Source organism: Lonchura striata, unplaced genomic scaffold (genome assembly GCF_046129695.1).
Source record: "Lonchura striata isolate bLonStr1 unplaced genomic scaffold, bLonStr1.mat Scaffold_99, whole genome shotgun sequence".
Lineage (NCBI taxonomy): Eukaryota > Metazoa > Chordata > Aves > Passeriformes > Estrildidae > Lonchura > Lonchura striata.
The window spans coordinates 869,084-939,695 of record NW_027461193.1 but is presented as its reverse complement, the minus strand read 5'-3'; the positions used below and the strand labels follow the sequence as shown (position 1 = coordinate 939,695).

At 53.1% G+C, this 70,612-nt stretch overlaps 1 protein-coding gene across 1 annotated transcript; it reads right to left on the bottom strand.

Annotated features, from left to right (window-relative positions):
* Positions 1-50,337: 50,337 nt before the first annotated feature.
* Positions 50,338-51,270, bottom strand: LOC144248870 (olfactory receptor 14J1-like). Its single transcript, XM_077790848.1, has one exon. The coding sequence runs from the start codon at positions 51,268-51,270 to the stop codon at positions 50,338-50,340; it is 933 nt and encodes a 310-aa protein (XP_077646974.1).
* Positions 51,271-70,612: the final 19,342 nt, after the last annotated feature.

Here is a 70,612-nt window from a genome sequence, read left to right as displayed (position 1 = left end):
AACAAGGACATTTGAAAGGACATTCACTTGTCCCAATTACAGTTCCCTGGCTTAACCCATTGGAGTGGGTCCAAGGACTTCTTTGCCCAGCTTTTTGTTATCACAGCTCACATTCAAAAACCAAAATGTTCTTCTTGTAGGTCCTTTTCCTTATAATATGACTATATAGTATTAAAGGAATGTATTTAGATAGTCAGCTTATTGTTCTAAAATCTAAGAGAAAGGTAAGGATAAGTACTAGAGTTAATTAAGGATTATAACTATATTAACTATATAATAGTAGTTTCAAATAGTTAAGAGTTTAATAGAGTTTGGTAGGATTATAATTTTATAACTATATCATAGTAATTTACAGAACTGTGAATATATGATAAATATATAAAAAGCAAAAACCTTTTTGTCATCACCCCAAACTTCCACCCTGCTCCAAGCAGGAAATTCAAAACACTCTCAGGAAAACTCCTGATCTTTACAGCAATCCCAGGCTTACCTTCTTTGGGAAGTGTCCTCCGGAGCTGTGCCCAGGCTGGTCTGGAGCTGGGAGCAGCCCTGCCCCAGCCAGCCCCTCTCAGCAGCAACACCTGCCCTGCTCAGGGTGGCTCCTTCCCCCCACAGCTCCTGGCCAGCGCTGGGAGCAGCTCCAGGGCCGTCTGAGAGCTGTCCCTGGCAGGCAGCAGAGTCCCTGGCCCAGCACAGCGCCCTGGGCTGCAGGACCCTGCTCTGCAGGACAGCCCTGGGCACCCCTGGCTGCTCTGCACAGGAGATGAGCAGAGAATGCACTCACAGGCTCTGTGGGCATTGGCATGTTCCAGCTTTAGGAGATCTCTCCAGGAGCTGCAGCTGCATTGTCCTGCAGCCAGAGGTTCCTGTGCCAAGGGCTGGCAGTGATTCTGCCCCAGGCACTTGTCAGCCCCTTCCCAGCCCTGACTGATTGAAGCTCTCTGTGCCTCTGTGCTGTGCCCGCGCTGGCTGCAGGCAGTGCCCCAGCCCAGCTGGGCTGGCAGAAGAGCTGCTCAGCAAGAGAAATGTGCTTTTGAAGCTCTGCTTGGTTACCAGGATCACCCTCTGTGCCAGGAGCCCGGCCCTGCTCAGCAGCACAGACACAGCACAAGGACTTTAGTGACCCTCTGGGGCTTTGTGCTCAGGCCCTGAGCATCAGGCCCTGAGAGGGAGCTGAAGAAACCTCTCCAGAACTCCAAGTCAGGATCCAACTCCAAAGTTTCTTGGACTTTTAATGGGTCCCACTGAGGGACACGACTGAGAAAGTGTCCCCAGGCCCCAGGCAGAGCAGAGAACAGGAGGCACTGATGCCAGGTGGGGACAAAGTGAAGCCAAGTCTTGGTGCCCTGGGGCACAGCAGGGTCTGTGCCACCAAGGGCTGTGAGGAGACACCTTGTCCTGAGGCCCTGGGGCCTCCTGGCACAGCCCCAGCCAGGCTGGGCACTGTCAGCCCCTGCTCCTGCCCTCAGCATCCCCCCATGCCCACATCCCAGTGGGGTCAAGGATCTGCTGGAAGGAGTCCCTGGGGAGCCTTGGTCAGGAATGGCCCTGGGGGCTCCTTCATGCTCCCAGGGACTGCAGGTTTTTGAAAGGACTTTGGCTTTTGCTTTTGCCTTGGAGTCTCTGAGAGCTTTGTGCAATCATGGCCTCCAATTATCTGCTGTAATTAGTCCCTGGAGAGGCTTTGTCAGGAACAACACTCATTAATGCTTCAAGGTACTTCAGTTCTTTTAAGGTACTTGGTGTTTCCCTTTTGTTACAAACTCTGTGAGAGGTTTGTGCAATCATGGCCCCAATTATCTGCTTTAATGAGTCCCTTGAGAGCTTTGTACTGACACTCAGTGGAGCTCTTTAATGCTTTGAGATACTTAACTTTTTTAAGGTACTTTGGAATTTTCATTTCCAGACTAAGAAGTTTTTTGCCATCCTGGCCTCCAGTTCTCTCCCTCAAGGAGTCCATGAGGAGCCTGTGTTGGGGATGGACCTAAGTAAGTCCCATTAGTACCTCGTGACACTTTGGGTTTTTCCTCTTTATTTTAACTTCTGGAAGGTTTTTTGCAATCTCCTCTCAGGCCTTGAGCTTCCAGTGCTCAGTTCCAAATGCACCACGGGCCTCATTAGGATCAAGCAAGTCCTGACAAACCAGGGCTCTACCTTGATTTGCCACTGTTGTAATGTAGTTCATCATGAACATTCCTTTACTGGTTTTGCTTCACCAATTTGAGATTTCTCAGCCAATGCATCGACTAGTGTAGTGGGTTCAGTGTTGGCTAATTACCAGTGCACACACTAGAATATACTTACTCAATTCCTGCTGTGAGGTAGGATTAGGAGAATAGCAAAGGTCAAACTTTTAGAGTAAAAATAAAAGTTTATTAACAGTAAATAAAAGAAGGAGCAATAAGAACCAGAACAAAACTTTCAGAACACTTCCTCTCTCCTGACAACCTGACAATGTAGAGAGAAAAAAAAAAAAAGTATTTTCAGTCAGTTTACCATCTCTAGAATTGTCTTTCTTCTTTTCACTTAGGGAAAGAAGTTTCTCTTGCTTATGTTGTGTAGGCGTCTCCACAAGAAAACAGTTATCGCATGGCTTTTAGCTTCCACAAATTGCAGTTGCTCAGAAAAATCTGCAATTGTGAAGTCCCTCCAATTTTCTCACAGCCTTTCTCACAACTATATTTATGGGCCATGTCAGTTTATGGGGTATTAGTTTAAAGAAGAGCTGTTAAAAGCAAAGGTTCTCTCCTTCTATTTCTGAAATCATCTTCATCTCTGGGAACAGAGGTCTTCTTCTCTCCCTGAGGGCACAGGGTCTCATCACTCTTCTCTCTGTCTCTGTTCAAATTTCTCATGGGATCACAGCTACTGCAACATTTGCTTAATTTAGCATGGAGGCCTTTGCTGAAACAAGTCATCTCCCCATACTTTTCAAAGCATTATAGGGAAAAAGAGAGTCTGATGTATCAATGATATCCATCTCCACAGCTTTAGCAGATGAATTCAGCCCCAGGATCAAGGCATCTCCTCATCCCTCCCATCTGGGACTCAACTTCCTCTTCCCTGCCCTCGGTGTGTTCATGTTGCTCCTCTGTGTGCCTGCCCTGTGTCCTTTTCTCTCACTGGAGGGAGGATGGCAGCACTGGCAGAGTCAATATCTGCTCAGGGCTGCAGATGGTTCCGCGAGCCCAGCTGGGCTCAGTGGCCAATTCTAATTTTGGCCATGGTCCCTGGACATGAAGACCAGTTCTTTTCCACCGGAATGAAGAAACAGAGCTCCACTGTTTTAGGGGTGGATGAGAGTTGACCACCAGAGGCAAAGGGCAGCCAGAGCTGCCTGATTGTGTTCTAAGAGATACCCTTGCATATAGGAAATTTTTAGGGAGGGTACCAATTTTGGCAATGGACATCTGAAATAACAGACGGTTATTTCCATACAGAGAAGAGCACTGAGCCCCAGTGCTCCAGGAGCTGATGAGGGGCAGACCTTGACATTCCAAGATCAGCCAGACCTGTCAGGTGGCCCCTGGCAGGCCAAGCCAGCCAGACCTGGTCCATGTTCCCTCGCTTCCATGGGGCCCCACAGTGTCCCAATGGTCCCTTGCTTCCAGGAGGCCCTGAGGTGTCACAATACCCCCTTGGTGACACGAGGCCCTGAAGGGTCAGAATGGTCTCCATGGTTCCATCAGGCCCCACAGAGTCATAATGGTCTCTGGGTCCATGAAGCCCTGCGGTGTCACCATGGCCCCTTGGTTCCATGGGCTCCAGTGGTGCCACAATGATCCCCTTGGTTCCATGAGGTGCCCACAGTGTCACAGTGATCTCCATGGGAAGGAAAGAACCGAGCCCCAGTGTGGCAGGGGCAGCCACCAGAGGCTGAGGCCAGCCAGAGTCAATGTTACTTGCAGATTTTGGCTGGGAGCAACCCTTGGATATAGGGATATTTAGAGGTGGCATCCTAGTTTCAGACATGGACACCTGGAGGAAAAGGGCTGTTCTTTGCATGGGAAGAAAAGCACAGAACACCGGTGTTTGTGGGGCAGATGAAAGGTGGCCACCAATAGCCTAAGGCAGCCAGACCTCTGTGTCCTGGTAGCTTTTGTCTGAAAGCAAAAGCTATATCCAAAGCAACCTTGGATATAGGGAATTTTGGAGGTTGAATTCCATTTTTGGTAATTTCTTCATACATAAGGACAGTTCATTTCCATAGGAAGGAAAGCAGCAAGCCCCAGTGTTTTGAGGCAGGTGAGAGGCAGCCCCCAAAGGTCCAAGGGCAGCCAGACTTGTCTTTCCTGGCATTTCACTTGGGAGGAATCTTTGGCTGTATGTTTTTTTGGAGGTGGATTGTCAGTATTGGCCATGGGCGCCTGGTCAAGATGGATGGGTTTTTTTCCTATGGGTAAGAGAAGCATGAAGTCCAAGTGTTCTGGAAGAAGATGAGAGGTTGCCTTAGGCCAAGCCAGCCAGATCTGGCTCTCCTGGCCCCTTTTGTTTAGGGGCTATCCTTGGACATATGGCATTTTGGAGGTGGAATCTTAGTTTTGGCCATTTCATTAGGAAGGAAAGCACAGAGCCACTGTTTTTCAAAGGCAAATAAGTGCCAGTCCTCAGGAAGACAAGGCCAGCCAGACTTGTCAGTCCTGGCAGCTTCTGAGAGATATTCTTGCATATAGGGAATTCTGGCTTCAAATGTCCAATTTTCGCCATATGCGCCTAGTTGAGGTGAATGTTTTTTTCCCATAAGAAAGAAAAGCACATGGTCCCAGTGTTTCATAGGCAGATGAGAATTGGCCCCTGGGTGGTACAGGCAGCCAGACCTGTTCCATGTTCCCTTGGTTGCATGGGACCCCACAATGTCACAATGATCTCCTTGGTTCAATGAGGCCCTGGAGTGTCACAATGTTCCCCTTGCTTCTGCAGTGTCACAGTGGCCCCGTGCTTCCATGAGCCCTTGCAGTGTCACAATGGCTTTGTGGTTCCACAAATCCCTGATGTGTCACAATGGCCCCTCGGCTCCATGTGCCCCGCTGTGACGCTGTGGGCTGCACAAGGTCACCATGGACCCTTGGTTCCTTGGGCTCTCTGAGTTCCACAATGGTCTCCTTGATTCCATGAGGCAGCACAGTGTCACCATGGCCCCTTGGTTCCATGAGGTTCCCCAGTGCCACCGTGGTCGCTGTCAGAGGCTGGATGAGATCCATGTCCCGAGACACCTTGGGATGCTCGGAATGCCCGTGTGGGGCCGGGGGCGGGTCAGGCCTTGGTTTGTGGTGGGACAGAGCCCCGCCCCCAGCCTGGCCTGGCAGAGCTGTCAATCACACAGCAGGGGCGGTGCTGATTGGCTGAGCTGTCAACCAATCACACACCAGCAGCTGGTGCCTCCCCTGACTCTGATTGGTCAATCACCTGGCAGTCCCACCCCAGGGGCGGGCCCATGGAGGCCCAGGGGGTTAAAAGCCAGAGCACGAGGCCAGCCCATGGTCTGGATCCTGCCTTTTCCTGGGGTTCCTCTGTTAGTGACGCTGGGACCCGAGCAGTTGGTGCCTGTGTGGGTCTTTCTATAGATCTTCTGTCTTTCTGATGTTCTCTATTTCTCCTCTTTCTAATCCTACTTACCTGGAAACTATTTGGGGTAACTTAGCATCCTAAGGGTTAAAGGTTTTTAGGGTAAATGGACTAAGTTAACAAAGTTAATGATATGATAAGATTTTATCTTGAAGTGGATGTTGTATGAAACCCTTTGCCAAACTTCATTGATTATCTATATTTTGCCAGTTACGTTTTGTGTAATTTTGACCTCTTAGCTCTGTTGGTTAGAGCATGGGGCTGGTATAACCAAGGTTGTGGTTTCAGTTCCAAAGTGGGCCATTCACTTAAGAGCTGGACTTGATGATCCTTGTGGGTCCCTTCCTACCAAGAATATCCTTTGCATCTGGCTATGGTGAGAATATCAGGTTGATGTTTCTCCTGTGCACCAAACTCAAGTAAAGGAACCTTTGGTGACCCCCAGCATTTCAATGTTCTGGGGTGTTACAGCACTGCAGGCTCACAATGGTCTCTTGTTTCCATGAGACCCCACAGTGTCACCCTGGCCCCTTGGATCCATGGGCCCAACAGTGCCACAATGATCCCCTTGGTTCCACAACTTCCCACAGTGTCACACTGGCCCCTTGGTTCCATGAGGATCTGCAGGGTCACGCAGATTTGTGACATTTGTATGTGAGGCTGCCCCTCACATCCCCCTGCCCTACAAACAGCCCCAAGCCACCCGTGAGGGACAGGCCCTGCTGTGCCAGGCTGGGCTCAGGGCTTGGCCTTTCTGCTTCCCCCAGCCAGCCCAGGCCTTTCTCAGCATTGCAGTTCCCTGCTCTGAGCCTTGGGCTCCCTGCAATCCTGGCCTCAAGGATCTGCTCTCACCTGGGAGCCTTTGGCAGTCCCTGCCCTCAGTGGGGCCCAGTGATGCTCCAAGGGACTTGGAGTTTTGCTCCTGACTCCTTCAGCAGCTTCTTCAGCCTTCTCTCAGTGCCTGAGGGTTTTGGACTCAGCCCCAAATCCACCATGGGGATCATCAAAATGCAGGAATCCTTCAGGGGCGCTTTGTCTTCATTCAATTGTCTGCAAATCTCCTGGGCTTGTGTAGCTGATTGGAGTCAGTTTGGAGTTCTTGTAAGGAGGAAGATTTCCAAGTGCACCTCCTGAATTTTTTTTTTAATCAAGTGAGCATTCTTAGTTTCCAGTTCAGGGAAGAGCTGATAGAAGAATTCCCCAGGTGATCTTGATGCTCAGTTTCTCCTTAGGAGGTCTGGGCATGTAGAAGAATGAGCCCCCTGAGGGCTGACCCTGTTTGGACAAGCTGCTCCTCACCCCCAGCCTCACCATGTCTGACATTGCCCACCTGGCACTGACATCCCTGTGCCCTGCAGCAGAACCTTGTCCCTGAGCTCTGCAGCTCCATGTCCCAGCCCATTGCACCGTGTCCCACCTGCTCTCCTCAGGGCTCTGCCTGCACACAGGCCCAGGAGAAGTTTTCCTCTTCAGAAGGAAAGAATGGAAAAGCCTGAGCAGGTTTCCTAAACAACAAACACAACTCAGGAGCCACCTGTTCAGTACAGGCTGCCTGGAATGGTGTCACCTTTCTACAAGGGACAGTGTGACCAGAAGTGATCTCTGGAAGCAGAATTCTCTGAGTCTCCTAGCTGAATTCTCTATCCTGGCCCTTTCCTTGTATCCGTGTTGCAGATGGAAGCTGCTGGTGCCATCCTCACCTATAACCTCTCTTTGGAATGCAAACAGATGTTCCCAGCTGTGTTAAGCAGGATTTTCTCAATGTTTCTATAAATCTTTTGTGTTCCCCATGGAACGAAGGGGCCATTTTGGCACTGAGTGGGTGATGTGGAAGCAAGGAGTCAATTGTGACCCTGGTGTCCCATGGAACCAAGGGGCCACAGTGACATAGCAGGGCCACATGGATCCAGTGGTCCATTGTGACACTGTGGATCCAAAGAGACCATGGAGGCACCTCCAGAACCTCATGGAACCAAGGAGTCCATGGTGACCCAGTGGGGCTGCATGGAGCCAATGGTCCATGGTGACACTGCCCATCCAAGGAGGCCATTTGGACACCACGGAAGCTTATGGAGCGAGGTGGCCATTGTGACACTGAAGAACTTCATGACACCAAATATCCATGGGGACACAGCAGGGCATCATGGGAACACACAAAACGCTCTTGACAGTGTGGAAACTCCTGGAACCAGGGGCTGTTGTGGGACTGCAGCACCAACACAGCTGCTGCACCTTGTCCCCTGTCCTGCACAGCTCCTTGGGAGGCACGGCAGGAGCAGCACACTCGGAGCCTCAGGAATGCCCCTCTGGAATCCATGGCACACACTCCCAGGGCTGGAATTCCAATTCCCAGCCAGGAATAGATGTTCCTGCCCTTGAAGTCAAAGCTCTTATGGAAGAGTCAAAAGCCAAGTGGAGCAAGATCTTACAGTGACATTTCACTGCCAGCCTTCCTAACTTCACCTATGGTTGTTGTAGCTCATGGATTGGGAATTAAATCAGGGCAGGGTCTTTGGTGGGAGCTGCCCTGAGGAGGCACTGAGAGAGAAACAGAGCAGGCAAAGGAAGGCAGGAGAGAAGGGAGCTGTTTTCGTTTGGAATCGCAGGTGTCTGCTAAGGAGGGCAGGAGCCTCCCCTGAAATGGTAAAATGTAGACTCTTTCAGAATTGTCATAAATTTGAAATTAAGATAAAAATATGGGAGCAAGAATAACTGTTTTTTATTAGGGAAGAAAATAGAACTATAAAATAAACAATGCAGTAAACTGAAATAACACTGACAGAGTCAGAATATAACCTGATACCCTTTTGGACAGGGTATTGCCACAATCCAATTGGATTTGTGGCTGCAGTCCTCCAGGAGTGTTAGCTGTGGTTCTGTTGGAGAAGTGATCCTATAGGAAAGGGTGTCTTCCTCTGAAGAGGAAGAGGCAGCTGTTCCTCTGAGAAATCCAGCACAGAAAAATCTGTGTTGGTGGGCCAGAATCTCAAGACTAGATGCAGGTAAGAATGCTTGGCTCCTCCCTCTGGATGGAACATCTCACAATGGAATGTTACAGTTCTTATCAGTCATGCAGTGACATTCAATAGCCCATTATCAGCAGATGTCTCCCCTGAGGGAGGATTAATTGTGGAAGAGATAAGGAAAAACTGCACACTTAACACAGGACAACTGCCATACAGATGGCAAATAGAACACATCTTGCTTTTCAGTCTGGGACAGGAGGACACAAACAAAATCAGCTGAGAAGGCAGCACTCTGAAAATCAAATCAGAATTGACAGAAAATGAATGGGACAGAAATCAATAATTCTGATAGTTTTACTTATTATCAAAATAAATCACACCCACCCAGCCCCACATAATCCTGACCCCACAATCTCAAATTTGGATCTCGCTTCTCCCGATCACCTTCCAACCCCATCTCTCCCTGGAGGCTGAGGAATTGAGCAATTTTGGCATGGGACTGAGGTGGGAACCAGCCATTTTGAGGTAGGATTGAGTCACTTTAGGTGACAGACCAATCCACCTTGGGTTTTGGAGTGCAAAGATATGGAGAATACTACCAGATATCCGCCAAGAACCCAGAAATTCTCCAGAAGATTTTTCCAGGCAGTGGTTATTCGTGGAAATGAAAAGCCATGAGATAACTGTTTTCTTGTGGAGAATTCTCCATAAGATTAACAAGAGGCACTTCTCTCCTGATGTGAACTGAAGTGTTATAAATTGAAGTGAATAATTTGATTCAGCCTTTTAAGATCAATTAATAATTTTATTAATTACAGCAAGCGATAGCAAGCAAACAGCGCTGGGTGCAGCTGGGAGCCTGGCTCTGCCAAAAGCTGACGACCTTTCCTTCTCTTCAGTCCCTTTTTATCCAGCACAAGTGGGGGTGATGGGTTTCCTTCCACTGTGGTTATCAGTTCCAGCAGTAGTTGGTTTGACAAGTGGGAGTGATGGATCTCCTTCTGTTGTGGTTATCAGTTCCAGCCAGTCCTGCAAGATTTTTCACAATCTTTGTTTGCGGTTACCAGCCTTGCCCAAGCCTGCAAATTCCATGCCCCGACTCCCCAACCCTTTTTATCCTAATTTCATACTTTTGATGAACAAACAAGTCAATGCAGTTTTTCACACTTTAGTAGCCTCGTGTTCCTCACCTTGGGGTGAATGATCCTTGTCAGTCTCACTGGAATCATTTGCTCCCTTTCCTCCAGTGATTTTAACAAACTTTTCAGGGAAGGACGAAAAAATATTTTCTTTGCAATGGACACCCACAAAAGCCATTTTCCTCATAAGTTCTCCCAAATGTTGCTCAGAGGAAGCTGCATCCAAGTTTCCAAGAGTTCCTCCAGAAAGAGCCACGAGCTCCTCAGAGGAGGGAACCAGGCTGTTGTCAAAGGCACTTGGGGTCAGACAACAGTGCCCTGAACTCACTGTGCCAAAATAATATTGTAATCTGGTTAACAAAATTGTTACATAGATACCTCTGCCCCAATTAAGGAGCTCAGGCGACCAAATCCAAAGTGGATTTTATTGATCAGTAAATGTGAGGTAGAGAGAGATGCAAAGAAAAAGAAAAGGAGGGAGAGCAAGGGAGTGACAGGGACAGAGATCTTTCCTGAAGCGGAGCAAGTGTGACATTGTCCCCTGTGTGCGTGGCCTTCCCAGGGTGGGGGTTTTACACCTGAGCCAGTTTGGGTAAGGGGGGTGGTGTTCACCTCTCCACCCCAAGCAGGGATTGCCTCACTGTTTCAGGTTACAATGTCAGATGTAACCAAAAGTGTTTTCAGTCACCATCTCCATAAACTGTTATCAACAGGTGGGGCAGTGTTCTTTATCTCTTCCATGGCTCAGCCCTGATAACGCCCTCCAGGGCCATCTTCTGTTAATGGGCCATTGAGTGTCACTGCAGCACTGATAAAATTACATCATCCCATTGTGGGATGCTCCGCCCAGGGGGAGGAACCAAGCATTCCTACCTGGATATAATCTCACCATTGCAGCACCACGACCACCTTGCCTACTGCATTCCCAGAGGACAAGAGCTCCATAACCACCACTAGACGTTCAGAGGAAGACCAGACCCTTCTACAGGATCACGGCTTTGACAGAATCACGTTCATCATTCCAGCTGGACTGCAGCCACCATTTCATCAGACAGCTACCACCACCCTGACCAACGGGGTGTCAGGTTATATCCTGACTCTGTCAGATTAAGCCAGTGTTTCTGTATCATTGCTGTGATCTTAATTTTCTTACTCAATTGTCATTCTGGCTTAGACTCTCCCACTGGTTTACCTTCAAACCAGTACAAAACTCAATGTGCTCATCCCTTGTTTTTTCCCAAAACAGGATTTCCCATTCCCAAACGTTTGCCAGATGGAGGAGAAGGTCGCGAGGAAGAGGAAGGAGCCCTGGGAAACCCAGGCAGGTGAGGAGGAAGTCAGTGCCCCTTTCTCCCTCTCTCCTGCTCCATCTCCCAGCCCAGCACAGCCCCCAGCTGCAGGACAGCCCCGCTGCCAGTGCCCTCCTGCTGGGGATGCACTGGGGAGATCTCCTTCCCCTTCCCTGTGGCACGGAGGCAAATCGCATCCTCTCCCTGTCCTTCCGTTCCCAGAGCAGGATCTGAGGATGGAGAGCAGGGAGGAAAAATCCCTGCAGCAGAACCTCATGGAAGAGGCCATTTTGAGTGGCTCCACAGTGCAGGAATCCAACGGGAAGGAAAAGCCCTGGAGATCCCACAGGAGGAGGGGCTGCAAATCCAGACCAGGGTGTTCTGAGGAGGAAAGTTCCACCCTGGGCCAGGAAGGTGGGCAGAGCTCCAGCCAGAGCTTGGAGCTGTTGGTCACTGGGCAGCATAATGGTGGGGAGAAGCCCTCCAAGTGCTTGGAGTGTAGGAAGAGCTTCAGGCACAGCAAAACCCTGATCCGCCACCAGATGATCCACACCGGAGAATGGCCCTACGAGTGTGGGGAGTGCGGGAAGGGCTTCGGCTGCAGCTCTGCCCTTGCCACCCACCAACGTATCCACACTGGGGAGAGGCCTTACGAGTGCCCCGGCTGTCAGAAAAGATTTCACTCCAGCTCCAATGTCTTTGTACATCATCGGATTCACACGGATGAGAGGCCCTTCCTCTGCCCTGACTGCGGGAAGGGCTTCAAGCACAGCTCCAACCTTGTCAGGCACCGGCGCATCCACACCGGGGAGAGGCCCTACGAGTGTCCCCAGTGTGGGAAGAGCTTCTCAGACCGCTCATTCTTTACCCAGCACCAGCAGAGGCACCAGTAAAGGAAGACCTGTGAGAACCCCGCCTGCAGGAAGAGCTTCGAGTGCTGCTCCAGCTCCATCCCCATCAGAGGACCCACCCTGATCAGCATCCTGGTGACCACATTCCCTGTGATACACAGAGGGAAGTGGCTGATGTTCTTTTTATTTTTGCTCCAGTTATCTTTTATCTACCTCCATTCAAAACACAGAAAATTGGGGTTTAAATTAACAAATGCATCAAACACATCTAAAGCCTCACATCTTAGTTGTGTTTTGGGGAATCTTGGATTCCGGGAGATATCTGTGAGGATATGGGGGAGTTTGGGGGCTATTTGGTTTAGTTTTCTTTCTTTCTTGGCACTCCAAAAAATGAGAGGGACTGATCTGTCAGCTGAAAACCACTCAGTGCCACTAAAAACTACTGAATCCCACCCCAAAATTACTCAATTCCACCGCCTCTCAGGGTGAAATTGGGTTGCAAGGGGATTGTGCAAAGCAGGATGCAAATCAGGATGGGCATTGGGTGGGGTGGGATGGGTGGGATGGGGATTGGGAGGTGTGAAATGGGGGAGGTACAGCATGAGAAGGGATCATGATGTCCAGGAGGGGTGGGATGGGTTGGGATAGGGATTAGGGATGTGGTCTGGGGTCTGAAATGAGACAGCAAAAATTTGGGGATGATTAAGATAGGGGGAACCCATTACTGGGTGAGTTTTTTAATAGTCTCCCTTAATGAAGAGATGCTGGTGCGGTGGTGTGTTTTTCTTTCATTTAATATTAGTTTAATATCTGTTTCCCCCCCCCCAACCCCCCTTTCCCTGCCCCTTTCCCTGGAACCTTCCCTGTCATGTTAGTTCTGCCCTAAACTCCTCCCCTGCTATTCCCTTAGTGGTTACTGTTCCTACACCCCTCCTCCTGAGTTCTGTATAAAACCTCTGCTCCCGCCCCCGAGGGGGTCTTGGGGCTCACTAAATAAAACCATCCCGTTCACCCCCCAAGTCCCGTGTAGCCTTCGTCTGTCCCCGCGTGCCACGAACTGAACTGCAGAGCTTGCAGGGGGAAGCGGCCGCCCGTTCTCTTCCCTTACCGCCCAGCACGGCACGGCTCGGAGTGCCGCGGTGAGAGGAGCGCATGCCGCGCCACAACATATGGTAGCAGAGGATGGTTCCCTCCTTCGTCTTGTAGGAAAAATGGGCAAATTCGTGGGGGTGCCCGCCTCACAGAAGAAGAAGGAGAGAAGAGGAAAATCTACGGCCGTAAAAGCTCTGCCGGATGCTATGAGAAGCTGAGCGCCGAGCGAAAAAGATTGAGGCTCCGGGACCTCTTTGTTCTCGCCATCTACCCGCCCTGGAGCAGCCGCGCTGCATGGGCAGCCGGGCTGCAGAGCTTTTTGGTGGGCAGTCTTACCCGAGGACATAGAGAGCGGTTTTGGCAGCGGCTCGGGGGAGCCTGAAGAGGGGCTGACCGAGAAGAGGTTCGTTCCTCGGTCAGCATCTGCAGCGAGACCACCGGAGGCTGATAGTGGCCGAAACCAAGGCTTCGGGGACGAGTCTTGGTTTAACGGGAACACCCAGGCCTCCTGAAGGGCCAAAACCGGGAAGGAACATCCCCAGTTTTCAGCGCGACTTTTCCATCGAGTCGAAGAGAAGATTCAAGCCATCTCCGTCCGAGCCTGCAAGGTAAGGTAGGCTACACGGGGTGGGGATCGCCCCGACGGGCGGCTGGGTCTGCCACTTTTTTTTTTTTTGCGTTTTAACCCCCGTCTGCGCCCAGACTGGGGCTGTAGCCTTGCATGTCCCTGCCAGGCGGGTGGGTTTTCCTTTTCTGGGGGAAGCTAGCACTGAGTGCTATTCTTCGCCTAGTCTTCTGTGGGGACCTAGATTGGATCACTTTTTCTTCTCCTCGAAAATGTTGTCTTCTCTATCCTCCCCTCCCCATTCTGGGCTGGACGGAGGGGGTAGAAAAGACACCAGTAGGGAACAGCTAAGAGGGCGACACGTTAGCTATAGGAGAGTTGTTAAAACGGGGCCCTTTACACCCACGCATTGCGCCGACATCCAGCTGCGTTGGGCCCCCCCCCCCTCCTATAAATTTCCCCTTTTTGCTTCTGTGAAGATCCCTATATCCCCATCCCCTCGGACTTTCCTAAAACCCTTTCCTATCCTCCCTTGGGGATTGCTGTGGCCGAGCCGCCCCAAGTGCCCTGCCGGACACTGCTCAGGCCAAGTGCAGTGTATCTGGCACCCCCTCCCAAGATGGCGCTGGCCACGCCGCTCGGGACCCATTTTCCTGCCTTGACCCTTCTTTTCCGCCCCTGGTTTCCCGCCAGTCCCATTTCTCTCCCAATAGCCCTGCACCATCCCTGCACGAGGCTAGTCCCTATTGTGGGGAGGCGGGGTTGGATATTCCCCAATCCTTCTTCTGGCTCTTCCTCCGGGGGGAAGGTCGGGAGGGATCTTCTTCTGAGGAAATGGAGCCGAAACCCGGGACTGAGGATCCGTCATTTTGTCTTCCCCCTAAAATGGCGGTGCCCCGGTCCACCCCTTACCGATACCCCCTGTTAATCATGGCAATCACTAATTAAGTGATTGTCTGATTCCCCTATCCTATTCCTTAATGTACCCTACCCAATACTCCTTTTTATTTAACTACGAATTCCTCTTTTTGCTTTTAATTATTTTTTGAATAATCTATTTGTTGAGTTATATTTTATAGAAAGAAATATCATCCCAGTTAATTAATACTCAAGATATTATGCCCACCTCGCAAACAAACATTCAAATTGAACAAACCACATCGCTATCCGCTGACTCTGCTTTAAGACAAGCGCCGTTATCCACTGACTCTGCTTTAAGATAAGCGCCGTTATCCGCTGACTCTGCTTTAAGAATTTAAGAAGCTGAACATCGCAAACGCCGTAACGAAGCAAGTTTTAAATCAGATGTAGTCACAAATCCTGCTGTGCTTTGTACCCTTAATTTGGACTTTCGTTTAGGACAATTTTATATATTCCAGATGAAGTTTTTATATGTTTCATATGTTATAATCACAATTAGTTTATCATTTTTGGATGTCTTTCAACTTATGTTTTTTTAATAATATGTAATGTTACAATTTAATTCAATATTAAGTTGTTTTGTTATAATTATAATTAATTCAGTCTTTTCTAATATTTTTTGACTTAAAGGCTGTGTTTTTAACCATTATTGCTACAGGAATCGCATAACTAGTATATCGCTTCAGGCTTGCTGCATTGCTGCGAAGTTTAAAAATTTATTAGTTATATTTAGTTGATCTTTTATTATATTTAATTCCAATAATTCCATTTAATTATTTTATTTAAATTAGATAGTTGTAATTTTAATCATTCTAATTAAATTTTTTAGTTTAATTTCTGTCAATTATTTCATTCTATTTCAATAGTTTCAATTATTTACATTGTTTTAGATTGTTACTCAGAGCAGCAAAACAGCAAGTTTTGTACAGTCTTATGTCTGATTTAGGCTGTTACTACTCTTCCTGCCCTATAAATGCAATAATGTGTCTTTCATGTCCTTTAAGTAATTTACAAAGTTATCATATAATTTTACGTTGTATTAATTTGCTTAAACCACAAAATTCTCCTTCCTTTTGTAAAAGAAAAGAGGGAGATGCGGTGGTGTGTTTTTCTTTCATTTAATATTAGTTTAATATCTGTTTCCCCCCCCCCCAACCCCCCTTTCCCTGCCCCTTTCCCTGGAACCTTCCCTGTCATGTTAGTTCTGCCCTAAACTCCTCCCCTGCTATTCCCTTAGTGGTTACTGTTCCTACACCCCTCCTCCTGAGTTCTGTATAAAACCTCTGCTCCCGCCCCCGAGGGGGTCTTGGGGCTCACTAAATAAAACCATCCCGTTCACCCCCCAAGTCCCGTGTCGCCTTCGTCTGTCCCCGCGCGCCACGAACTGAACTGCAGAGCTTGCAGGGGGAAGCGGCCGCCCGTTCTCTTCCCTTACCGCCCAGCCTGGCACGGCTCGGAGTGCCGCGGCGAGAGGAGCGCGTACCGCGCCACAACATGCTGGGGTATCTCACATTCCTGAGGCAGTTTTGGGGCACTCCCCAACTCTTGGGGTGTTTCCTGACAGCAGTTCCATGGAGCCCCATGGCCAGGGGTGGTTCCCGTGGGCCTGAACTCAGTGCTGTGCCAGAGTCCATTGCCTTGGTGCTGGAGAGCAGAGAAATGATGAACGGCCCCTGACATCTCCTGTGTGTGTTTGTGGAGGCCTGTGAGCTTACTGGGGAAAGAACAGTGGCAATCCCCTGGAGAGATGTACTTCAGGCTCTGGACATTCCTCACAGCTGAGCGTGGGGAAAGAATCTTCCCCCATGGTGCTCTGCAGCACTGTGTCAATTTGTCGCAGTTCTCTGATCCCCATTGGCTCGTTGGCCTTCCCTACCCTTTTACCCTTATCTGTCCAAGTTCTAGTGAGTTCTCCCTTCCCTGTTTTCCCATTGGTTTATGTCCCTACCAATGCACCCTGGCATTTCCTATTGGTCCCTTCCCTGTGTACTACCCCTGAGCCCTCCAACCATTGCATCCCTGATGTTCTTCTCTGCCCCCTCTTTTCCTGTATTTGAACCAGTTCAGGGAGAGCCTGAGCTCTTTTGTGGCTCTAGGTAGGAAGATGCTCAGGATCTCCCAGAGAGGCTCAGCAGGCAGTAGGATTGTGCCTGCATCTCGCTCTGGACATGCCAGTGGCTCAAGTGAGAGCTGTGGGAATGATTTAGAATGCACTGAGAGGGGCCACAGTCCTGCAAGGCTCTTACATCAGGAGCAAAGAGCAGCCTGGAGGCTGGGGAAGGCTGGAGCTGTACCACTGTGTGCTCATCCCTCACCTTCATGGGGAGCTGCCCCCAGAGTTGCTATGTATCACTTTGATGGTTCTCCCGTTGGGTGTATTTTGGAGCAGCTGTTATCTGTGTTTTTTGATGGTGATCCCGTGGAAAGCAGCCATTTGCCTGCTGTGATGAACTCAAAACTAATACTAATTCCTCATTCCCTTTGGTTTCATCTGGGCTATTTTAGTCTCTGTGTTTGATTGCTTTGCGTGGGTTTGTTTGCTTCTGGGTTTGGTCTGTTTTGGTTTGAGTTTTTTGTTTGCTATTTTATAAGACTCAGGTGAAGTTGGCATAGCCAAACTCAAGAAAATGTACACCAGGCTTGACTTTCCAGAAATTACTTTTGGCTGGGTTTAATGGAATCCTTCAGGCTCAGGATCACCAGTACATTGGCAGGTTTTGCTCTGCAACATCAGCTTGCCCAGACTCTGCTCGGTGTTTCACAAATGGAGAAGACAATGGATATTGTGCCAAGCTTCCTTTCAAACAGCCAAACCTGCATAAGCATGACAGAAAAAAAGAAAAGAACAGAGACTATATTCACCAATTAGAGCAGAACCAGTGTCCCACCATCTTGCCCTCCACTGTTATTAATTTTGTACATTGAGAGGCAAAGCTGGGCCTAAAGCTTCCATCTCCCAGTTCCTGATGCCATTGGACTCCAGCCAGGACTCCCCCTGATCACACTGCCTGCTGTCCACGTGGGGCTGGGGATGCTCAGCCTGGAAAGAGGAGACCCTGGGGAGGCCTCACTGCAGCTCTGCAGCACTGCAAGGGTGCCACAAGAAAGACTGGGACAGAGTGTTCCACAGGGCCTGTGGCAACAGGACAAGGGGGGACGGCTTTCAGCTGCAGGAGGCTGATAGAAGTTGGATCTGAGGAAGCTGCTCTTTGCCACTGAGGGTGCTGAGGCGCTGGCCCAGGCTGTGGATGCTCCATCCTTGGGAACAGGGCTCTGAGCACCATGCTCTGGGGGAACGTTGCTAAGCATGGAACCAAAGGCTCTCTAGCTCAATGGTCATGTCACAATCCATGTCCCATCTGGAACTGCCAGCACCCAGCAAGCAGCACAACACAACCGCTGGCCCTGGGCTCAGCACACACTGCACGCTGCTCCTGCTGCTCCTGTCACCCTTCTTGTTCCTGCCCCCATACCTCATCTCATCAGTCTCCAAAGCTGCCTAAGGCCTGGATTGTGCCATCCATCCCTGCAGGATGCTGGCATTTGTCCTGAGGAAGGTAGGGTGCCATTCCATGGAGGTGGATCCCCCCAGCTGCCCGGGTGGGCTGGAGTTCTGGGCGGATGGGGTGGGACAGGGACCCCACTCTGAGGTTTTGCTACCTCTGCAGGCTGTGGCAGGCAGAGAGGACAAGATGGAGGTGGACACACAAACTGACAGAGAGGAGGAGATGGAAGTGGAGGGAGAAAAGAATGGAGAGGAAGAGATGGAGGTGGACACAGAAATTGATACGGAGGAGGAGATGGAGGTGGATGGAGAGCAGACTGTAGAGGAAGAGATGGAGGTGGATGTGGATGTGGAAGAGGAGATGGACTTGGACATGGAAGAGTACACCGAGGACATGGACATAGATGAAAAAGATGAAGAGGAGGACATGGTCCTGGGATGAAGAGCAATGCCAGCAGCACGACAGGCATGTGGTCCCCACAGGCAGAGTGGGTTCCCTGCAGCCAGGCTGGGGCGGGGCTGGACTGGGTGGTCTCTGCTCAGGCCCATGGTACCCAGTGCCTTGGATTCTGGTGGCCATGCCCAGCCTGTCCTGTGCTTGCTCTGGGCCACACAAGCCCCATGGCAGTGCCTGGGGCCCAGCCCCCAGACCCAGCCAGCCTCAGCTCTGGCAGCAGAGTCCCGCTGTGCCAGCCTGGGGACACACGGAAGAGCCCTCTGTGCCTGACTGCAGTGACCATGGCACCTGCTTTTCTTCCTGGAGTGATGGAGATCCCGGACAGAGATGGCACCCTTTTGTACATAGTTTTTACAGTTTGTTGTTGCCTTTAGGATATAGGTTTTAGGGCTTTGTTTTGTCTTCTGTAAATACATTTCAGATATTGTTGTTAGATATGTTCTTAGGTATATACCATCTATAAACTGTTGTTAGTACAAATATTCTTACAAATCTAAATGTGTTCTGTGTTTTCATTGCTGTTCTTCTGTAAATAAAGAACCATGATTTTTCCCACCCCAGTTCTCTTTCCATTTGCTTCGGGCACAGGCAGTATTGGCCAAGTTGCGGTTTCCACTTGCTCCCGGTTCCCAGGGCTGGAGGTTCATGGAGGAGCTGGCACAGCCACCCCAGGAGGGGTTGTCCCACTCAAAGTGTCCCGCTGACAGAGGTCACTGTCTCCTTGCAGTCTCTCTGGACACACTGGGTAGCTGCAGGGGCAAATCCCAGCGTGCCCTGTCCCATGGGATCCCATGTTGGAACTCAGTGTCTCAGCCAGGGTGAGCACTGCTTGTGGCCCTGGGCTCAGCATGGCAGGCCTGGTGCTCACACCCGTGCAGACTTCAAGCTGGCCATGTACAGCTCCGTGTTTCTCCCAAAAATATCACTGCTGCAGCACCTGGGATTCCCCAGTGCTGGGCTTTTTATCCCCACTGCATGGAGGATCACATGGCAGGGCAAAGGATGGATCCCATGTGGCATCCAAGCTGCCCTGATCCAGGCTGGGCACAGCCTGATGAACGATGAACACATCTCGCAGGGACATGGAAACCTCCCCTGAAAACCCAGTTCAGGGAGAGCCTGAGCTCTTTTGTGGCTCTAGGCAGGAAGATGCTCAGGATCTCCCAGAGAGGCTCAGCAGGCAGTAGGATTGTGCCTGCATCTCGCTCTGGACATGCCAGTGGCTCAAGTGAGAGCTGTGGGAATGATTTAGAATGCACTGAGAGGGGCCACAGTCCTGCAAGGCTCTTACATCAGGAGCAAAGAGCAGCCTGGAGGCTGGGGAAGGCTGGAGCTGTACCACTGTGTGCTCATCCCTCACCTTCATGGGGAGCTGCCCCCAGAGTTGCTATGTATCACTTTGATGGTTCTCCTGTTGGGTGTATTTTGGAGCAGCTGTTATCTGTGTTTTTTTATGGTGATCCCGTGGAAAGCAGCCATTTGCCTGCTGTGATGAACTCAAAACTAATACTAATTCCTCATTCCCTTTGGTTTCATCTGGGCTATTTTAGTCTCTGTGTTTGATTGCTTTGCATGGGTTTGTTTGCTTCTGGGTTTGGTCTGTTTTGGTTTGAGTTCTCTGTTTGATTTTTCATAAGACTCAGGTGAAGTTGGCATAGCCAAACTCAAGAAAATGTACACCAGGCTTGACTTTCCAGAAATTACTTTTGGCTGGGTTTAATGGAATCCTCCAGGCTCAGGATCACCAGTACATTGGCAGGTTTTGCTCTGCAACATCAGCTTGCCCAGACTCTGCTCGGTGTTTCACAAATGGAGAAGACAATGGATATTGTGCCAAGCTTCCTTTCAAACAGCCAAACCTGCATCAGCATGACAGAAAAAAAGAAAAAAACAGAGACTGTATTCACCAATTAGAGCAGAACCAGTGTCCCACCATCTTGCCCTCCACTGTTATTCATTTTGTACATTGAGAGGCAAAGCTGGGCCTAAAGCTTCCATCTCCCAGTTCCTGATGCCATTTGACTCCAGCCTGGACTCCCCCTGATCACACTGCCTGCTGTCCACGTGGGGCTGGGGATGCTCAGCCTGGAAAGAGGAGACCCTGGGGAGGCCTCACTGCAGCTCTGCAGCACTGCAAGGGTGCCACAAGAAAGATTGGGACAGAGTGTTCCACAGGGCCTGTGGCAACAGGACAAGGGGGGACAGCTTTCAGCTGCAGGAGGCTGATTGAAGCTGGATCTAAGGAAGCTGCTCTCTTCCACTGAGGGTGCTGAGGCGCTGGCCCAGGCTGTGGATGCTCCATCCTTGGGAACAGGGCTCTGAGCACCATGCTCTGGGGGAACGTTGCTAAGCATGGAACCAAAGGCTCTCTAGCTCAATGGTCATGTCACAATCCATGTCCCATCTGGAACTGCCAGCAGCCAGCAAGCAGCACAACACAACCGCTGGCCCTGGGCTCAGCACACGCTGCACGCTGCTCCTGCTGCTCCTGTCACCCTTCTTGTTCCTGCCCAGATAGCTCATCTCTTCAGTCTCCAAAGCTGCCTAAGGCCTGGATTGTGCCATCCATCCCTGCAGGATGCTGACATTTGTCCTGAGGAAGGTACGGTGCCATTCCATGGAGGTGGATCCCCCCAGCTGCCCGGGTGGGCTGGAGTTCTGGGCGGATGGGGTGGGACAGGGACCCCACTCTGAGGTTTTGCTACCTCTGCAGGCTGTGGCAGGCAGAGAGGACAAGATGGAGGTGGACACACAGGCTGATAGAAAAGAAAAGATGGAAGTGTATGGAGAAAAGACAGGAGAGGAAGAGATGGAGGTGGACACAGAAATTGATACGGAGGAGGAGATGGAGGTGGATGGAGAGCAGACTGTAGAGGAAGAGATGGAGGTGGACGTGGATGTGGAAGAGGAGATGGACTTGGACATGGAAGAGTACACCGAGGACATGGACATAGATGAAAAAGATGAAGAGGAGGCCATGGTCCTGGGATGAAGACCAATGCCAGCAGCAGGACAGGCATGTGGTCCCCACAGGCAGAGTGGGTTCCCTGCAGCCAGGCTGGGGCGGGGCTGGGCTGGGTGGTCTCTGCTCAGGCCCGTGGTACCCAGTGCATTGGATTCTGGTGGCCATGCCCAGCCTGTCCTGTGCTTGCTTTGGGCCACACAAGCCCCATGGCAGTGCCTGGGGCCCAGCCCCCAGACCCAGCCAGCCTCAGCTCTGGCAGCAGAGTCCCACTGTGCCAGCCTGGGGACACACGGAAGAGCCCTCTGTGCCTGACTGCAGTGACCATGGCACCTGCTTTTCTTCCTGGAGTGATGGAGATACCGGACAGAGATGGCACCCTTTTGTACATAGTTTTTACAGTTTGTTGTTGCCTTTAGGATATAGGTTTTAGGGCTTTGTTTTGTCTTCTGTAAATACATTTCAGATATTGTTGTTAGATATGTTCTTAGGTATATACCTTCTATAAACTGTTGTTATTACAAATATTCTTACAAATCTAAATGTGTTCTGTGTTTTCATTGCTGTTCTTCTGTAAATAAACAACCGTGATTTTTCCCACCCCAGTTCTCTTTCCATTTCCTTTGGGCACAGGCAGTATTGGCCAAGTTGCGGTTTCCACTTGCTCCAGGTTCCCAGGGCTGGAGGTTCATGGGGGAGCTGGCACAGCCACCCCAGGAGTGGTTGTCCCACTCAGAGGGTCCCGCTGACAGAGGTCACTGTCTCCTTGCAGTCTCTCTGGACACACTGGGTAGCTGCAGTGGCAAATCCCAGCGTGCCCTGTCCCATGGGATCCCATGCTGGGACTCAATGTCTCAGCCAGGGTGAGCACTGTTTGTGGCCCTGGGCTCAGCATGGCAGGCCTGGTGCTCACACCAGTGCAGACTTCAAGCTGGCCATGCACAGCTCCGTGTTTCTCCCAAAAATATCACTGCTGCAGCACCTGGGATTCCCCAGTGCTGGGCTTTTTATCCCTACTGCATGGAGGATCACATGGCAGGGCAAAGGATGGATCCCATGTGGCATCCAAGCTGCCCTGATCCAGGCTGGGCACAGCCTGATGAACGATGAACACATCTCGCAGGGACATGGAAACCTTTCCTGAAAACCCAGTTCAGGGAGAGCCTGAGCTCTTTTGTGGCTCTAGGCAGGAAGATGCTCAGGATCTCCCAGAGAGGCTCAGCAGGCAGTAGGATTGTGCCTGCATCTCACTCTGGACATGCCAGTGGCTCAAGTGAGAGCTGTGGGAATGATTTAGAATGCACTGAGAGGGGCCACAGTCCTGCACGGCTCTTACATCAGGAGCAAAGAGCAGCCTGGAGGCTGGGGAAGGCTGGAGCTGTACCACTGTGTGCTCATCCCTCACCTTCATGGGGAGCTGCCCCCAGAGTTGCTATGTATCACTTTGATGGTTCTCCCGTTGGGTGTATTTTGGAGCAGCTGTTATCTGTGTTTTTTTATGGTGATCCCGTGGAAAGCAGCCACTTGCCTGCTGTGATGAACTCAAAACTAATACTAATTCCTCATTCCCTTTGGTTTTATTTGGATTTTTAAAATCTATTTTTTTGATTTCTTTGCGTGGGTTTGTTTGCTTCTGGGTTTTGTCTGTTTTGGTTTGAGTTTTCTGTTTGCTTTTTCATAAGACTCAGGTGAAGTTGGCATAGCCAAACTCAAGAAAATGTACACCAGGCTTGACTTTCCAGAAATTACTTTTGGCTGGGTTTAATGGAATCCTCCAGGCTCAGGATCACCAGTACATTGGCAGGTTTTGCTCTGCAACATCAGCTTGCCCAGACTCTGCTTGGTGTTTCACCAATGGAGAAGACAATGGATATTGTGCCAAGCTTCCTTTCAAACAGCCAAACCTGCATCAGCATGACAGAAAAAAAGAAAAAAACAGAGACTATATTCACCAATTAGAGCAGAACCAGTGTCCCACCATCTTGCTCTCCACTGTTATTAATTTTGAACATTGAGAGGCAAAGTTGGGCCTAAAGCTTCCATCTCTCCGTTCCTGATGCCATTTGACTCTAGCCTGGACTCCCCCTGATCACACTGCCTGCTGTCCACGTGGGGCTGGGGATGCTCAGCCTGGAAAGAGGAGACCCTGGGGAGGCCTCACTGCAGCTCTGCAGGACTGCAAGGGTGCCACAAGAAAGACTGGGACAGAGTGTTCCACAGGGCCTGTGGCACCAGGACAAGGGGGGACGGCTTTCAGCTGCAGGAGGCTGATTGAAGTTGGATCTGAGGAAGCTGCTCTTTGCCACTGAGGCTGCTGAGGCGCTGGCCCAGGCTGTGGATGCTCCATCCTTGGGAACAGGGCTCTGAGCACCATGCTCTGGGGGAACGTTGCTAAGCATGGAACCAAAGGCTCTCTAGCTCAATGGTCATGTCACAATCCATGTCCCATCTGGAACTGCCAGCAGCCAGCAAGCAGCACAACACAACCGCTGGCCCTGGGCTCAGCACACGCTGCACGCTGCTCCTGCTGCTCCTGTCACCCTTCTTGTTCCTGCCCAGATAGCTCATCTCTTCAGTCTCCAAAGCTGCCTAAGGCCTGGATTGTGTCATCCATCCCTGCAGGATGCTGGCATTTGTCCTGAGGAAGGTAGGGTGCCATTCCATGGAGGTGGATCCCCCCAGCTGCCCGGGTGGGCTGGAGTTCTGGGCGGATGGGGTGGGACAGGGACCCCACTCTGAGGTTTTGCTACCTCTGCAGGCTGTGGCAGGCAGAGAGGACAAGATGGAGGTGGACACACAAACTGATAGAGAGGAGGAGATGGAAGTGGAGGGAGAAAAGAATGGAGAGGAAGAGATGGAGGTGGACACAGAAATTGATACGGAGGAGGAGATGGAGGTGGATGGAGAGCAGACTGGAGAGGAAGAGATGGAGGTGGATGTGGATGTGGAAGAGGAGATGGACTTGGACATGGAAGAGTACACCGAGGACATGGACGTAGATGAAAAGGATGAAGAGGAGGCCATGGTCCTGGGATGAAGACCAATGCCAGCAGCAGGACAGGCATGTGGTCCCCACAGGCAGAGCGGGTTCCCTGCAGCCAGGCTGGGGCGGGGCTGGGCTGGGTGGTCCCTGCTCAGGCCCGTGGTACCCAGTGCATTGGATTCTGGTGGCCATGCCCAGCCTGTCCTGTGCTTGCTTTGGGCCACACAAGCCCCATGGCAGTGCCTGGGGCCCAGCCCCCAGACCCAGCCAGCCTCAGCTCTGGCAGCAGAGTCCCGCTGTGCCAGCCTGGGGACACACGGAAGAGCCCTCTGTGCCTGACTGCAGTGACCATGGCACCTGCTTTTCTTCCCGGAGTGATGGAGATCCCGGACAGAGATGGCACCCTTTTGTACATAGTTTTTACAGTTTGTTGTTGCCTTTAGGATATAGGTTTTAGGGCTTTGTTTTGCCTTCTGTAAATACATTTCAGATATTGTTGTTAGATATGTTCTTAGGTATATACCTTCTGTAAACTATTGTTATTACAAATATTCTTACAAATCTAAATGTGTTCTGTGTTTTCATTGCTGTTCTTCTGTAAATAAACAACCATGATTTTTCCCACCCCAGTTCTCTTTCCATTTGCTTCGGGCACAGGCAGTATTGGCCAAGTTGTGGTTTCCACTTACTCCCGGTTCCCAGGGCTGGAGGTTCATGGAGGAGCTGGCACAGCCACCCCAGGAGTGGTTGTCCCACTCAAAGGGTCCCGCTGACAGAGGTCACTGTCTCCTTGCAGTCTCTCTGGACACACTGGGTAGCTGCAGGGGCAAATCCCAGCGTGCCCTGTCCCATGGGATCCCATGTTGGGACTCAATGTCCCAGCCAGGGTGAGCACTGCTTGTGGCCCTGGGCTCAGCATGGCAGGCCTGGTGCTCACACCAGTGCAGACTTCAAGCTGGCCATGCACAGCTCCGTGTTTCTCCCAAAAGTATCACTGCTGCAGCACCTGGGGGTTCCCCAGTGCTCGGCTTTTTATCCCTACTGCATGCAGGATCACATGGCAGGGCAAAGGATGGATCCCATGTGGCATCCAAGCTGCCCTGATCCAGGCTGGGCACAGCCTGATGAACGATGAACACATCTCGCAGGGATATGGAAACCTCCCCTGAGAACCCAGTTCAGGGAGAGCCTGAGCTCTTTTGTGGCTCTAGGCAGGAAGATGCTCAGGATCTCCCAGAGAGGCTCAGCAGGCAGTAGGATTGTGCCTGCATCTCACTCTGGACATGCCAGTGGCTCAAGTGAGAGCTGTGGGAATGATTTAGAATGCACTGAGAGGGGCCACAGTCCTGCACGGCTCTTACATCAGGAGCAAAGAGCAGCCTGGAGGCTGGGGAAGGCTGGAGCTGTACCACTGTGTGCTCATCCCTCACCTTCATGGGGAGCTGCCCCCAGAGTTGCTATGTATCACTTTGATGGTTCTCCCGTTGGGTGTATTTTGGAGCAGCTGTTATCTGTGTTTTTTTATGGTGATCCCGTGGAAAGCAGCCATTTGCCTGCTGTGATGAACTCAAAACTAATACTAATTCCTCATTCCCTTTGGTTTTATTTGGATTTTTAAAATCTATTTTTTTGATTTCTTTGTGTGGGTTTGTTTGCTTCTGGGTTTTGTCTGTTTTGGTTTGAGTTTTCTGTTTGCTTTTTCATAAGACTCAGGTGAAGTTGGCATAGCCAAACTCAAGAAAATGTACAATAGGCTTGACTTTCCAGAAATTACTTTTGGCTGGGTTTAATGGAATCCTCCAGGCTCAGGATCACCAGTACATTGGCAGGTTTGGCTCTGCAACATCAGTCTGCCCAGACTCTGCTCAGTGTTTCACAAATGGAGAAGACAATGGATATTGTGCCAAGCTTCCTTTCAAACAGCCAAACCTGCATCAGCATGACAGAAAAAAAGAAAAAAAACAGAGACTATATTCACCAATTAGAGCAGAACCAGTGTCCCGCCATCTTGCTCTCCACTGTTATTAATTTTGAACATTGAGAGGCAAAGCTGGGCCTAAAGCTTCCATCTCTCAGTTCCTGATGCCATTTGACTCCAGCCGGCACTCCCCCTGATCACACTGCCTGCTGTCCACGTGGCGCTGGGGATGCTCAGCCTGCAAAGAGGAGACCCTGGGGAGGCCTCACTGCAGCTCTGCAGCACTGCAAGGGTGCCACAAGAAAGACTGGGACAGAGTGTTCCACAGGGCCTGTGGCAACAGGACAAGGGGGGACGTCTTTCAGCTGCAGGAGGCTGATTGAATTTGGATCTAAGGAAGCTGCTCTTTGCCACTGAGGGTGCTGAGGCGCTGGCCCAGGCTGTGGATGCCCATCCTTGGGAACAGGGCTCTGAGCACCATGCTCTGGGGGAACGTTGCTAAGCATGGAAGCAAAGGCTCTCTAGCTCAATGGTCATGTCACAATCCATGTCCCATCTGGAACTGCCAGCAGCCAGCAAGCAGCACAACACAACCGCTGGCCCTGGGCTCAGCACACGCTGCACGCTGCTCCTGCTGCTCCTGTCACCCTTCTTTTTCCTGCTCCGAAACCTCATCTCATCAGTCTCCAAAGCTGCCTAAGGCCTGGATTGTGCCATCCATCCCTGCAGGATGCTGGCATTTGTCCTGAGGAAGGTAGGGTGCCATTCCATGGAGGTGGATCCCCCCAGCTGCCCGGGTGGGCTGGAGTTCTGGGCGGATGGGGTGGGACAGGGACCCCACTCTGAGGTTTTGCTACCTCTGCAGGCTGTGGCAGGCAGAGAGGACAAGATGGAGGTGGACACACAGGCTGATAGAGAGGAAAAGATGGAAGTGGATGGAGAAAAGACAGGAGAGGAAGGGATGGAGGTGGACACAGAAATTGATACGGAGGAGGAGATGGAGGTGGATGGAGAGCAGACTGGAGAGGAAGAGATGGAGGTGGATGTGGATGTGGAAGAGAAAATGGACGTGGACATGGAAGAGTACACCGAGGACATGGACATAGATGAAAAAGATGAAGAGGAGGCCATGGTCCTGGGATGAAGACCGATGCCAGCAGCAGGACAGGCATGTGGTCCCCACAGGCAGAGTGGGTTCCCTGCAGCCAGGCTGGGGCGGGGCTGGGCTGGGTGGTCTCTGCTCAGGCCCGTGGTACCCAGTGCATTGGATTCTGGTGGCCATGCCCAGCCTGTCCTGTGCTTGCTCTGGGCCACACAAGCCCCATGGCAGTGCCTGGGGCCCAGCCCCCAGACCCAGCCAGCCTCAGCTCTGGCAGCAGAGTCCCGCTGTGCCAGCCTGGGGACACACGGAAGAGCCCTCTGTGCCTGACTGCAGTGACCATGGCACCTGCTTTTCTTCCTGGAGTGATGGAGATCCCGGACAGAGATGGCACCCTTTTGTACATAGTTTTTACAGTTTGTTGTTGCCTTTAGGATATAGGTTTTAGGGCTTTGTTTTGCCTTCTGTAAATACATTTCAGATATTGTTGTTAGATATGTTCTTAGGTATATACCTTCTATAAACTATTGTTATTACAAATATTCTTACAAATCTAAATGTGTTCTGTGTTTTCATTGCTGTTCTTCTGCAAATAAACAACCGTGATTTTTCCCACCCCACTTCTCTTTCCATTTGCTTCAGGCACAGGCAGTATTGGCCAAGTTGTGGTTTCCACTTGCTCCAGGTTCCCAGGGCTGGAGGTTCATGGAGGAGCTGGCACAGCCACCCCAGGAGGGGTTGTCCCACTCAAAGGGTCCCACTGACAGAGGTCACTGTCTCTTTGCAGTCTCTCTGGACACACTGGGTAGCTGCAGGGGCAAATCCCAGCGTGCCCTGTCCCATGGGATCCCATGCTGGGACTCAATGTCCCAGCCAGGGTGAGCACTGCTTGTGGCCCTGGGCTCAGCATGGCAGGCCTGGTGCTCACACCAGTGCAGACTTCAAGCTGGCCATGCACAGCTCTGTGTTTCACCCAAAAATATCACTGCTGCAGCACCTGGGGTTCCCCATAGTCGGCTTTTTATCCCCACTGCATGGAGGATCACATGGCAGGGCAAAGGATGGATCCCATGTGGCATCCAAGCTGCCCTGATCCAGGCTGGGCACAGCCTGATGAAGGATGAGCACATCTCGCAGGGACATGGAAACCTCCCCTGAGAACCCAGTTCAGGGAGAGCCTGAGCTCTTTTGTGGCTCTAGGCAGGAAGATGCTCAGGATCTCCCAGAGAGGCTCAGCAGGCAGTAGGATTGTGCCTGCATCTCGCTCTGGACATGCCAGTGGCTCAAGTGAGAGCTGTGGGAATGATTTATAATGCACCGAGAGGGGCCACAGTCCTGCAAGGCTCTTGCATCAGGAGCAAAGAGCAGCCTGGAGGCTGGGGAAGGCTGGAGCTGTACCACTGTGTGCTCATCCCTCACCTTCATGGGGAGCTGCCCCCAGAGTTGCTATGTATCACTTTGATGGTTCTCCCGTTGGGTGTATTTTGGAGCAGCTGTTATCTGTGTTTTTTTATGGTGATCCCGTGGAAAGCAGCCATTTGCCTGCTGTGATGAACTCAAAACTAATACTAATTCCTCATTCCCTTTGGTTTCATCTGGGCTATTTTAGTCTCTGTGTTTGATTGCTTTGCGTGGGTTTGTTTGCTTCTGGGTTTGGTCTGTTTTGGTTTGAGTTTTCTGTTTGCTTTTTCATAAGACTCAGGTGAAGTTGGCATAGCCAAACTCAAGAAAATGTACACCAGGCTTGACTTTCCAGAAATTACTTTTGGCTGGGTTTAATGGAATCCTCCAGGCTCAGGATCACCAGTACATTGGCAGGTTTTGCTCTGCAACATCAGCTTGCCCAGACTCTGCTCAGTGTTTCACCAATGGAGAAGACAATGGATATTGTGCCAAGCTTCCTTTCAAACAGCCAAACCTGCATCAGCATGACAGAAAAAAAGAAAAAAACAGAGACTATATTCACCAATTAGAGCAGAACCACTGTCCCACCATCTTGCCCTCCACTCTTATTAATTTTGAACATTGAGAGGCAAAGCTGGGCCTAAAGCTTCCATCTCTCAGTTCCTGATGCCATTTGACTCCAGCCGGCACTCCCCCTGATCACACTGCCTGCTGTCCACGTGGGGCTGGGGATGCTCAGCCTGGAAAGAGGAGACCCTGGGGAGGCCTCACTGCAGCTCTGCAGGACTGCAAGGGTGCCACAAGAAAGATTGGGACAGAGTGTTCCACAGGGCCTGTGGCACCAGGACAAGGGGGGACGTCTTTCAGCTGCAGGAGGCTGATTGAAGCTGGATCTGAGGAAGCTGCTTCTTGCCACTGAGGCTGCTGAGGCGCTGGCCCAGGCTGTGGATGCCCCATCCTTGGGAACAAGGCTCTGAGCACCATGCTCTGGGGGAACGTTGCTAAGCATGGAACCAAAGGCTCTCTAGCTCAATGGTCATGTCACAATCCATGTCCCATCTGGAACTGCCAGCAGCCAGCAAGCAGCACAACACAACCACTGGCCCTGGGCTCAGCACACGCTGCACGCTGCTCCTGCTGCTCCTGGCACCCTTCTTGTTCCTGCCCCCATACCTCCTATCATCAGTCTCTAAAGCTGCCTAAGGCCTGGATTGTGCCATCCATCCCTGCAGGATGCTGGCATTTGTCCTGAGGAAGGTAGGGTGCCATTCCATGGAAGTGGATCCCCCCAGCTGCCTGGGTGGGCTGGAGTTCTGGGCGGATGGGGTGGGACAGGGACCCCACTCTGAGGTTTTGCTACCTCTGCAGGCTGTGGCAGGCAGAGAAGACAAGATGGAGGTGGACACACAGGGTGATAGAGAGGAAAAGATGGAAGTGGATGGAGAGCAGACTGTAGAGGAAGAGATGGAGGTGGATGTGGATGTGGAAGAGGAGATGGACTTGGACATGGAAGAGTACACCGAGGACATGGACATAGATGAAAAAGATGAAGAGGAGGCCATGGTCCTGGGATGAAGACCAATGCCAGCAGCAGGACAGGCATGTGGTCCCCACAATGCAGAGCGGGTTCCCTGCAGCCAGGCTGGGGCGGGGCTGGACTGGGTGGTCTCTGCTCAGGCCCATGGTACCCAGTGCCTTGGATTCTGGTGGCCATGCCCAGCCTGTCCTGTGCTTGCTTTGGGCCACACAAGCCCCATGGCAGTGCCTGGGGCCCAGCCCCCAGACCCAGCCAGCCTCAGCTCTGGCAGCAGAGTCCCGCTGTGCCAGCCTGGGGACACAGGGAAGAGCCCTCTGTGCCTGACTGCAGTGACCATGGCACCTGCTTTTGTTCCTGACTGATGGAGATCCCGGACAGAGATGGCACCCTTTTGTACATAGTTTTTACAATTTGTTGTTGCCTTTAGGATATAGGTTTCAGGGCGTTGTTTTGTCTTCTGTAAATACATTTCAGATATTGTTGTTAGATATGTTCTTAGGTATATACCTTCTATAAACTGTTGTTAGTACAAATATTCTTACAAATCTAAATGTGTTCTGTGTTTTCATTGCTGTTCTTCTGCAAATAAACAACCGTGATTTTTCCCACCCCAGTTCTCTTTCCATTTGCTTCAGGCACAGGCAGTATTGGCCAAGTTGTGGTTTCCACTTGCTCCAGGTTCCCAGGGCTGGAGGTTCATGGAGGAGCTGGCACAGCCACCCCAGGAGGGGTTGTCCCACTCAAAGGGTCCCGCTGACAGAGGTCACTGTCTCCTTGCAGTCTCTCTGGACACACTGGGTAGCTGCAGGGGCAAATCCCAGCGTGCCCTGTCCCATGGGATCCCATGCTGGGACTCAGTGTCTCAGCCAGGGTGAGCACTGGTTGTGGCCCTGGGCTCAGCATGGCAGGCCTGGTGCTCACACCAGTGCAGACTTCAAGCTGGCCATGCACAGCTCCGTGTTTCTCCCAAAAGTATCACTGCTGCAGCACCTGGGGGTTCCCCAGTGCTGGGCTTTTTATCCCTACTGCATGGAGGATCACATGGCAGGGCAAAGGATGGATCCCATGTGGCATCCAAGCTGCCCTGATCCAGGCTGGGCACAGCCTGATGAACAATGAACACATCTCGCAGGGATATGGAAACCTCCCCTGAGAACCCAGTTCAGGGAGAGCCTGAGCTCTTTTGTGGCTCTAGGCAGGAAGATGCTCAGGATCTCCCAGAGAGGCTCAGCAGGCAGTAAGATTGTGCCTGCATCTCGCTCTGGACATGCCAGTGGCTCAAGTGAGAGCTGTGGGAATGATTTAGAATGCACTGAGAGGGGCCACAGTCCTGCACGGCTCTTACATCAGGAGCAAAGAGCAGCCTGGAGGCTGGGGAAGGCTGGAGCTGTACCACTGTGTGCTCATCCCTCACCTTCATGGGGAGCTGCCCCCAGAGTTGCTATGTATCACTTTGATGGTTCTCCCGTTGGGTGTATTTTGGAGCTGCTGTTATCTGTGTTTTTTTATGGTGATCCCGTGGAAAGCAGCCACTTGCCTGCTGTGATGAACTCAAAACTAATACTAATTCCTCATTCCCTTTGGTTTTATTTGGATTTTTAAAATCTATTTTTTTGATTTCTTTGTGTGGGTTTGTTTGCTTCTGGGTTTTGTCTGTTTTGGTTTGAGTTTTCTGTTTGCTTTTTCATAAGACTCAGGTGAAGTTGGCATAGCCAAACCCAAGAAAATGTACACCAGGCTTGACTTTCCAGAAATTACTTTTGGCTGGGTTTAATGGAATCCTCCAGGCTCAGGATCACCAGTACATTGGCAGGTTTTGCTCTGCAACATCAGCTTGCCCAGACTCTGCTCGGTGTTTCACAAATGGAGAAGACAATGGATATTGTGCCAAGCTTCCTTTCAAACAGCCAAACCTGCATCAGCATGACAGAAAAAAAGAAAAAAACAGAGACTATATTCACCAATTAGAGCAGAACCAGTGTCCCGCCATCTTGCTCTCCACTGTTATTAATTTTGAACATTGAGAGGCAAAGCTGGGCCTAAAGCTTCCATCTCTCAGTTCCTGATGCCATTTGACTCCAGCCGGCACTCCCCCTGATCACACTGCCTGCTGTCCACGTGGGGCTGGGGATGCTCAGCCTGGAAAGAGGAGACCCTGGGGAGGCCTCACTGCAGCTCTGCAGCACTGCAAGGGTGCCACAAGAAAGACTGGGACAGAGTGTTGCACAGGGCCTGTGGCAACAGGACAAGGGGGGACGGCTTTCAGCTGCAGGAGGCTGATTGAAGCTGGATCTAAGGAAGCTGCTCTTTGCCACTGAGGCTGCTGAGGCGCTGGCCCAGGCTGTGGATGCCCCATCCTTGGGAACAGGGCTCTGAGCACCATGCTCTGGGGGAACGTTGCTAAGCATGGAACCAAAGGCTCTCTAGCTCAATGGTCATGTCACAATCCATGTCCCATCTGGAACTGCCAGCAGCCAGCAAGCAGCACAACACAACCGCTGGCCCTGGGCTCAGCACACGCTGCACGCTGCTCCTGCTGCTCCTGTCACCCTTCTTGTTCCTGCCCCCATACCTCCTATCATCAGTCTCCAAAGCTGCCTAAGGCTTGGATTGTGTCATCCATTCTTGCAGGAGGCTCACATCTGCCCTGAGGATGGTAGGGTGCCATTCCATGGAGGTGGATCCCCCCCAGCTGCCCGGGTGGGCTGGAGTTCTGGGTGGATGGGGTGGGACAGGGACCCCACTCTGAGGTTTTGCTAGCTCTGCAGGCTGTGGCAGGCAGAGAGGACAAGATGGAGGTGGACACACAGACTGATAGAGAGGAGGAGATGGAAGTGGAGGGAGAAAAGAGAGGAGAGGAAGAGATGGAGGTGGACACAGAAATTGATATGGAGGAGGAGATGGAAGTGGATGTAGAGCAGACTGGAGAGGAAGAGATGGAGGTGGATGTGGATGTGGAAGAGGAGATGGACTTGGACAAGGAAGAGTACACCGAGGACATGGACATAGATGAAAAAGATGAAGAGGAGGCCATGGTCCTGGGATGAAGACCAATGCCAGCAGCAGGACAGGCATGTGGTCCCCACAGGCAGAGTGGGTTCCCTGCAGCCAGGCTGGGGCGGGGCTGGGCTGGGTGGTCTCTGCTCAGGCCCGTGGTACCCAGTGCATTGGATTCTGGTGGCCATGCCCAGCCTGTCCTGTGCTTGCTTTGGGCCACACAAGCCCCATGGCAGTGCCTGGGGCCCAGCCCCCAGACCCAGCCAGCCTCAGCTCTGGCAGCAGAGTCCCGCTGTGCCAGCCTGGGGACACACGGAAGAGCCCTCTGTGCCTGACTGCAGTGACCATGGCACCTGCTTTTCTTCCTGGAGTGATGGAGATCACGGACAGAGATGGCACCTTTTGTACATAGTTTTTACAGTTTGTTGTTGTCTTTAGGATATAGGTTTTAGGGCTTTCTATTGTCTTCTGTAAATACATTTCAGATATTGTTGTTAGATATGTTCTTAGGTATATACCTTCTATAAACTGTTGTTATTACAAATATTCTTACAAATCTAGATGTGTTCTGTGTTTTCATTGCTGTTCTTCTGCAAATAAACAACCGTGATTTTTCCCACCCCAGTTCTCTTTCCATTTGCTTCAGGCACAGGCTGTATTGGCCAAGTTGTGGTTTCCACTTGCTCCAGGTTCCCAGGGCTGGAGGTTCATGGAGGAGCTGGCACAGCCACCCCAGGAGTGGTTGTCCCACTCAGAGGGTCCCGCTGACAGAGGTCACTGTCTCTTTGCAGTCTCTCTGGACACACTGGGTAGCTGCAGGGGCAAATCCCAGCGTGCCCTGTCCCATGGGATCCCATGTTGGGACTCAGTGTCCCAGCCAGGGTGAGCACTGCTTGTGGCCCTGGGCTCAGCATGGCAGGCCTGGTGCTCACACCAGTGCAGACTTCAAGCTGGCCATGCACAGCTCCGTGTTTCTCCCAAAAATATCACTGCTGCAGCACCTGGGATTCCCCAGTGCTCGGCTTTTTATCCCCACTGCATGGAGGATCACATGGCAAGGCAAAGGATGGATCCCATGTGGCATCCAAGCTGCCCTGATCCAGGCTGGGCACAGCCTGATGAACGATGAACACATCTCGCAGGGATATGGAAACGTCCCCTGAAAACCCAGTTCAGGGAGAGCCTGAGCTCTTTTGTGGCTCTAGGCAGGAAGATGCTGAGGATCTCCCAGAGAGGCTCAGCAGGCAGTAGGATTGTGCCTGCATCTCGCTCTGGACATGCCAGTGGCTCAAGTGAGAGCTGTGGGAATGATTTAGAATGCACTGAGAGGGGCCACAGTCCTGCACGGCTCTTACATCAGGAGCAAAGAGCAGCCTGGAGGCTGGGGAAGGCTGGAGCTGTACCACTGTGTGCTCATCCCTCACCTTCATGGGGAGCTGCCCCCAGAGTTGCTATGTATCACTTTGATGGTTCTCCCGTTGGGTGTATTTTGGAGCAGCTGTTATCTGTGGCTTTTTACGGTGATCCCGTGGAAAGCAGCCACTTGCCTGCTGTGATGAACTCAAAACTAATACTAATACCTCATTCCCTTTGGTTTTATTTGGATTTTTTAAATCTATTTGTTTGATTGGTTTCCGTGGGTTTGTTTGTTTCTGGGTTTTCTCTGTTTTGGTTTGAGTTTTTTGTTTGCTTTTTCATAAGACTCAGGTGAAGTTGGCATAGCCAAAGTCAAGAAAATGTACACCAGGCTTGACTTTCCAGAAATTACTTTTGGCTGGGTTTAATGGAATCCTCCAGGCTCAGGATCACCAGTACATTGGCAGGTTTTGCTCTGCAACATCAGCTTGCCCAGACTCTGCTCGGTGTTTCACAAATGGAGAAGACAATGGATATTGTGCCAAGCTTCCTTTCAAACAGCCAAACCTGCATCAGCATGACAGAAAAAAAGAAAAAAACAGAGACTATATTCACCAATTAGAGCAGAACCAGTGTCCCACCATCTCGCCCTCCACTGTTACTCAATTTTGAACATTGAGAGGCAAAGCTGGGCCTAAAGCTTCCATCTCTCCGTTCCTGATGCCATTTGACTCCAGCCTGGACTCCCCCAGATCACACTGCCTGCTGTCCACGTGGGGCTGGGGATGCTCAGCCTGCAAAGAGGAGACCCTGGGGAGGCCTCACTGCAGCTCTGCAGGACTGCAAGGGTGCCACAAGAAAGATTGGGACAGAGTGTTCCACAGGGCCTGTGGCAACAGGACAAGGGGGGACGGCTTTCAGCTGCAGGAGGCTGATTGAAGTTGGATCTGAGGAAGCTGCTCTTTGCCACTGAGGCTGCTGAGGCACTGGCCCAGGCTGTGGATGCCCCATCCTTGGAACAGGGCTCTGAGCACCATGCTCTGGGGGAACGTTGCTAAGCATGGAACCAAAGGCTCTCTAGCTCAATGGTCATGTCACAATCCATGTCCCATCTGGAACTGCCAGCACCCAGCAAGCAGCACAACACAACTGCTGGCCCTGGGCTCAGCACACGCTGCACGCTGCTCCTGCTGCTCCTGTCACCCTTCTTGTTCCTGCCCCCATACCTCCTATCATCAGTCTCCAAAGCTGCCTAAGGCTTGGATTGTGTCATCCATTCTTGCAGGATGCTCACATTTGCCCTGAGGATGGTAGGGTGCCATTCCATGGAGGTGGATCCCCCCCAGCTGCCCGAGTGGGCTGGAGTTCTGGGGGGATGGGGTGGGACAGGGACCCCACTCTGAGGTTCTGCTACCTCTGCAGGCTGTGGCAGGCAGAGAAGACAAGATGGAGGTGGACACGCAGACTGATAGAGAGGAGGAGATAGAAGTGGAGGGAGAAAAGACAGGAGAGGAAGAGATGGAGGTGGACACCCCAATTGATACGGAGGAGGAGATGGAGGTGGATGTAGAGCAGACTGGAGAGGAAGAGATGGAGGTGGATGTGGATGGGAAGAGGAGATGGACGTGGACATGGAAGAGTACACCGAGGACATGGACATAGATGAAAAAGATGAAGAGGAGGCCATGGTCCTAGGATGAAGAGCGATGCCAGCAGAAGGACAGGCATGTGGTGCCCACAGACAGAGTGGGTTCCCTGCAGCCAGGCTGGGGCGGGGCTGGGCTGGGTGGTCTCTGCTCAGGCCCGTGGTACCCAGTGCATTGGATTCTGGTGGCCATGCCCAGCCTGTCCTGTGCTTGCTTTGGGCCACACAAGCCCCATCCCAGTGCCTGGGGCCCAGCCCCCAGACCCAGCCAGCCTCAGCTCTGGCAGCAGAGTCCCGCTGTGCCAGCCTGGGGACACACGGAAGAGCCCTCTGTGCCTGACTGCAGTGACCATGGCACCTGCTTTTCTTCCTGACTGATGGAGATCCCGGACAGAGATGGCACCCTTTTGTACATAGTTTGTAGAGTTTGTTGTTGCCTTTAGGATATAGGTTTTAGGGCTTTCTATTGTCTTCTGTAAATACATTTCAGATATTGTTGTTAGATATGTTCTTAGGTATATACCTTCTATAAACTGTTGTTATTACAAATATTCTTACAAATCAAAATGTGTTCTGTGTTTTCATTGCTGTTCTTCTGGAAATAAACAACCGTGATTTTTCCCACCCCAGTTCTCTTTCCATTTGCTTCAGGCACAGGCAGTATTGGCCAAGTTGGGGTTTCCACTTGCTCCAGGATCCCAGGGCTGGAGGTTCATGGAGGAGCTGGCACAGCCACCCCAGGAGTGGTTGTCCCACTCAGAGGGTCCCGCTGACAGAGGTCACTGTCTCCTTGCAGTCTCTCTGGACACACTGGGTAGCTGCAGGGGCAAATCCCAGCGTGCTCTGTCCCATGGGATCCCATGTTGGAGCAGGGCTGAGCCTGCATTGTCCTGCAGAGCCTCATCCATGGCTCTTCCCTGGGTAGCCCCAGTGATAGTAAAAGGTTTTTTAAATCATAGAGATTTAGGGTTAGCAGGAAAAATAAGCTTAGTAGGCCCTAGAAAAATAAATACCCTAAGCACCAGAAGAACTTGTACTTGCTAGAACTGCGCCTGTTTAGCTAGTACATGATAAATGACATAACAGTTAGATGTGACGATTGTTTAGTAATTAAATAAAGTTACTGTTTAATCATTAGAATAATCATGAGAAACTGTGGTCAGGGGCCTAAGAAAGATCACAAGAAACTCATGTCAATGTATATAAAAGAACAATATAAATTTAATAATTAATAAGTGAGTTATGTAACGATAGAATATAAAATACTTTCAGCTCGAAAGCCATGTTGGAGTCAGATTTGGGTCTGTACACCTGACTCCCAGAGCTCTTCGTAAATCACCTGCATATAATCATATCCTGTGATTATGTGTGTTCCGGAACGCTAACACCCGGGCCAGCGAGGGTGCACTGGGCTGTGGGCAACCCCTGTTCCTGGGCATCCTGAGGGGCTGGAGCAGCCTGGAGGCAGCCTCAGCACAGGGGCCTTGGTCCTACATGGACCAAGATTTCCTTTGGTGCCATGTCCCCGTCCCAGACCACTGTCCTCAGCCCCGGCTAGCTCTCCTGCAGGATGAGTAGGGCGAGTGGAAGCACACTCTGCTGTACCCGGCTGGGCTTTGGAGAGTGCTTTGTGGGTCCTGAGGTCGCTGCTGATTCCAACGGCGAGGAAATGAGGAGAGACACTCGTTGGGGGCGAAAATCCGATGTTTATTGAGGTCCTTGGGTCCAACAGCACCGGAGGGGGCCAGCCAACAAGTGCAACTCGGGGGTGCTGGCAACATGTTACATAGGGAGAGGGAGGGGGGCCGATCAGCCAGTGGGGAACAGACAGGAGTGACTCTTGTGGGGATTGACATCTGGGGATCCAGTGAGGGATGGGCAGGGTAGGGGTCCCAGGACCTCATCCAATCACTCGGTGCCCTGGATGGAAGTTTCCAGAGGTAGAGGAAGGGGCACCGAGTGACAGACAAGGCACTTGGAAGGGGGCAAGGAAGTGGCTTGGCATTTTCTAGGGAAACTGACACTTGGGGAAAGGCGGGAAAACTCAGGGAGAAACCAATACAGTATGGGGGTACACTGGAACAAACAATGACAGAATAAAGATGTAATAAAACATATAAAACCGCAACTCCACAGTTTGGTTAATAAAATTGTTAGAGAGATGCCCCTGCCCCAATTAAGGTGCTAACAAGACCAAATCCAAAGTGGATTTTATTGAACAGTAAATGTGAGGCAGAGAGAGACATGGAAAGAAAAGAGAAAAGGGGAGAGAGCAAGGGAGGGACAGGGACAGAGATCTCCCCTGAAGCAGGGCAAGTGTGACATTGTCCCCTGTGTGCGTGGCCTCCCCAGGGTGGGGGTTTTACACCTGAGCCAGTTTGGGTAAGGGGGGTGGTGTTCACCCCCACCCCGAGCAGGGATTGCCTCACTGTTTCAGGTTACAGTGTCAGATGTAACCAAAAGTGTTTTCAGTCACCATCTCCATAAACTGTTATCAACAGGTGGGGCAGTGTTCTTTATCTCTTCCATGGCTCAGCCCTGATAACGCCCTCCAGGGGCCATCTTCTGTTAATGGGCCACTGAGTGTCACTGCAGCACTGATAAAATTACATCATCCCATTGTGGGATGCTCCACCTAGGGGGAGGAACCAAGCATTCCTACCTGGATATAATCTCACCATTTGCAACACCACAACCACCTTGCCTACTGGATTCCCAGAGAACAAGAGCTCCATAAGCACCACTGGACCTTCAGAGGAAGACTAGACCCTTCTACAGGATCACTGCTTTAACAGAATCACGTTCATCACTCCAACCGGGCTGCAGCCACAATTTCATCAGACTGCTACCACCACCCTTATTATTGGGGTGTCAGGTTATATCCTGACTTTTTCAGATTAAGCCAGTGTTTCTCTATTATTGCCTTGATTTTAATTTTCTTATTCAATTGTCATTCTGTCTTAGACTCTCCCTGGTTTGCCTTCAAACCAGTACAAAACTCACTGTGCTTATCCCTTGTTTTCTTCCCAAAACAGGATTTTCCCATCCCCAACCCTTTGCCAGATGGAGAAGGTTCTGAGGAAGAGGAAGATGCCCTGGGACACCAAGGCAGGTGAGGAGGAAGTCAGTGCCCCTTTCCCCCTCTCTCCTGCTCCATCTCCCAGCTCAGCCTGGCCCCCGGCTGCAGGACAGCCCCGCTGCCGGTGCCCTCCTGCCGGGGACGCACTGGGGGGATCTCCTTGTCCTTCCCTGTGGCACGGAGGCAAATCCCATCCTCTCCTTGTCCTTCCTCCCCCAGAGCAGGAGCTGCGGATGGAGACCAGGAAAGACAAATCCCTGCAGCAGAACCTCATGGAAGAAGCCATTTTGAGCAACTCCACAGAACAGGAATCCAACAGGGAGGAAAATCCCTGGAGATCTGACAGGGGGAGGGGCTGCAAGCCCAGCCCAGGATGCTCTGAGGAGGAAAGACCCACTCTGGGCCAGGAAGGTGGGCAGAGCTTCAGCCAGAGCTCGGAGCTGGTGGTCCCTGAGAAGCTTCCTGATGGGGAGAAGTCCTACAAGTGTTTGGAGTGTGGGAAGAGCTTCAGGCAGAGCAACAATCTGAAACGACACCTGATGATCCACACCGGGGAATGGGCCTACGAGTGTGGAGAGTGTGGGATGGGCTTCGGTTGGAGCTCAGAACTCATCATCCACCAACGCATCCTCACTGGGGAGAGGCCCTACGAGTGTCCCTAGTGTCAGAAGAGGTTTCACACCAGCTCTGATCTCCTCAAACACCAGCGCATTCACACGGATGAGAGGCCTTTCCGCTGCCCCGACTGTGGGAAGGGCTTCAAGCACAACTCTCACCTTGTCAGGCACCGGCGCATCCACACCGGGGAGAGGCCCTACAAGTGTCCCCAGTGTGGGAAGAGCTTCACCCAGAGTTCTGACTTGACCAAACACCAACGGAGGCACCGGTAAGGGCAACCCTGCGAGTACCCCAACTGCAGGAAGAGCTTTGTGCTCTGCTCCAGCTCCATCCCCCACTGCAGGACCCACATTGGGCACAGGTCTGGTGACCCACATTCCCTGTGATCCATGTTGGGAACAAACCTGGCTGCTTCTCCTGTTGGTTGGGCCCTAATTTTCCTCTGATTCATCTTTATTCTTTAAACACAGCCAAAGCAGGGTTAAATTAAAGAAATTGATCAAAAATATCTGAAGTCCCACCATTTCACAGGAGTTTGAGGGGGAATTTAGGATTTGGGGATGGATTCTGTGTGGAGTGCCCCTGTTGCTAAGAGGTAGGAATTTGATCTCACCCTTCTTGTGTTGCTAACAACTCCTCCCTAGACCCAAACCCTTACTCTACCCCTGGGATACCCTATACAAACCCCACGGCCCTGCCTTTGCCCTGCCTTTCGGGGGTAAGAAATGGATTCTGGAACCAAGACCTGTCTCCTTTGTTCCTGCTGCCAGCAGCTGCACCCTCCCTGAACACTCTGAACTCAACTTCTGGAGAATTTGTGGGTTCTGGGGTGATCTTGGGCAGTGTTCTCCATCTCTTTGCACTCCAAAAGCCAAGAGGGATGGATCTGTCACCACAAAACCACTCAACCCCACTGAAAACAACTGAATTTTAACCTATAAAGGCACAATCCCACCTCAAATTGCTTGTTTCCACCTGAAAAAAACTCAATCCTACACAAAGCTCATTCAATTCCACAGCTGCCAGGGTGAGATGGGGTTGGGAGGAGATTGGGAGAAGTGGGATCTCAGTTTGGAGTGGTGGGATGGGGATTGTGTGGGGCTGGGTGGCTGGAATGTATTTGATAGCAAATAAAACTTTCAGAGTTACTGATTTCTGTCCCATTCATTTTCAGTCAATTGTGTTTGCAGAGTGGTTCCTTCTCAGCTGATTAAATTAATATAAAAATCCCTTTTTAAAATCATCTAACTCAAACTATCTAAAACCTAATATCCAAACAAAACCACCCATCTACAATTAAGTTTTTTAAAAATAATTTAACTTTTTTTGCGTACTTAAGGATGTTATTAAAGTTTAATTATTTGCTTAAAATGTATGATAAATTATAGTGGTGTGGTTTTTTTGTGTTTAGTAAATTTGTAATTTAAAATGTTTTACTAAGGTGTGTTAGATTGTATCTTAGTTTTTTGGATATTTTTTATCTTAAGTCTATTAGATAATGAGTTTAAATTTTCAAAAGGTATTTCTTGGTATATAATTTATTTATTTATATTTATTGGTAATGTTACATTAATAGCCATTGTTGTTTTGGGTTAAATCATTATTGGATTATTGTAAGTAAGAGTTGAAATACTGATGTTTCAATTTTTTTTCTATTTAATTTTAATTATAATTTATTGATTTTATTATAATTTGTTGAGAGAATAGGAAGGAAATTCAAAGGCAGGAACATTTTTTCCTGGACAGGAACTGGAATTCCAGACCCTGGGAGTGTGTCGTGGTTTAACACAGAAGGAAGAGGGTCAAGCCAGTCAGTGATTTGGGTTGGATATTGGCACTTGGACACGCCTCTGAGAACACAGAGGGGTTAAAAGCAGAATTCCCAGGGGAACTCGCTCTCTCTGGTTCTGGTCAGGGCGCAGTGCAGCCTCTCTCCTGCCCAGCCCGTGGCTGGGTGGGGAGGGGAAGCCCCACAGCCTGACTGAGGTTGGCCGAAGGGTGGAGGAGACTGAACCGGGCTGGCCCCCTGCAGATGGAAGAGTGGAGGAAAATCTGGGATGTCTGCGTTCCCCCCAGAGTCTCTGTGGAGAGAGAGAGAAAGAGACAGCAAGAGCGGGGAGGGGAGCGGGAGGTGCCCAGCATGGGAGCTGGAGCTCTGGGCAGAGAGCCCTGCCAGCTGGATGGGGAATTTGGACATTTAATCCCTTCTTGGATGATGAAAGCTTTGTGAAACACTCCTTGATTTGAAAGAGAAGAGACAGTCTGGGGCCTGAGATGTAAGAAGGAGACATTCTAGGTGGGAGGAGATGATGGGGTGGTTTTTGGCTAGACTTTCCCTTGTTAGCCATAGACTGAACCAATTTTCTCCTCCAGGAGACTGTATTTTAGGAGGATGCATGGTAAAGCAAGAGACCTGTGTCGTGGTTTGACATGGGAAAATAATTTTTTTCCTGAAGGAAGAGGTCAATTTGGATATTGACCAATTGAAGGTGGACATGCCTCTGAGAACACAGAGGGGTTAAAAGCAAAATTCCCAGGAGAACTCGCTCTTTTTTTGGTTCCGGTCAGTGGAGAGTGCAGACCTCCCCTGCCCGGCCGTGGCTGGGTGGGGGAGTGGAAGGCCCATGGCCTGACTGAGGTAGGCCAAAAGGTGGAAGGACTGGAACCAAGCTAGCCTCTGCAAATGGAAGGGTGGAAAAAATCTAAGATGTCTCCGTTCCTCCCCCAGAGTTTCTCTCCCAAGAGAGAGAGAGACAGCAGCAGTTTTTGTCACCAATACAACGTGGGGAAGCAAGGTGTCCAGCTGCTGTGAGAGTTGCCGGAGTCTAGGCATCGAGCCATCCTGGAGAGTTCAGACTTTTAACCCTTCCTTGAGAAATGAAAGCTTTGTAAATTTTCCTTTCCCCTCCTCAGTTTGAAAGAGAAAAAGAGAGACACCTTAGACCCTGGGATGTTAGAAAGAGGAATTCCAAATGGGAGGGGGAAAAGGAGTGGCTTTTAGCTAGACTTTTTCCATGTTAGCCACAAACTAAACCAATCTTCTCCTCCAAGAAAGACTGTATTTTAGGAGGATGCCAGAGCAAAGTCAAGAGACCTGCTTCAGCTGAGAAGACAGAAGTGGAGTGAACAGAGAAAAAGTTAGGGGGTTTGTAGTGGTGCCCCTGTCCTCAAAGGAAAGAGAAGAGAAGAAGATCTCTGTTCTTAGAACCCCCGCCCCAGGGGAAAAATGAAAAAATAGGGGGGACTATGGTCCCAAAAAAATAAAAAACTGAACTGTTGTTTTCTCCCCTCTTGGCAGGGCATCCTTAAAAAGAAAAAAATCCTAAAAGCAGTCTGTCCATCCATGCATTGGTGGTGAGAGCACTGTGCATGGAAAGGAGAAGGGTCACCATGGCAAACTTTTCTCCGGGCGGTGCCATGTGTGACATGGAAACACAGGATGTAAAGCTGTGTTTTCTTAGGGGGGGGTCTGTGGCACAGGAGAGACTCCTGTCACCCTCAAAAAGCTGAATATCGATTGTCTGGAGGGTGGAAACCTGATTGGGGTCCAGATTGTGTCTCACTGTAGTTTGTTAGAGTTAAGTAATAGAAAGAGAAATGCTTTGCAAGGTTTTCATTTGATCTTTGTGTGTTTTTTTTCCTTTTTTTTCCCTTTTTTTTTCCTTTTGTAGTAGTAGCTTAATAAAGTTTTTTTCTGTTATTAAGCTTAAACCTGCTTTACTCTGTTCTAAATTCCACTTCACAGCATTCAAGGAAGAAATCACATTTTCATGGGGGCACTAGCATTGTGCCAGTGTCAAACCATAACAACCTGCTTCAGCAGCTGGGAAAAAGATAGGAGTGGAGTGAATAGAGAAGAGCTGAGGAGGGTTGTGGTGATGCCCCCTGTCTTCAGAGAAGAAGAGAAGATCTCTGTTCTTGGACCCTCGGCCCCAGGGGGAAATGGGGCGGGACTGCAGTCCCAAAAATGAAAAACAGAACTGTTGGTTTTTTTTTTTTTTTTCCCTCTTGGCAAAGCATCCTTGAAAAGAAAAATCCTAAGAGCAGTCTGTCCATGGAGCAGTCTGTCCATGCATGGTGGTGAGAGCACTGTGACATGGAGAGGAGAGTGTCACACTGGCAGATTCTCTCCGGGCGGTGCCATGTGTGACATGGAAACACAAAAGGTGGCAGCTGTGTTTCTTGGGGGGTCTATGGCACAGGAGAGACTCCTCTTCCCTCGGTGGACTGAGTATTGATCCTCTGAAGGGTGGGAAACTGATTGGGGGTCCAAGTTGTGTCTCACTGTGGTTTGTTGGAACTGGGGGGAGCAAGAAGGAGTGTTTTGGAAAGGTTTTAATTTTGGATTTAATTTTTCTTGTCTTGCTTTTTTCATTTTATAGTAGTAGTAGATAATAAAGTTTCTCCTTTGTTATTGAGCTTGGCTCTACTCTGCTCTGTTCCTGATTGCATTTCACAGCAATCATTTGTGGGGTTGCATTTTCATGGGGACGCTAGCATTGTGCCAGTGTCAAACCATGACACAGGGGCCACCTGACAGGTCCAGCTGATCTTGGAACATTGAGGGCTGCCTTTCATCAGCCCCTGGAGAACTGGGGCTCTGTGCTTTCCTTCCTATGGAAAAGAAACATCCATCTGTCCAGGTGTCCACAGCCAAAATGTATACTCCCCCTGAAAAATTCCCTATATGCAAGAGTTCTCCCAGACAAAAAATGTCAAGATAGACAGCTCTGGCTGGCCTTGGCCTCTGGTGGTCACCTCTCATCTCAAGGAAGCCTTGAGGAAAATATTTGAACAGGTTTGGCAGCTGGAACATCAATGAGTCTCTCATCCTCTGAAAAATTCAGATGCTCTTCTGATAAAATGTGTATTTTTTTTCTCATTGTGCATTATGCATGAAAAATAATTTTCAGCAAAAAAAATATTACTCTTATCACTCTCCCAGTGTTATCTGACACAGAACACCTCGTCTACATATGGATCCAGGTCATCTGTATAAACAAACACAATAAAGAAACCATCAGGAATTATTTGTCTCTGCTCCCATCTGTCACATCTCCTCTGGAGCTGGAGGTGCACCCCCAGCACTTGGGAGGGCTCAGGGGGTCACAAGTTCAGCTCCCACACAGAGAACTTGTGGACCTTGGATGATCTTCCTGCCCCTGCCCGCTCAGCCAGGCTGAGATGGACACTGATGGTTTCTGTGCCAGGCTCTCCCAGCCCAGCCCAGCTCCCTGCCAGCTCTGCCAGCTGCCCTGAGCTCTGGGCAGCACCAAGGGCCTCTCCCCAGCACAGCCCAGCCGGCTCTGGCCCCACAGCTCTGCTCAGCCCAGGCTGCTCTGGGCACTGCCCCACGGCCTCAGCCCCTGCCAAGGGCACAGCAGCAGCTGCAGCTCAGCCAGGACTCAGCCCCACCATGGGGGAAGGGGCTTGGCCAAGGCCAAAGGAGCTCCCTGGCTGCCCTGCTCCCCTCTGCCTGAGGTGCTGAGAGCTCTGCAGCCCCTCCTGCCATCCCATCTGCCCAGGGCAGCACAAGAGCCCCGGCCCTGGGGCCCTCCAGAGCTGCTCCTGCTCCAGGCCCAGGGCCCATCCCAGAGCTAGGGCAGCCACAGAGCTGTGCCCATTTCTGCTCATTGCTGCTCTGATGGGGATGCATCCTCAGACACTTGGAGGTTGCTGATGAATTTTACTGCTCCAGAGGCCTCTTCTCTCTTGAGCTCTTCAGTTCAGGAATTCATTGAGAAATGCTCATAAATATTTGTTCAAAATACCCAAACAAGAAAAGTTGATTTGAATAATTGAGGATTTCAACTCTCCTGTGGCAAATTAGACAGATTTCAGAGGTGTATTCAAAGTGAATATATTATACTGAAAAGTGTACAGAGAGAACTGGTTTGTCCTGTTTCGTTTTCTTTTCCTCTTTATAAATTAATATCAACAGTATCCAAATGATATTGACCCCAGCACCTTCTAATGAAGTCTGCAGATTTGAAAATCAAGACCCTTCATGGCTGACAATCAGCAACACTTTGTCTCCAATCCCTCCCTACCATTTCCCTCATCGAACCCCTGGCACTCCTATGGATCAGGAATGGTGTAGCCAGCAGGAGCAGGGCAGTGATTCTTCCCCTGTGCTCAGCACTGCTTGGGTAGCACCTCGAGTGCTTTGTCCAGTTCTGGAGTCCCCAATTTATGAAGTGTCAGAGTCCAGGACATCCCTCTGGTTGCCCTGGCTGTCTTGAGACCCTGGCAGGGATCTTGGAGACCCTGGCAAGAAGTCAAAAAACATCTGTGGCTTCCATTTAAGCCTGTGGAAAGCTGTCAACTCTGGATGATGAATTACAAGTCACAAGGTTTTTAGTATAGTGTGATATTTGAACGAACACCAGATGGAAAAATAGAATTTTGGGATCTTTAGAATGGGGTTCAGGGGACACCATGGAGGGATTTTGTCGCTTCCTAACCTTCTTGTTCTTCTTGTCTTCCATGTCTTGGTGTGATAGTGGCACTTTTCTATTGGTTTAAGGTAGAGATTCACTGTCTAACATAGGTGATGGGAATTGGTGAAGAAATTGTAAACATACACACATTGTTTTGAGTATATAATGTGGGAGCCGCCCAGGCTCCAGGCCAGACTGATATGGCTTCAGTACTAGGCAGACCACAGCAGTTCAGAGAAAGAATATACAGATAAGAAGAAATAAACATCTTGAAAAAGCAACTAAAAGCATTCCAAGACTCCTCATTTAACTGCGTTCAGGCTAGGGAAGCAAAGAGTCTTGGATCTCTCTTGGGGTCACTCTGACCTTCAGGAACCACAAGAGAGAGAAATCGACAAGGAATGACATGGAGGGGCTGGACTGTGTCCAGAGAAGGGCAACAAGGCTGGGGAGGGGTCTGGAGCACAAGTCCTGTCACAGCGACTGAGGGAGCTGGGGTTGTTGATCCTGGAGAAGAGGAGGATCAAAGGAGACCTCATCACTCTCTACAATTCCCTGACAGGAGGGTGCAGCCAGGTAGGACTCGGGGTCTTTTCCCAGGGAACAGGGACAGGACAAGAGGACACAGCCCTCAGCTGCACCAGGGGATGTTTACGCTGGACATCAGGAAATATTCTTCACACAAAGGGTGATTGGGCATTGGAATGCACTGCCCAGGGAGATGGGTGAGTCCCTGGAAGTGTTTAAGGAAAGACTGGATGTGGCACTCAGTGCCATGGTCTGGGTGACAGGGTGGTCTTGGGTCCCAGGTTGGACTTGATGCTCTCCAAGGCCTTTTCCAGCCTGGTGGATTCTCTGATGATTGTGACAGGCAGGGCCCTGGGGAAGCAAGGGGCCATTGTGACACTGCGAGGCCTGGTGGCACTAAGAGGACCATGGTGACACTGTGTATGACATGGCACCACAGAGCCACGGGGCCACTGTGACACGGTGGGGCTGAATGGAAGCAAGGAGTGCATTGTGACAGTCTGGGTCCTGGTGGGACCACCAAGGAAACTGTGGCCCTGTGGGGCCTTGTGGAACCAAGGGGCCATTGTGACACTGTGGAACCAAGGAGATCCTTGGGAGAGCCTGGGGACAATGGAACCAAGGGGCCATTGCTCCATTGCAAGGACTCTGGGAACTGAAGGAACAATTGTGACACTGTGGTGCCCCATGGAACCAAGGGTCCCTGGTGACACTGCAGGATCTTGTGTCACCAGGGCTCAATTGTGACACTGCAGCACCAAGGAATTCACTGTGGCACTCTGAGGCCTCATGGAACCAAGAGGCCACTGTGACCCTTCAGGGCCTTGTGGAACCATGCAGAGCTTTGTTACAGAGCAGGACCTCGTGTCATGATGGGTCCATTGTGACACTGCAGGGCCCCAGGGAACCAAAGGGCCTGAGCTGTCCCTCAGGATCTCACGGAATGAAGGAAACATGTTTGACACTGTGGTGACCCTTGGGACCAAGAGGCCATTGTGACACTGTGGAAGTAAGGAGAGCATTGCTGCCCTGCCAGGCCTCATGGAACCAAGGATCCACTGTGACACTGCAGGGCCCTGGGGGACCACGGTGACATTGTGACACTGCAGGGCCCAAGGATCCAAGGGACTTTGTGACACCAAGGGGTCCCATGGAACAAAAGGGATAATGTGACACTGGGAGGCCTCATGAAATCATGGAGACCATTGGGACATTCTGGGGCTGCAAGGAACCATGGTGACACCAAGTTGTCTGGGAGTGTGGATCTGCTGGAGGGTAGGAGGGCTCTGCACAGGGCCCTGCACAGGCTGGATCCAGGGCCCAAATCCAACAAGGTGAGGTTTAACAAGTCCCAGTGCCGGGTCCTGCACTTTGGCCACAACAACCCCTGCAGCACTACAGACTGGGGACAGAGTGGCTGGACAGCAGCCAGGCAGAAAGGGACCTGCAGGGACTGATGGACAGCAGGAAGGACATGAGCCAGCCTTGTGCCCAGGTGGCCAAGAAGGCCAATGGCTCCTGGCCAGGATCAGGAATGGTGTGGCCAGCAGGAGAAGGGCAGTGATTCTTCCCCTGTGCTGGGCACTGGTTGGGCAGCGCCTCGAGTGCTGTGTCCAGTTCTGGGCCCCCAATTTAGGAACGATATGGAGGGGCTGGAGCATGTCCAGAGAAGAGCAACAAGGCTGCTGAGGAGTCTGGAGCATAAGTCCTGTGAGGAGCGTCTGAGGCAGCTGGGGTTGTTGATCCTGGAAAAGGCTCAGGGGAGACACAGCAGTGTCAGGGCACAGGTTGGACTTGATGATCTCCAAGGTCTTTTCCAGTCTGGCTGATTCTGGGATTCTCTGAAACCACCCTTGGAGTAGTTGCAGGAGGGGCCCTGGGCCTCCTCTTCAGAAGCTCCAGCAGCCCAGGTCCCTCAGCTTCTCCTCAGAGCACCAAAGCCCATCCTGTCAGTCCTGCAGAGCCTCTGCAGCTCCTCCTCACTGCCCAGAACAGGGAGCCCCAGAGCCAGACACAGCAGCCCAGATGTGCCCCCCTGGCCTGGGGTGCGTCTGGCAAGGGAGCAGCACCAGGCACTGCAGGAGCCTGCAGACAATTCCTGCAGCACTTGTGGGATGATCCTGCTCCCCAAGGGACGTTCCCATGGTGCCAAGTCAGGAACTGCAATGGGGAGTGGGGCCAGAGATGAAAGGGCAAACAGGGATGGGCTGTGTGCAGGGGAGGGAACAGGGGTGGGCAAGAGGAAGAAATTTGTATCAGGAAGAGTAAAGAAAGCAAAGGTGAAGCCAAGGAAATGCTCAGGGCAGTTTGGAGGTGGCTGCCAGGCAGCCCTGGCTCTGAGCAGCAGCGTCTACAGTGGGACAGGAAACTCCCAGCTGATGGGAACAAACTTTATGGCTGACTGCAGAGGCCAGGACAAAGCTGAGTGGTTTCCCCGGCATCCCCCAGCCCTTCCTGGCCCCAGGGGCTGATGGCATTTGTGCTGCCTCAGGTCCATGTCCCCACAGCACCAGCATGGGGGTGCTCCCGCCTGCTGTGTGCAATGCAAACAGGGGCTGCTGAGCCAGTGCTGCCGTGTCTGTGCCTGCAAGGATGCGGCACCTCTGTGAGCTGGGGGAGAGGCCAGGGCTGCAGAGGGGGGATGTTGTTGGCAGCTCCCTGAGGACGCTCTGGGACGCTGCCCTGGGCTGTGCAGTGCACTGGGGATGGATCAGCCCCTGCTCTGCTGCTCCTTCCCGTCTCCCCCAGGGCCCTTGCAGAGCACCAGCCGTGCTGTTTGCCCCCAGCCTGCCCACGGCCAGCCTGGGGCTGCTCACGGGGGTTTTCTGTGCTGAGCATTGGCCTGGCCGTGTTCTTGAGAGAGCCTGGGCAAGGAGCCTGGAGCCCCCAGGCCCTGGCCTGAGGCATCAGCGCTGCCCCAGCAGTGCCCATGGCCTGTCCCTGCTGCAGCCCCAGCACTGCCACCCCCAGGACTGTGCCCGGCCCCGAGAGCACTCAGGCCCTGCAGCAACACCAGGGCCACCAGGGCAGCGGGGCAGGGCCACGGGAGCAGCACTGGCAGCACCAAGTGCTGCTGCTCCTGGGCACAGCTGCTGTGCCAGCACTGATCTGCCCCAGCTCTGCACACAGACATTGCTGCTGCAGCCCCAGAGAAGGCAACAAAAGGACATCTCTGCAGAAAACTCTGCTGGGAGATCCTTTAGTTCCTTTAAAGGCACTGAGAGTGCAGCCCCTCATTGACACAATCTGTGGCCACAGGGAACGTGGAGAGAAACAAAATGAGAAATGGCACAGAAAAATTCATTTATTGTGGACAATATGAAAAAAAGTAAAACAAAGAATAAGAACCTGCAAAATGAAACCAAAAAGAAATATTAAAGACAACTTTTATTACAAATATTTTCAGAATTTTGCCTGGAGTTTAATGTTCCTGAAAGCATCCAGTCATCAGTTTCCACACTGCAGCCTTGAGCTCCTGGTTCCTCAGGCTGTAGATGAGGGGGTTCAGGGCTGGAGGCACCACTGAGTACAGAACTGACACTGACAGGTCCAGGGATGAGGAGGAGAGGGAGGGGGGCTTCAGATGAGCAAATATGGTTGTGCTGAGGAAGAGAGAGACCACGGCCAGATGAGGGAGGCAGGTGGAAAAGGCTTTGTGCCGTCCCTGCTCAGAGGGGATTCCCAGCACAGCCCTGAAGATCTGCACATAGGAGAAAACAATGAACACAAAACAACCAAGTCCTAAACAGGCACTAACAGCAATGAGCCCAAGTTCCCTGATGTGAGATTTGGAGCAGGAGAGCTTGAGGATCTGTGGGATTTCACAGAAGAACTGGCCCAGGACATTGCCCTGGCACAGGGGCAGGGAAAATGTATTGGCAGTGTGCAGGAGAGCATTGAGAAAGGCACTGGCCCAGGCAGCTGCTGCCATGTGGGCACAAGCTCTGCTGCCCAGGAGGGTCCCGTAGTGCAGGGGTTTGCAGATGGACACGTAGCGGTCGTAGCACATGATGGTCAGGAGAGAAAACTCTGCAGACATGAAAAAGACAAAAAAAAAGAGCTGAGCAGCACATCCTGTGTAGGAGATGTTCCTGGTGTTCCAGAGGGAATTGTGCATGGCTTTGGGGACAGTGGTGCAGATGGAGCCCAGGTCGCTGAGGGCCAGGTTGAGCAGGAAGAAGAACATGGGCGTGTGCAGGTGGTGGCCGCAGGCTACGGCACTGATGATGAGGCTGTTGCCCAGGAGGGCAGCCAGGGAGATGCCCAGGAAGAGGCAGAAGTGCAGGAGCTGCAGCTGCCGCGTGTCTGCCAGTGCCAGCAGGAGGAAGTGGCTGATGGAGCTGCTGTTGGACATTTGCTGTGGCTGCACATGGACACCTGTTCATGGGGAAAGGACAATGAAGAGATAAAGGAGATGCCTGTAACCGAAATCAAAGCCATTTCCCATACCCCCTCCCCTGGAACACACATAGACAGTATTTTGTGTTCTACAGTTCTGGGGTTTTCTTCATAAACACCCTTATATCAGTCCTGGTGTTCCTGGAAATCAGAAATCCTCAGCATTTCTGCTGCACTCAGGGAGAAATGAATAAGTTCTGTGCGGCGAAGTGATGAGAGGAAAGTGAGGGGAGATGGTCTGTCATTCTGACCTCTTCAGAATTTCTCTGGGCTTTAACCTTTCTCTGGGTTAGGATGATCAGCTTCCCACATTTCCCCTAAAAATCCCCCAGGTACATCTGAGAGCAGATGGATCCACCACAGCCCAGCTCCACATTTTTAGTCAAGGACTCATATTGCTCATTTCACCAACTCAGAAGCATTTTCAGTCTCAGAACACTTCTGCCTTTCCCCATCAATCTTACAACTCAGAGATGCTCTAAGACATGTTTGCACCCTGGATTGAAGCTCCCAGCTTGGACTGAAATCTCAGGGAGATTTTCAAGTGTCCCTCTGATGGCACTGGATGAAGGGAGGTGCAGCTCCTTCCCTGGCTGCACTGCCAGCACTGCCCAGAGCTGGGCACTGGGGACAGCTGTGTCACCCTGAGCCAGCTGTGCCCCTGCCAGAGCCCCCAGTGCCGGGCAGCTGCTCCCAGCCCTGTGCTCTGCAGAGGGAACTGGGCCCGGGGCTGCAGAGCTGCCCCACGGCTCTGCTGCAGCTCTGCCTGCACAGGAGGGGCTGCACGCCTTGGAGCCCCGGCCCTGAGGGCAGAGGCTTGGCTGGGGCACAGGAGGGAGGGGGCTTGTGCAGAGGGAGGGGCTGCACTGGAGGGGATCCTCTGGACATCTCTAAGCTCTCCCTGCCTCAGCATTTCTGGCTTTGGTTTTCTCTCCTTCCCTGATCTTTACTCTGCTTCCGGGAGATTTTCCTCCTGCAGGTGTTTCCCTGTGCCTGATCTCTCCCTGCCAGCACTCCCAGACCCCAAATCTCTGTGCACTCTCCTTGGCCTGACAGAACCCTTCCTGTTTGCAGGGCACAGGCTGGGGGCAGGTTCTGTTTGCAGCTTGGGGAAAGGACAGCTCAGATTGAGCCTGATGGCTCCAGCAAAGGTGATGCTGCTGCTGTCCATGGGCAGAGTGGCTGAAAGCACATTAGGGATCTCCTGTGAACCTACATATCACTAAAATAACAGTTCTAATGTCTCATGCACTTGTCAAAATTCAAATTCCACCATTAATATTTATCCCCCTTCCCTGCTACTCTCCAGTAATAGGAAACTTAATAAAAAGTCTTAAGGAAATTTCCTCCTTTTTATCAAAATCGCTGTCTTGGAAATATTCTATGACTTATCAGAACCCTTCAGCATGTCAGAGCTCCATGAGCATTTCACCTGCCCTGAACCAGAAATACTCAGAGTTGTACTCACAGCGTCTGTGGGCATTGGGATGTTCCAGCTTTAGGAGATCACTCCAGGAGCTGCAGCTGCATTGTCCTGCAGCCAGAGGTTCCTGTGCCAAGGGCTGGCAGTGATTCTGCTCCGGGCACTTCTCAGCCCCTTCCCAGCCCTGACTGATTGAAGCTCTCTGTGCCTCTGTGCTGTGCCCGGGCTGGCTGCAGGCAGTGTCCCAGCCCTGCTGGGCTGGGAGAAGAGCTGCTCAGCAAGAGAAATGTGCTTTTGAAGCTCTGCTTGGTTACCAGCATCACCCTCTGTGCCAGGAGCCCGGCCCAGCTCAGCAGCACAGACAGAGCACAAGGACTTTAATGACCGTCTCAGGGGCTGCTGTTGTTTTCATTAGTCTCATTCCCAGAGAGTGTGCTCAAAAAACTTCTCAAGAACTCAAAGTGTGATTGAAACACTGAAGTTTCTTGGACTTTTAATGGGTCCCACTGAGGGACACGACTGAGAAAGTGTCCCCAAGTAGAGCATAATGCTGGAGCAGAGATGACAGCAAGGGACAAGCAAGGGGAAGGTGTCTCTGGTGCTGAGCAAACCTGGATGTGTTTCAGGAATGCAAAGGGCCCAGGCCTGTGCCCCAGCCCCTGGCAAGGCAGATCCTGTCCCTCCCTCATTGCTCAGGGCTCTTCCCGGGATGGGCACTGGCATGTGGGGATGTGCAGTGCCAAGGGCAGGACCATGGGGCGGCCCCTGCCAGGCTGCTGAGCAGGGACAAGGAGGCACTGAGGCCCCAGGGCTGCAGGGGTCACTTGTCCCCTCGTGGCCTCAGGTCCAGGGCCAGCAGCCATGGCCAAAGGGCTGCACAGGTTGGCTCTGTCAGGGCCTTGCAGCTGCTGCACATCCCTGAGCCCTCTGCAGCCCAGGCTGTCCCACGGTGTCCCTGCCCTGCGCCTCTGTCCCTGCAGGCTGTCGTCACCCCCGGCTGCCCCACCTCGCTGGCCCTTCCTTTGCTGGCAGCTCTGCCTCCTGCTGCCCCTGCCTGGCCACACAAAGCCTTGGGCTGCTCCAGGCTCCTGCTGGGGACGTGTTGCACCACAGCCCTGCCCTGGGAGGGAAATTCCCTTCTCCTGTGTCCAGTCTGTCCTTCCCCAGCTGCATTTGTGGAATAATTTCTCTCCCTGCCTGATTCCCACTATGGAGAAAAGCTCCACCATTTCGGAATTCACCTTTCAAGCCCTGCCAGGCCACTCCTGATCTGTCGTCAGTCTCTTCACAGCTGAGCCCAGGCACATCAGCCTCCATACATGGGTTATGTTCCTGAGGCCTGCAAAACCCAGCTCGGGAGATCTCTCGGCCCTCTCCAAGGTGTTTGCAAAGGAAAACCTTCTGCTCATATCACCAGAGGCCAAGGCCAGGCAGAACTGTCTGTCCTGGCAGCTTTTGTCTGGGAGCAATCCTAGGATAGATGGAATTTTGGCGGCCACATTCCAGTTCCTGCCATGGCCCCAGCACAAGAGGGTCAGTTCTTTTCTGCAGGAAGGAAGGTACAGAGCCCCAGTGCTTCTGAGGCAACTGAGATGCGACCATCAGAGGCCAAGGCCAGCCAGAGCTGGAAGGTTTTTTTCTGGCAGATACCCTTGCATACAGGAAATTTTTTAGGGGAAATACCAATTTTGTCCATGGGTGTCTGAAAAGAGGGACAGTTCTTTTCCATAGCAAGGAAAGCACAGAGCCCCAGTGGTTCATGGGCAGATGAGAAGCAGCCCTTGACATTCCAAGATCAGCCAGATCTGTCAGGTGGTCCCTGGGAGGCCAAGCCTGCCAGACCTGTTCCCTGTTCCCCTCATTCCATGGAGCCTGGTCCCTTGTTTCCAGAAGGCCCTGAGGTGTCACAATGCCCCCTTGGTGACACCAGGCCCTGAAGGGTCGGAATGGTCTCCATGGTTCCACAAGGCCCCACAGATTCATGGTGGTCTCTGGGTTCCATGGAGCCCCACGGTGTCACCGTGGCCCCAAAGTTTCACAATGCACTCCATGGTTCCTCCAGGTCCTCATCATGCCACCATGCTCCGCACAGGAAGGGAACAACCCAGCCCCAGTGCTGCAGGGGCAGATGAGCCACAGCCACCAGAGGCCAAAGGCAGCTAGATCAGATGGTGCTGGCAGATTTTGTCCTTGGATATAGGGAATTTTAGAGGTGGAATGCCAGTTTCAGACCTGGCTGCCTGGAGGAGAAGGACAGTTCTTTTCCATAGGAAGGCAAGGATGGAACACCGGTGTTTCAGGGGCAGATGAAAGGCTTCCACCAGAGGCCAAGGGCAGCCGGACCTCTCTGTTCTGGTATTTTTTTGTCTGAAAGCAACCCTTGGATATAGGGAATTTGGGAGGTGGAACCCCAGTTTCAGCCATTTCTGCATTGTTAAGAAGGATGGTTCTTTTCCATAGGAAGGAAAGCCCAGAGCCCCCGTGTTGCAGGGGCAGAAGCAGAGAGAGAAGGCTCCTGGGAGGCCAGGCCAGCCAGACCTGTTTGTCCTGGCAGCTTTTGTCACTGAGAAATCCTTGGACCTAGGGAATTCTGGAGGAGGATTCCAAACTTTGGCCATGGGCATCTGGTCAAGATGGATGGTTTTTCCCATAGGAAAGAGAAGCATGGAGTCCAGGTGTTTTGGAAGAAGATGAGAGGTGGTGACCATAGGCCAAGAGAGCCAGACCTATCTCTCTGGCACCTTTCATCTGGGGGAAATCCTTGGATATTCAGAATTTTGAAGGTGGAATCTCAGTTCTGGCCATGGGCACCTGGGCAGGAAGAAGAGTTCTTTTCATCAGAAAGGAAAGCACAAAGCCCCAGTGTTTCAAAGGCAGATAAAAATCAGCTCTTTGGAAAACAAGGCCAGCCAGACATGTTTCTCCTGGAAGCTTTCACCTCAGAGAAATCCATGGATACAGGGAATCCTGGAGGCGGATTCCCAACTTTGGCCATGGGTGCCTGGATGTGAAAGGTGCTTTTTTCCCATAAGAAATAAAAGCACAGGGTCCCAGTGTTTCGCAGGCAGATGAGAGATGGCCCCTGGGTGGCCAAGACAGCCAGACCTGTCTGTCCTGGCAGATTTCATCTGGGAACAATCTTTGCATAGAAGCAAACTAAGAAGAGGAATCCAAATTTTGGCCATGGGCACCTGGAGGAGAAGGACAGTTCTTTCCACAGGAAGGAGAGCACCGAGCCCCAGTGCTCCAGGGGAGATGAGCAGCAGCCCTGGACATGCCAAGGTCAGCTGGACCTGTCAGGTGGCCCCCAGGTGGCCCAGCCAGCCAGGCCTTGATGCCTTGAGAGGCCACCTAGAGCAGAGGCTGGACAGTGTTACAGGAGTAAAGAGGGGATTTATTAAAAAGGCCTTCAAAGGATTCACCTGGGCAGTACAAGGGCCTGGCTGAGGGTACACCCAGGATGGACGCCAGGTCACACATTTTCACAATTTTGTAAGATTTGGTTCATTTCCATATTGGGGTTAATTGTCCAATTACACCTTCAGATTATGCAGCTCCACCCTCCCAGTCTGCTCTCCTCAATTCGCTGCTGTTTTCACTTTTTGGGCCTGAAGCTACAGCAGTGTCTTTGGATCTCAGGCAGGAAAAGGATTGCTTTGTCTGACTACACTGTAAGAGAACTTGCTGACACTCTGCATGAAGTTCAGAGTTACAGACTGATACAGCACAGAATCGGGAAAATATGGAAGCTAAAACTTAAGGCATCAGCCTGTCCCATGTTCCCTTGCTTCCATGGGGACACACTGTCACAATGGCTCCTCGTGACACTCTGGGCTCCACAGTGTCACCCTGGGCCCTTGGATCCATGGGAGCTTCCCAATGGTCCCCTCTGATTCCACGAGGTCCCCACAGTGTCACAACTGACCCATGGCTCCATGAGGTTCCCCAGTGTCACCAGGGTGTCTTTGGACCTGCCTTGTCCCAACTGACCCATGGTTCCATGAGGTTCCCCAGTGTCACCAGGGTGTCTCTGGACCTGCCTTGTCACAACTGACCCATGGCTGCATGATGCTCCATGAGGTTCCCCAGTGTCACCGTGGTCGCTGTCAGAGGCTGGATGAGATCAATATCCCCAGACACCTTGGGCTGAGCTGTCAATCAGTCACACAGATGGGACAGCGCTCACCCAGCTCTGAACACCTGAGATATCAGAAGTCCCAGCTGGGGGGAGGCCCACGAAGGCCCAGGGGCTTAAAACCAAGGAGCACAAGGTCAGCCCCTGGTATGGACTCTGCCTTCTCCTGGGGTTTGTGTCTCACCCACACTGGAGCCCCAGGAGCTGGGAGCCACATGTGTGTCGTTCTGTGGAGCTTCTGTCTTCCTGTCTCTCTCTCTCTTTCCTCTCCTTCTAATGCTCTTTATATGGAACAGTTTTGGGTACCTGAATAACTTCAGTGTTTAGGGGTTTCCAGGCTAAATGGGCTGAGGGAATGAAGTTACTGCTATGACAAGTGATTTAAGTTGGATTGGATTTGTATTAAACGCTTTTCCAAAGTTCCTTGTTCTTTTGTACTTTGCCAGTAAAATTTTGGGGGTCCCGAATGGGCGCTGAGGGCACTTGGGAGTCCCGGAGGGTCTGGGGGACACTGATGGGACAGATGGGGGCGCTACCGGGGTTCTGTGGAGCGCGGGGCATGACGGGCGTTGTAGTCCCGGCTCTAATGGGGCTCTATGGGGGCCGCAGAGCATGACGGGAGTTGTAGGCAGATGACAAGATGGCACACACCTTAGGCCCCGCCCCCAAAGCCATGATTCCTGGCGCTGATTGGTTGGAATCGTGATAGGCAGGAGCCTCGGCCAATGGGAGCCAGTGCGGGCGGGAACAGCCCATTCAACCCCTCCAGTCCCTCCCAGCACAGCCCAGTTCATCCCCAGTACAGCCCAGTACAGCCCCAGTGCCCCTCCAGTCCCTCCCAGTACAGCCCAGTCCCTCCCAATACACCTGAGTTCATTCCCAGGCCCTCCCAGTTCCCCCCAGTGCCATCCATATCCCGCTCCAGTGTCCCCCAGCCTTCCCCACAGCATTCCTGCCCATTGCGGGGCAGCGGCGCAGACGGAATGTCCTGCGGCCCAAACCTCCTGCTCCTGCCACACAGCGCCAGCCTTCTCCCCTCCTCCTCCTCTCCCAGCACGGCACAAATTCCAGCTCGGAGGAGGCTTCCCCAGAGAGGGCTCCGGCTCCTGTCTCAGCCCGAGTGTCCCTGCAGAGGAACAGGGCATCTTTCAGGCACTTCCACAAGCTCAGGGTTCCCATTTCATGGCGAATCTGGGATGCCGGGGGAGAACGCCGGGGCATGGCCGGCCCGGGGCGCTCGGGCGGCGCTCGGGGCCGCTCCTGGCCCGGGCCGAGCGCTGACAGCCGCGTCCCGCCCGCAGGGAAGGCGCAGGAGGCCCGGCAGGAGCGGCCCCGGCGGGTTCGCTGCTGGGCAGCGGCGGCTGCGGCGGCGGCTGCGCGGCCACGCGGCTCTCGGACGGCGCCCGGGGAGCGGCGGGGCCGGCGGCGGGCACGGAGGAGGGGAAGGAGGAGGAGGAGGGAGAGAAGGAGAAGGAGGAGAAGGATGGGGCTGTGCGGGGCAGGCGGCGAGCTCAGCCCGCTGCTGCCCTCGGCTCGCAGGTGGCCATCAAAAGGGTGCCAGGGAACCGCGTCCGGCGCCGGGGCGAGCTGGTGATGAGCGGGGCCAGCGGCAGAAGCCGGGCCGTGCCGGGCGGGGCTGAGCCGGGGCCCGGCAGGGTGGGAGCTGCCAGGACGCCTGGAGGGAGAGCGGGCGTGGGGCCAGCGCAGGGCGCAGAGCATCCCGGGCTGGCCGAGGGGTTCCCGACCCCCGGCACGGCATCAGCCCCACTGACGGCATCGTGCTCCTCCCGCAGCCCCACGGCACCAGCGCAGCCCTGGAGATCGCGCTGCTGGACAAGGTCTCCTCTGGCTGTGCTGGTGTCATTCAGCTCCTGGAGTGGCCTCAGCTCCCCGACAGCTTTGTGCTGGTGCTGGAGCATCCGGAGCGCTGCCAGGACCTGTCGGGTTTCCTGGCGGAGCGGGGGTTCCTGCCGGAGGAGGAGGCGCGGGGGCTGCTCCGCCAGGTGCTGGAGGCTGCAGCATCCCCCTGATGAACTGTGTCTGTGTTCCACAGAAACCCTGTCCTACAGCCCACCAGAGGGGTTCCACCAGCAAGGCTACCACGGCGAGGCAGTGACGATCTGCTCCCTGGACCTTCTGCTGCACCACCTGGTCATGGGGAAGCTCCCGTTCAGGAGGGGACAGGAGATATCTGGGGGCAGATCTTGTTCCCAGGATGGCTCTCTCAAGGTGGATCCTCATCTCTGGGCAGAGGGGCAAAGCCAGGGCTGGGAGACAGCAGCAGCTCATGGGCGTCCTGCTCTGGCAGCTGCTGAGGAGGTGGCACATGTCCTGCTCTCCTGCTCTCCTCCAAAGAGAGAATCCATGGGGAAGTTTAGGCCCAGCTCTGGGCACACCCAGCATGGCCTGGGAGTTGGGGGGCAATTTCTCCAAATGACTGGTGATTGCTGGTTTCTCTCCCCAGAGTGCCAGGATGTCATTAAGAGGTGTTTGTCCATGCAGCCCTTGGACAGGCCATCCTTAGAAGAGCTTTTCCGTGATCCTTGGGTGCAGGGTGTTCCTCTGCCCTAGAAGATGGGAGAGATCCACGTGCACAGTTGGATCCAGGGGCCTGGCAGGTAACAGCTCCACACATCTCTTGGCACTCAGTGGCAAAGCCAACCAGACAGGTTTTGTCCTGCCTGTAGCTCTGAGCAGGGGTCAGCAGAAGGGAACACGCAGCTCATGGGCTGGAGCTGAGCTGGAGACCTGGTGTGGCAAGCACTGGGGGCCACCATCCCCCTGGTTTTGCTTGCCATGGTTCATGGATGGCTGTGGCCCTGGGCAGAGCCATGACAGCCTGGTCTGGCCCAGGGAAGGAGAAAAAGCCCCTGGAGAAGCTGTACCAGGTGGGGCTGCTCCTGCTGGGGACAGTGAAGATGATGTCAAGGATGACAACCTCTTGCTCCACCTGGTTTCTGGCAGGCTGGAGATGGTGGACTTTGATTCTGACACCTCCTCCAAAGCCAGGTTCCACAGGGAGTTTGCAGATGAGTCCACACACGGGGGAATGCTCCCAGATTTGGGCATTGCACAGCCTGGCTGGGAACCAAAGGTTCCCCCTTTGCTGGGGCAGATGCAGCTGATCCTTCAGTCGGCTGCCAGGCTGCTTTTGGCAGGGCTGGGGCATGGGCTGGGGTGGGTACGAAATGGGAGTGGGCTCCTGGCCCTGCCAACAGCCCCCAGCACCCACCGTGCCCCGGGCTGGGGCTGGGCTGGGGCAGCCAGCCCGACACAAACAAACCCCCATGGTGGGAGCAGAGATGGGACTCCAGACCCTGTTCAGGGTCTGCTTTGCTTTGCAGGCAAGGAAGGGCTTGGGCTGCTCCACTGCCCTTGTTTGCTTTGGGATCACCATGGGGGCAGTGCAGGGGAAGGGAGAAAGCCTGGGATTCCCTCCCCCATGGTGGGTTTTTCCCTGGCATGCAGGGGTTGGGCCTTCCTTAAGGCCCTGACAGAGGTAAGATCTTTGACCTTTTTTCTTGTTCCCCTTTTTGTCTGTAACCTATTTTCCATAATTTGATGTTTGTCTTTCTAGAGGAAGTGTTTCAGGTGGAGTCCAGTCTGGATCAGGACGTGCTTGGGAGCAGCTGTGGCGTGGATGGGCCGTGTCCTTGGAGAAGGCTGAGGGCATCGTTTGGGACCAGCTTTTCTTCCAGCGGGGGATGGCGTGAGGTGGGTCCTGTCTGCTGGGGATGGTGGGATCAGAGCTCTGGGGAGATGGCAGCGAGCACAGGAGCGTCCTGCTCTGGGCAGCTGCTGAGGGCTGGAGGTGCCGTGGCTGGCTGCAGGCTGGGCACATGTCCTGCCCTCCTGCTCTGCTCCCAAAGGCAGCAGTGATGGGCAGCTCTGGGCACAGCTCTGGCACGGCCAGCATGGCCTGGGCACCGCGGGCGGCTGGGACAAGGGGACAGGAGCTTTCAGCTGACGGGGCTTTCTGGTTTCTCTCCTTGCAGCTGGGCTCTGTGGGTGCTGAGGCTGCTCTGGGCTCTGCCAGGGCCCTGCTGGAGCTCAGCACCGGGCTGCAATCAGCCAAAGGAGAAATGAGGTGCCCTGCAGCACAGACTGGCTTGAGCATTTTAGCAATACAGCTCAAGAAAACATGCAGCCACCCAAAAAATAAACTTGTTCAATAACTTCTGAAATAAAATCAATCTGGGATGACCCCAAATGACTTTTGGCAGCTTGCTCAAGCAGTAGCTCAGCCCTTCTCTGAACTGTTCTCTCCCCCACCTGCCTTTTACTTCCCAGTTGCTCCTTCTTTTTCCCCAGTGACTTCCCAGCCTATTTCAGTCTCCATCACACTGTTCCCTTCCTTGGTGCTCCTCGCCATGAGGAAGGCTGAGCCCCAGGCTTAGGGACTCATCCTGTCACTGACTGAGGAGCAGCAATGTCTCAGAGGTCTGGTGGGATTTTAGTGTCATTCAGAGCTGCTCTCCAGCCCCCAGCTCTCCTCACTGCTGAGTTCCCGCTCCTTTTTCCTCGTCCTTGCAGCAGGATGAGCTCTGTGAATCCCCTGGAGCCTCCCCACTCTTTCCAGCCCACGCACCCACCTCAGTTAGGCTGAAGCTGCAGCTTCTCTGTCCCCTCTGGCACACCAGTGCAGTCCCCTGTGCAGGGAGCCCCAGCCCCAGAGCACAGCACTCAGCAGTGCAGTCGGGGCTGGAGCAGCTGCCCTGCAGCCCTGCCTTGGCTCTTTGTGGCAGGGAATGCTCCCTGTTTGCAGCTGTCCCTGCAGGATGGCCCCAGGGCAGAGCCCAGCCGGGCTCCCACTGCAGCCCCTGAAGCTTGGGGCAGACAGTGGTCCCAGAGCTGAGGTTCACGGGGAGCTCCCGGAGCTGTGCCTCGCACTCTGTTGCCGTGTCACTGTGCAGGCTGGCTTGTACGGGGTGAATGTACCAGCCCTGCTTTGACTGACAGGGGCCGGGCCCATCACATCTCTCCCAGGGCTGCAGGCATTGCCCAGGCCAGAATCTGAAGGGGCACAGAGATCAGAGCAGTGAAATAATCCAGACCGGGTTTTCAAAGGCCCTTTAGAAGGAAGGGCTTGAGAATAAATGTGCTCTGTTTGCCACATGAACATCGGGGTGAGTGGTCTCTTTGGCTCCAACCCATATTCCTCCCTGAGCCAACGTTACCCACTCCCTCACACGTCCCCCCCGTGCCTTCCCACTGCCTTGTCCTGTCAGGGCTCCCACAGCCCCTCATCCCTTTGTGGCCCCGTCCCCTCAGGTTCTCCCCAGCCCGGCCAACCTGCCCGGCAGCAGCGCCGCAGCCCCACAGGAGCTCCAGAGGAGCCCCACCAAGAGGCACCTGGGAGCCCTCAGCAATCCAGCCAGCAACACACGGGCAGGAGGACACGGATGGCGCTTCCTGCCTGGGACAGGGCTTGTGGCCATCTCCAGGCACCGCTCTCACAGAGATCCCCACAGCTCCAGCCCCCGCCCATCTGCTCTGTGTGCAGCACAGAGGCTTCAGCAGAACCACCAAAGGCCAAGGGGCTTCTGGCCATTTTCCCTGCAACCCTGCAAGCCTTGGCAGCTTGCTGAGCCCAGGAACCCTTTTCTCCCTCTTCCCCTCAGCCCTGCAGAGCCTGGACAGCCAAAGAAAGATCCTGGGAGTCTGTCTATAGCAACACATCCTATATTAACATGCTAAAGAAAAACAAAAAGAAAGAAAAGAACAATCTTAACGAAACAAAACATTCCTGCTGGCTCAGGTGGCCCCAGCAGACAGAGCCTCTGGAATCAGCTCTGTGCAGAGCTCCAGCAGCGCAGCCAGCCGAGCCCCAACAGACGAGGCCGTCTCCTCCATGCCCTGCAGAGCCGATCACGCAGGTTATTGAAGATGGAATATGGAGCTCTCTCTGCTTCCTGGACGATGTATGGTGTTTGAACTGCCAGGCTTGCGACGTCGACACTGATGTCATTTTCCATGCCTTCAAGGGCTGAAAGAGAGAGGAACAGAGCCATGGTCAGTTCCCACATCTGAGGGGACCCGAGGGGACTCTGTGCCAGGGCCATCCCAGCTGGCTCTGGCCATGTCCAGCAGGGAGCAGGGACCAGCTGGATCAGCCCGAAGCTGCTGGCCACGAATCCCCCAGGTGCCCTGAAAGCTCTGTGTGCTCTGCCCACGCCGGCCCTGGTCCGCACAGGGAGCAGAGCCCTCTGCAGCCGGGGCAGGGCTCGCAGCTCCCCCGGCAGCCCCCGCTGGCAGCCCGCTGCCCTTGGTCACCCTCAGAGAGGAGCTGGAGCTCTTCCTTCCTCCCCCTCAGGTGCCGCCCGGCCGTCCCTGGGAACACAGAGCCTGTCAGGCCCAGGGCACAGCTCCCTGCCAGCGGCGCCGCCAGCCCTGTGCCCACACGCCCTCCTGGCCCGGCTCGTGGCTCACCCATGAACCTGACGGCCGCCTCTCGCAGGGGCTCCTGTGGGCTCTGCAGGTAGGGCAGGGCCCGGCGCAGGTGCTCGGCCACGCTGCTGCTGTCCTCTGCCAGCTGGAGAGAGCGGCAGGAGGGAAGGGTTGGCCCCACAGCCCCCCGGGCCGGGGCTCCATGGGCACCCGGCTGGGGCCGCAGGAGCCTGGAGCAGAGCCCGCGCGGCCTCGGGCTGCAGCAGCGGGCAGGGGCACAGCTGCCAGCCCGCACACCGAGCACCGCGCTCAGGGGCTGCTCCAGGCTGGGGCTGCGGCTTCCCAGCCCTCCTTACCAGGCACTCGGTGAATTGGCACAGCTTCTGGTTCTGCACCAGCTGTCCAAGATCCCTCCTCTTGAGGAACTCAGTCGCACAGAGCAGCGTTTCCTGAGAAGCCTGGAGAGCAGCAGAGACGCGGAGATGGCCCCACAGCCCAGGGCGCAGGACCCCGTCCCTGTGCCAAGGCCAGCAGGAGCTGCAGCCTGCGAGGCGCCAGGGCAGGGCCAGCCCAGCCCCTGCCAGGGGCCAGCGGCAGCTGCCGAGTCCTCACCTCTGCCACTCGCTGGTTCTCATTGTGGCAGTGGAAGAAGAGTGGCACCAGGCTCTGGCGCACATGTCCCTTCAGGACCTTTTTTTCCTGTTCTGGAAAAACATCCAGCATCTCCTTGAAGATAAACATGGAGCACAACTGCACCTCGCTGTCCTCCTGTATGGATGGGAGGAAGAAAGGCCTCAGCGTCAGCTGCTTCAGGCCCACCTGGGCACAGCCTGTGAGTGCACAGGGCACAAAGTGTGCGGGCAGCACCCGCTGGCCGTGGCTGGAGGCTCAGAGCCTTACGTTGTCAAAGAGTGGCAGGAGCACCTCAGCCAGCTGCAGGGCGAGGGCGCTGGTTACTGGGGCACCATTGCAGAAAAATAAAGCCCTGAGGAGAACCGTGGTCATCCTGAGCATCACGCTGTCATCTTCCTGCAGGAGCTCCACGAGCCTCTCATGCAGGCTCCACATCCTTATGGCCATCTACTTGTGGAACACAAGTGTGTGAAACACCATCCTGCTGCCACAGGGCCCAGGGGCCAAAGGCCTGTGCCAAAGCCCTGGGGCAGCTGCAGCAGGAGGCAGGAGAGCTGGCAGCAGCTGCCCCAGTGCCCCAAGGCCAGCCAAGCCCCAGGGACTGCCTTCCCCAGCCCCACGCTGGCAGCACGGCTCCAGCCCCTGCGCTCTTCTCACCGAGACACTGGTGGTGCCGAGCGCCACGAGGCCTCGGAGTGCCAAGCGACGCCTCCCCCTGCACTCGCTCTGCAGGTGCTTGGACAGGAACTGCAGGACGCTGTCACGGCACTCACTCAAGTTCAGGTGCTCCAGGATCTGAAAGGCACAGGCCGGTGACGGGGGAGCGGCCGGCGGGAGCCCAGAACCGCCCAGGGCCGGGCCCAGGCAGCAGCACAGGGCGCGGGCTCCGTCCCAGGCACTGCGGCCAAGAGAGGGCAGAGAGCCGGGAGGCAGCTCAGCGAGGCAGCGCCGGCCTTCAGGCTCACCTCCACAAGGAACGCCAGGGTGGCCAAATCCCGGCACGGCGTGTCCTTGCTGAGCAGCCCGAGCAGGTGGAACGCGATCCCGGAACACGCGGCTTCGGATGCGCGGTGCATTTCTCTGACAGGAGGAAACACGAGTCAAAGCCCTGAGCCAGTGGGGGCAAACCTCTCCCAGGACTGCCTCACAGAGCTCTGGCCTTTCTCCACCACCCTGCAAGGGGCAGCTGAGCCCTCTGGGAGGTTGCTGCTCTTGGGCACGCTCCTCTCCCAGCCTTTTGCAGCCTCCTTGGCCGTCCCTTGGTGACAAGGCCTTCTGGCCCACGGCCACGGGGACTGTGTGGGGCACCTCGGGCACAGGGCACACATGCTGGGGACAGCTGGGGAGCAGGGGGTCTCACCTGGCCAGCACGCCCACAGCACAGTGGTGGGTGTCAGCACAGAGCAGTGTGTCCCAGCCACGCTTGTCTTCCATGGCCACCACCACATCCTCATAGTGAAGTTGGCAGAGCAGGGCCTTGAGGGTCTGCTCTGCAAAGCTGTGCACAGAGCAAAGCCCAGGTCACGCTGGGAGCACTGGCCCTGCCCTGGGCACATGGCAGGGACAGGAGGACTGGCATAGAGCACCTGCTGGGGCTGGTGGCAAGACCGTGTTGCTGCTGGCATCCCTTCCAGAAGGTATCGACCTCCTCTGGCACATCCAGAGTGCTGAAGAGCACTTGGAAGAGCAGATGCACAAAGAGGCCGGGGAAATGCACGGTGACTACATGTGGCACACAGGGCAGCTGGAGGATCTTCCACATCACAACGGTTGCCTGCAAAGGACAGAGCAGCCTGAGACAGCGCTCAGTGCCGAGGTGTCCGTGTGGCAGGGCCCGAGCACGGGAGGGAGAGGCCCGGAGAGACACAGGGGGAGCACCGGGCCTGGTGGCCCTGGAGCTGCCCCGAGGGCGGGTTTCAGCCCAGTGCCTGAGGCAGGGAGACGCCGTGGGGGAGGGAGGATGGAGAGCTGCTGGAAAGGTGGCCTTGGGGCCAGCAAAGGCAGAAACTCACAGCCAGGGCAAGGACAGCCGCGTGGTCCCCATCGGAGGTGCACGTGCTGTGCTCTGGCCAGCTCCCCAGCACATCGAGGAGCACGAGCATGGCCGGCTCTGCAGTCCTGGGCGAGCACATGATGCTCTTCCACATGGCCAGAGCAGCTCTGTGGGGTCAGAGCTCTGTCTCAGAGGAGTCTGGGACACAGCAGCGTGGCCTGGGCGGCAGCGGGGAGCTGAGCTGCTCTGCCAGCCCTGCCTCTGCCCACTGCCCCTCACTGGCAGCACGCAGGCAGCCCAGCCCTGTGGGCACTGGCCCCAGAGGGGCAGGGGGAAAGCATGGCAGCCCTGGCAGGGGCCAGGGCTGGCAAAGGGAGCAGCCAGAGGGCCCTGGAATTCTGTGTCAGACACCTGGGACAGGCTGCACAGGGGGAAGGGCTGCTGAGCCCTGAGCCCTCTGGGCAGGTGGGCCCCGTACCTGTCACACAATGGGGCCACACGCAGGAGAGCCATCACCACGTCAGAGGGCTGTGCCTCTGTCAGATCCAGAAGGGGCCTGTACAGATTGTATTCAGGAAACTCATTGGCCACGAGCCACTGGTGGATGTACCTCACCATGGCGGGCACCTGGAGAAGGAAGGGGAGACTTGGAAAGCTGCTGGAGGAAGGAATGTGTCCAGCTGCCCCAGAGAAGTGCTTCCCTTGCCACCACACTGCCATGGCCTCAGAGGCTCCCAGGGAGCAGCAGGTGTGGCTTGGGAGGCCAAGCAATTGCTGGGAGGAGAAAAGCCAGGCCACAGGCTGCTTACTTGCTTTGGGCTGGAAGGACCCTCCTCCACAAGCATATCCAGCAGGGCAGCGCTGGTCTTGGTTTTGAAGATGGGAGAGTACGCTCTGAGCACGGTGCCCATGGTGCTGCTCTCTTCCTCCTGAATCCTCTTCATGAATTTGCAAACCATCTGCAGCAGAAGGGCAAGAAGCCCGGGATGCTGCATGGAGTGCTCCGAGCACAGTGCTGGGCTGAGCAGTGCCAGCAGGCCCAGCCCAGGTGGGGATGGCTGCAGGTACCTGCGCTGTTCTGCGGAAGCGGCCCCGGGTGCGTTCCTGCTCTCGTGTGCGCTGCACGGCTGCACCTGGCAAAGAGCGAGCGCAGCCCGAGCTGAGGGGCTGCGGGAGAGGCCGGAGAACACAGCCCAGCCCTGCGCTGCCCAGGCAGGGACAGCCCCGCGACGGCCCAGGGCACGGAGCACGGCTGTGGGGTGTCTGCCCGGCCCCTATTCCATCCTGTCCATGGGCATGGCCCCAGGGGATGGCATGGCATGGCATGGCATGGCATGGCATGGCATGGCATGGCATGGCATGGCATGGGGCCAAGCAGGCTGCAGGCGCCATCCCTGTGGCCCAGCTCTGCCACTCACCCTTCTGCCGTGGCTGGAACTGCTCCAGCTCTTCAGGCTGCTGTGCTGGGGCAGCTCCAGGGCCTTCTTTCTCCTCCTTCCCCCGGGCCAGCTTGGGCACGCTCGCAGGTCTGTGCTCTACGTCACTGCCTGGATTCATGGCTGCTTGCAGAAGGTGAAAAGGAAAAGGTCCGAGTCAGCAAGTGCTGCAGTCGTGCCTTGAGGGCACCTGCAAGAGTGAAGTCTTGGCAAGGCTACAGGACAGCAAGTCCTGCACTCTGGTCCTGGAGGCTCCAGCCACAAGGACAGGAGGCTCCTGTCAAGGGCAGTGAAAAGCAAATGCCACAGTCTGCCCTCGAGGGCAGCTGCAGAAGAGATGCCTCGGGAAGGCCAGGGGTAACCAAGTGCTCTGGTCTGGCCACGAGCTCACCTGCAGGAGTAATACCTTGGGAAAGCTCCGGGTCAGCAAGGAACGAGTGGCTGTGCGAGGGCTCCTCACAGCACCGCTCTCTCGCGTCCTCTCTCGTCGTGTGCACCGAGCACTGTGGAGTGTAACTGTAACTTGTAACTGCCAACACCTCTGCCAGAGCGTGTCACCAAGGGCCCTTGGAATCCCTGCCCCGTTCCATTCCACGGTGACCATGCTGCACCGTGTCACCAAGGGCCCTTGGATCCCCTGTCCCGTTCCATTCCACGGTGACCATGCTGCACCGTGTCACCAAGGGCCCTTGGATCCCCTGTCCCGTTCCATTCCACGGTGACCATGCTGCACCGTGTCACCAAGGGCCCTTGCACGCACTGCCACCTGCCCTGGGGCCACCCCCAGCCCCCCAGAGTGGCCCAGGGTGGAAGGAATGCCTTGCCCCAGGTGTGTCAGACAGCCCAACAGGATCTTTAGGAAGGGCTCAGCCCATCAGCAAACGCTGCCCTGCTCTGCGGGCTCAGAGCAGCAGGAGCCCCCGCAGCTGCCGACGCAGCCGCGGCGGGAAGGGCACGGGGCCTCCACAGAAGCTGGCACGGCCTCCTCGGGACACGTCCCACATGGTGGCCATTCTGAGCACGGCCGTGGGACACAGACCAGGAACGTGTGGGCCAGGGCAGGAATGCTGCTCTGAGCCCTGGGGCCCGGGCAGCGCTGACAGCAGCAGGTGAGGCACAGTCCCCGCCCAAGCAGAGTTCCCCCGAGCCCTGGCAGCACCGGTGCCCGTCTCCTGCCCAGAAACCTGTGCCCCAAAAGGGCTTCTCTGCCAGAGGGCAGCCAAAGCTGGTGTGCACTGGGGGCTGTGCTCCGTCCTACAGGGGCTGTGGGTAGCAGCACCTGGAGCAACTGGGGGCAACATTTGGTGCGTGTCAGATGTTGTTGCTCCTTCCTGGGATGATTTTTTCATGGAGGGGATTAGCAGCAGCACAGAAACACCAACAGCTACTGAACTTCACAGGACAAAGAGACTCCACCGAAACACTGCCATGTTTCCTTGTGCTTTTGTGTCTTTCTTGCACTCTGAAAGAAGAAGAATTGGCCCAAGCCCTGCTATTCAAATCTCCAGCTGCTGTGTGTCTTCCTGTGGCAGCTCACTGCAAACAAAACTGGCTGCCTGCTCAGCTGGGCAATGGACGGCCACAAACAGGGAGGGCCCTGGTGAACATCTCTTTGGTCTCGTGGGGCAGCGAGGGCACAGGAGACAAAGACTGCTCCTCCCGAGTTCATGGGGCAACAGAGAGATTTTATTTCCCAAGCTCCCCCTTACACAGGGCATTTGAAAGACCAGGCCTGGAAGCTCTCATTGGTTTGAGCTCCACGCCCCTTCAGGTTCTGGCCCGTGAGGTGCCTGCAGTTTTGGGAGATATTTGATTGGTCAAGACCCCTGTCAATCATGGGAACACCTCACCCTCCTTTTCTTTATAAAATTCTGTTTATTGTTCTCTGTCACCCATCTGCAAGGGCCCTTTGCCAACATGGTGACAGAGGACAGCGTGCATCTAATTTACACTGGAGCTGCAGCATTCCCCTCCAGGAACTGTTAGGGGAGAGCTCAGGCCACAGGCATAATGCTTCTTGGTTACAAATTGAACTTATCTCTAAAAGCAGAAAGCTATTTAACCCTGAGCCCATTTAACCCTTAGAGAAAAACCCAATTTTAAAAAACAACCTTTAAGCACTTGATCCCTTGGGGAAAAACCAAACTTCCAGAAAACAATCTGTAAACAGAAAAACTGTCTGCAAACTTGAGAAATAATTTGTAAACAAATCAAATCCATCTATGAACTGTCCATGAGGCAGGTGATCATTTGTAATGCTGTCTGTGGTTTCCAGTGTCCATATTTTAGGCAGCTATATCGTACTGTTGTAGGATTTATTGTAAAACATGAGAACAGACTCAGAGGGGAGGAGGGTGTACCCTCAATCCAACCCCTTTCCCCTTTTTTCTTTGTCTAAGGAATAATAATAGGAACAGAACATGGATTTTGAATACTACTAACTTATGCAAAGTTTCATCCACATTTACTGATAATATTTGTCTTTATCAGCCAGGTTCAGGGCAAATAACTTGATTGGGAGATGTTTTGATCAGGGCAAGGAACTTGGTTGGGAGACATTTTCTGTATTTATATTTTATCTAGTGCAAACCATATACTTTTTTCCCTTTGTTAGAAGTTAGAAATTTTGTTATTGACTTTAATAGCTGACTTTTCACTTTTAAAATGATGACAAGTGGCAGAATTTTAGTGAAAATCTCTGCAACTGCAATTTTCTTATGATAAATCAATGTTCTATGTGTACCTCAGTGGATATTCTTGGAATCATACCAGTTTATCTTGAAGCAATGCAAGAATAATTACTCGAATATTAAGAAAAGACATGTTAATGCACATACTAGGACTTCTTTAGGACAATGATTTACTAAAATATGAATATCAATCTAATATCGATATCCAACTGAGATGGACAAAAACTCTCTAAGGGTTTAAAGTTAGAAAGTGTATGTTTATTGAGACAGCTGGGCAGTACGTGGGATAATTCCCTAATGCACACTGCAAAAATCACAGGTATTACAAAGCTTTTATATTTACAGAAGTCCTGAATACACAAAATATTAATGCATATTCATATCCGTGTCACTTCCTCTGCTCCGCTTCATATGCTAATTGGCAAAAAGGCAATTAAGCATGTGTGGTTCTGTTCCCTGAAATGACTCGGGGGTCCATTTTGGGGAGGGGTCTCCAAAATGAGGAAGTAAAATAAGTCTTCCTCGTTCTGACCTTTCTGCCTTTCCCATGCATACGTGACAAATGAATCCTTGCCGTTTTCCTGTGCTTAATGGATTCCTA

Coding starts and splice junctions, on each gene's coding strand:
- LOC144248870 (XM_077790848.1), bottom strand. CDS start 51,270: ATGTCCAACAGCAGCTCCATCAGCCACTTCCTCCTGCTGGCACTGGCA.